Below are 72089 nucleotides of genomic sequence, written 5' to 3'. Positions count from 1 at the left end.
CCAATGGAACAGAATTGAGAATCCAGACATAAATTCATCCACATATGAGCAGTTGATGTTTGACAAAGGCCCCAAAACAGTTAAATGGGGAAAAGACAGTCTTTTTAACAAATGGTGCTGGCGTAACGGGATAACCATCTGCAAGAAAATGAAACAAGACCCATACCTCACTCCATGCACAAAAACTAACTTAAAATGGATCAAAGACCTAAATATAAAATCTAAAACGATAAAGATCATGGAAGAAAAAAATAGGGACAATGATAGGAGCCCTAATACATGGCATAAACAGTATAGAAAACATTGCACAGAACATAGAAGAAAAACTAGGTAACTGGGAGCTCCTAAAAATCAAACACTTATGGTAATCCAAAGACTTCACAGGAAGAGTAAAAAGATTACCTACAGACTGGGAAATAGTTCTTAGCTATTTTTATGACATTTCTGATCAGTGCCTGATCTCTAAAATCTACATGATACTGCAAAAACTCACTTGCAAAAAGACAAATAACCCAATGAAAAAATGGGCAAAAGATATGAATAGACACTTCACTAAAGAAGACAATCAGGTAGCTAACAGATATATGAGGAAATGTTCACGATCATAAGCCATTAGGGAAATGTGGTTCAAAACTACAATGAGATTCCATCTCACTCCAACGAGGCTGGCATTAATCCAAAAAACACAAAATAATCAATGTTGGAGAGGCTGTGGAGAGATTGGAACACTTATACACTGCTGGTGGGAATGTCAAATGTTACAACCACTTTGGAAATCGATTTGGCGCTTCCTTAAAAAGTTAGAAACAGAAGTACCATACGCTCCAGCAATCCCACTCCTTGGAATATATCCTAGAGAAATAAGAGCCTTTACACAAGAAGACATATGCACACCCATGTTTATTGCAGCACTGTTTACAATAGCAAAACCATGGAAGCAACCAAGGTGCCCATCAAAGGATGAATGGATAAATAAATTATGGTATATTCACACAATGGAATACTACACATCGATAAAGAACAGTGAGGAATCTGTGAAACATTTCATAACATGGAGGAACCTGGAAGGCATTATGCTGAGTGAAATTAGTTACAAAAGGACAAATATTGTATAAGACCACTATTGTAAGAATTTGTGAAATAGTTTAAACTGAGAAGAAAACATTCTTTTGTGGTTACAAGAGGGGGGAGGGAGGGAGGGAGGGTGGAAGAGGGGTATTCCCTAATTAGATAGTACATAGAAACTACTTTAGGTGAAGGGAAAGACAGCATGCAATACAGGGGAGGACAGCACAATTGGACTAAACCAAAAGCAAAGAAGTTTCCTGAATAAACTGAATGCTTCGAAGGCCAGCGTAGCAGGGGCAGGGGTCTGGGGACCATGGTTTCAGGGGACATCTAAGTCAATTGGCATAATAAAATCTATTAAGAAAGCAATCTGCACCCCACTTTGAAGAGTGGCGTCTGGGGTCTTAAACGCTAACAAGCAGCCACCTAAGATGCATCAATTGGTCTCAACCCACCTGGATCAAAGGAGAATGAAGAACACCAAGGACACAAGGTGATTACGAGCCCAAGAGACAGAAAGAGCCACATGAACCAGAGACTACATCATCCTGAGACCAGAAGAACGAGATGGTGCCCAGCTACAACCGATGACTGCCCTGACAGGGAACACAACAAAGAACTCCTGAGGAAGCAGAAGAGCAGTGGGATGCAGACCCCAAATTCTCAGAAGACCAGACTTAATGGTCTGACCGAGACTGGAAGGACCCCGGTGGTCATGACCCCCAGACCTTCTGTTGCCCCAGGACAGGAACCGTTCCCGAAGCCAACTCTTCAGGCTTGGATTGGACTGGACAATGGGTTGGAGAGGGATGCTGGTGAAGAGTGAGGTTCTTGGATCAGGTGGACACTTGAGACTATGTTGGCATCTCCTGTCTGGAGAGGAGATGATAGGGTGGAGGAGGTTAGAAGCTGGCGAAAAGGACACGAAAAGAGAGAGTGGAGGGAGAGAGCAGGTTGTCTCATTGGGGGGTGAGTAATTGGGAGTGTGTAGCAAGGTGTATACGGGTTTTTGTGTGAGAGACTAACTTGATTTGTAAACTTTCACTTAAAGCACAGTAAAAATTAAAAAAAAAAAAAGCCAAAGAAAAAAGTATAAAAATTTGTTTTATTACTCATTAGTTGCTATTTATTTTAAAATAAGGAAGCTGAAATTATAACCTCTCAGGTGGTTATATCTGATTCCAAACTCCACAAGCAAAGGAAGGAAGCTTTTTTTCTCACCACAGTTAAGCCTGGGCCTCACAAAGAGCCTGCTTATAAAAGCTCAAAAAATAGTTGCCAAATTAATGAATAGATTCATAAATAATAATATGAATGATTATATGCATGTATGAATGAATACAACAGAATTTTAGTGAGCAGCATAATGACTGAGGAAATACAAATTGTTACTTTATTATTTCATCCTTTTTTACATAACCCATTGCCATGGAGTCCATTCTGACAGGGACCCTCTGCCATCAAGTCCATTCTGACACAGAGTAGAGCTAAACTGCCCCATAAGTTTTGAGGAAGCTGACTGCTACATCTTTCTCCTGTGGAGCTGCTGTTGTGCTCAAACCACTAAACTTGTGGTTATCAGCATAGTGCTCGAATACTGTACCAGAAACTCTATGGGGCAGTTCTACTCTGTCCTATAGGGTCGCTATGAGTCAGAATCGACTCCATGGCACTGGGTTTTACTGGATTTAGGGCTTCTTCCTTGTGTACAGACAAAAGAAACCAAGCCACAGAGTTAGTCACTCATAAGTAATTATTTGGGTTTTTTGAAACTCGAAACATGAAACATTTCAAAAAAGTCAACTCATTCTGTTTATCATCTTGAAGGAAAAGAAAAAGGAAAGGGAGACAAGGAGGGAGGGAGAAAGGGAGGGAGGAGGGAAGGAAAGGCACCTTCAGACTGATTATATTTCTCCATCATAATTATACTAATTTACTCGCATTGGCTAATTCCTCCAAGCACTATGTTAAAACTCTCCATTTGAATTATTTTTCTTGGTATTCATCAGCATATTCTTCCTATTTTATAGCTGACAATGTAAAAATAGAAACAGATATGAAAAAGCAGAAGACGATATTACTTATAGCTTATGAATTGACTTTAAATGCATGGCTTTGAATAAAAAAACTATTGCATGACATGAATTTTGATGGAATTTCATAAATAATAATAAATAAGAGACTATTTTAACATAAACAGAATTTCTAGAACAACGATAGTATAAGTCCTAAGATAGATACACATGCTGAGGGTAGAACTAGGAAGTTGAAATCAAATCTTAATACAAATCTCTATCATTGACTAATTTTGGGTAAGTCCATACACTCTACATCTTTTAAACTTATTAGGAATCTTATGCAGAATCATATGGGTGTGTTCTTCTGGCCCAAAATCATTATAGAAATAAAAGAAACAAAAAAAATGAACAAACCCTTAAAGGGAAAATAAATCTGCACATGAGGCAAACAGAAAGGCATGTGCAAAAGAAGATAGGCTCTCAAACTTATCTCTATAATGCTAACAGAGTTAGGTTGAGTTTGTATGTATTGGCTGTTTCTGAGTACTAAATTGTGGATATTTCATTTACCACCTAGCTGAGGCACTGAAGCCAGTGCACAAATAATATGGGACCTTTGAATATATGGAATCTGAGATAATCTCTATAATTAACTATAAACTAAAAATGACACACAGGCACAAAAACTTGTTGCCATTGAGTCGATTCTGACTCATAGTGACCCTATAGGACAGAACAGAAACACCCTATAGAGTTTCCAAGGAGCGGCTGGTGGGTTTGAACTGCTCACCTTTTGGTTAGCAGCTGAGCTCTTAACCACTGAACCACCAGGGTTCCAAGAATGGCACCCAAAGACAAAGTCTAGAAAAATCTAGAAACTATTAAACATAAAAAAAAAAAAACATATAAATTACAGTTGGATTGTTATATTTATTTGGAGAGCTTTTGGATGAGATATTAATAGCCACCATTTCTTGTATACTCATTATGTGCTAGGAATTCCACAAAGCATTTTATAAGACATATACATATGGAAACACTGGTGGCATAGGGGTTAAATGCTATGGCTGCTAACCGAAACATCAGCAGGGCGAATCCAGTGGACACTCCTTGGAAACTCTATGCGGCAGCTCTACTCTGTCCTATAGTGTTTCTCTGAGTCAGGATCGACTCGACATCAGCGTGTTTAGTTTGGTTTTGTATACATGTACAGAAGTATGTATAAATGTAGACATGAATAAATATAATCAGAAGTATGCATACAAATATACAGACTTATACATAATATATATATGCCATACAAAAATTCATATACATAAGAATATAAGAATAAAGCTATACTTGAAGGGTTATTAATAGTGAAGTTTACTATTAACCTAATCAAAGGACAAAAAAGTGATAAACTGGAATTTTCTTTATATAAATTGTATTCTAAGTATTCAAATATTACATGTTTGCCTAACAACGAGCATGAAGATCAATACATCAACTAAAGAAATATATGTGCATATATGTGTAAAGAAGCAATTTAACTGAACACACTGTCCATTCACGGAAGAACCACATTATGGTTCCTATACCTGGAGAATAAACTCAGAGATCACAGGGGCTGAGTCTGCAGAAGGGGAAGATGCACTTTTGCAGACATGAGGTTGAGTGGCATATAAAGCATTAGCTCATCTCTGGACACTAAGCGGAAGTTCAAATATGGTGAGGCAAATTCAATCTTATCAATAGAATTAAAAGAAATAGGAAACTATTTTAAAATAGATTGTCTACAAAGAGCTTTTTTGAAATGACAGAAGTACTAAAACTTACATGAGTCACTGCTGGGTTGCCATATGGACTTTACTAAGACAGTTGGAATTTGCTGACTCTTTTATTTCAGAAGTTCTACTGGAATAACTGGAGCTATCATGACATTAGAAATGTGATCTTCTCATACAGCTTGCAATCTGTCTCACTTGTACTTTGCACACTTTCTTTCAGAGGAGGTGGAGATGAAAATGTATTTGTCATTGAAGGGTAATTTTGTCCCAGTGGGATGATTACTAACAAGTTCTTTTATATCACAGACTGAAAAAAAAAAAAAAGACTAGCAAGTATTATTTCTACCTAGGGACTCACACTTTTAAGGATCATGGTCCCAACCTTTCTTTAGCTTCTTGTTACTAGTGTGGCATTAATTTCTTATGAATATTTATTCACAGGCAAGACGTCTGAGCATTTTTTAGAGTTATCATTAGAGTCTTATAAAGTAACTTATTCTCTCTGTGGGCTCTGTGAAATAAATATTGTTTCAAGCCACATTCTAATTGCTGTAATAATCCAGTTCCAGTTGTCATCAAATCAACTCCTATGCATGGCAACCTCTGGGTGTCAGAGTAGAACTGAGCTTCATAAAGTTTATAATGGCTAATTTTTTTGTTGTTATTACTTAGATGAAGGTTTATAGAGCAAATTAGTTTCTCATTAAAAAATTAACACACATATTGTTTTGCGACATTAGTTGCCAACCCCAGGCATGTTTACACTCTTCCCTTCTCGACTTTGGGTTCCCCATTGCCAGCTTTCCTGTCCCTTCCTGCTTTCTCGCCTTTGCCCCTTGGCTAGTGTCCCCTTTTTGTCTTGTTTTGTTTTATGAGCCCATCTAATCTTTGGCTGAAGGGCGAACCTCTGAAGTGACTTCAGCATTGAGTTAAAAGGTTTTCCGGGGGCCATACTCTCAGGGTTTCTCCAGTCTCTGTCAGACCCCAGTAAGTCTGGTCATTTTGTGAGTTAGAATTTTATTCTACATTTTTCTCCAGCCCTGCCTGGGACCCTCTAATTGTGATCCCTGTGAGAGCAGTTGGCGATGGTAGCCAGGAACCGTCAAGTTGTACTGGACACAGGCTGGTAGAGGCTGTGCTAATTGTGGTCCATGAGTCCTTTGGGCTAATCTTTCCCTTGAGATTTTGGTTTTCTTCATTATCCCTTGCTCCAGATGAAGTGGGACTAGTGGAGTATCTTAGATGGCCACTCACAAGCTTTTAAGACCCCAGACACTACTCAGCAATGTAGGATGTAGAACATTTTCTTTATAAACTATGTTATGTCGATTGAGCTAGATGTCCCCTGAGATCAATAGCTAATTTTGGGGAAGTAGAACACCAGCCCTTTTTTCTGAGGCACAGCTGGGTAGACTTGAACCTCCAACCTTTCAGTCAACAGCTGAGTGCATTAATTATTTGCACCATCCAGGGACTGCTGCTCAAATAATAGATATAGCAAAATGTTGAAATGTAGCAAAACTATAACTCACATGGACAAAATGGAATATGTCTTTTTTTTTTCTGTATCCCTCAATTAAATTTTATTCAATAATTAAAAAAAATTGAGTATCTACTACATCCAAAACCACAGGATAGCAAGTCAAGAATGAGTAAGACAAAGTGCCTATTTACATGGTGCTTGCAACTTAGAATGGGCAACTAAAGAATAAAAGAAAAATAATACAAAGAGAAAGTATACATATTGCAAGAGAAGATCAAACAAAACTGCAGAGATATTCAGCATTGGGAGAGATTATATTTTTCCAGAAAGGAAGAAGTATGAAGAAAGAGAAGGATAGAGAAAGAAATAAATGCAAAGAAGAAGGAAAAAGACAAAAATATAGTATTGGTGAAGGGCCTTAAATGAGACATAAAGTTTTAAAAGGCAGAGATACAAAAAAAAATAAAATAGTGAGGGAAAAAAGGTTATGAAGTGTATGTAGACCAAAATAAACAAAGGCGTGAGTGAAGAAAAGTAGCAGTGACACAAGGACCACTGCTGGAGCTTGGCTAGATCATAGCATATGTCAGAGAGTTTTACTGGACTATATTTTGGAGGGTCTTAAACAAAGGCTTAATATTGAAGGATTCTACAGGGAAAATATTAAATGATGCAGGAAGCATTAAAAGAAGATGGAAGGAATACACACAGTCACTATACCAAAAAGCATTGGTTGATGTTCAACCATTTCAGGAGGTCACATATGATCAAGAACTGAAGGTACTGAAGGAAGAGGTCCAAGTTACACTGAAGGCATTGGTGAAATACAAGACTCCAGGAACTGACAAAATACCAATTAGGATATTTCAACAAACAGACACAGCACTGGAAGTGCTCACTCGTCTATGACAAAAAATTTGGAAGACAGCTACCTGATCAACCTACTGGAAGAGATCCATAATTATGCCTATTGCAAAGAGAGGTGATCCAACCAAATGAGGAAATTATCAAATAATATCATTAAGATAACATGCAAGTAAAATTTTGCTGAGGATCTTTCGAAAGCCTTTGCAGCAGTACATTGGCAGAGAGCTGCCAGAAATTCAAGCTGAATTCAGAAGAAGATGTGGAAGACTGAATATCATTGCTGATGTCAGATGGATCCTGGTCTAAAGCACAGAATTCCAGAAAGATGTGTACCTGTGTTTCATTGACTATGCAAAGGCGTTCGACTGTGCGGATCATAACAAATTATGGACAACATTGCAAAGAACGGGAATTCCAGAACACTTCATTTTCTCGTCAGACACCTGTACATAGATCAAGACATAGTCATTCAAAAAGAACAAGGGGATAGTGTGTGGATTAAAATCGGGAAATATGCACATCAGGGTTGTATCTTTTCACCGTACATAACCAACCTATATGCTGAACAAATAATCAGAGAAACTGGACTATATGAAGAAGAAAGTGGCATCAGGGTTGGAGAAAGACTCATTAACAACCTGCGTTATGCAGATGAAACAATTTTGCTTGCTGAAAGTGCAGAGAACTTGAAGCAGTTTCTGATGAAGATCAAAGACTACAGCCTTCAGTACGGATTCCACCTCAATATAAAGATAACAAAAAACCTCACAACAGAACCAGGAAGCAACATCATGATAAACAAATAAAACACTGACGTTGTCAAGGATTTCATTTTAGTTGGATCCACAATCAACACCTATGGAAGCAGCAGTGAAGAATTCAATTGAAGCATTGCATTGGGCAAATCTGCTGCAAAAGACACGTTTAAAGAGTTGAAAATCAAAGTTGTCACCTTGAAGACTAAGGTGAGCATGAGCAAGCCATGGTGTTCTCAATCGCCTCATCTGCATGTGAAAGCTGGGTAATGAAAAAGGAAGAACTAAGAATTGATGACTTTGAATCATGGTGTTGGCAAAGAATATTGTATATATCATGGACTGACAAAAGAACAAACAAATCTGTCTTGGAAGAAATACAGCCAGAATGCTCCTTAGAAGCAAAGATGGTGTCGCTATGTCTCACATACTTTGGACATGTTGTCAGGGGGGTCAGTTCCTGGGAAAGGACATCATGCATGGTAAAGTAGAGGCTTAGCAAAAAAGAGGAAGACCCTCAATGAGATGGATTGACACATTGGCTGCAAGAATGAGTTCAAACATAACAAAGATTGTGAAGATGGTGCAGGATCAGGCAATGTTTCATTCTGTTGTACATAGGGTTCCTAATTGTTGGAACAAACTCGACAGCACCTAACAACAATAATAAAAACATATCTGTGTCAATTTTTTTTTAATCCACTACCAAACTCTGCCTTTCACATGGTGTATTTCGACCCTTTATGTTTAATGAAATTATTGATAAATTTGTGCTTATATTGGCCATTTTATTTTTTGTTTTCTGATTGTCCCTCTGATGCATATCTGTTTTTTTTTTTTTCCCTTCCTGTTGTTTGTGGGTATAGGTTACTTAGATTTTTATTAAAATGTCCTTTGATTTAACTAGTATTTTGAATGTATTTCTTTGGACAGCATTTATAGTGGTTTATCTAGATATTATGTTATACCTACATAATATATTACAGTCTACTTGTGATGTCATTTTTTCAGTTCAATTGAAGCATACAAACCTTACCTTCCTCTATGCCCCTTTACCCTCCACTATCAATAATATAATTATCTCAAATATTTTCTCTACATACATTTCAAATCACATTAGATAGTGTTATAATTTTTCTTCAACCACTTAACAGGATCTTAACAACTCAACGGATGAAAGAGTATCTATCGTATGTGCCTATATTTTTGATTTTCGTGTTCTTCCTTCCTTCCTTCCTTCCAGATGTTCCAAGATTCTGTCTTTTATTGGTTCCTTTCTGTTTGTCCTTTATCCATTCCTTTAGGATCAGCAGTCTGGCGACAAATAATCTCAATTTTTCTTCATCCTAAAATGTCATTATTTTTCTTCATTCATGAAGGATGTTTTAGTTGGGTATAGGATTCTGAGTTGGTGGTTCTTTTCCTTCAGCATTTGAAATATGTTATGCCACTTCCTTCTGACCAAAACGGCTTCTGAGGTTAAAGCCACTGTCATTTGAATTGTTTTTTTTCTTGTAAGTAAAGTGTTGTTTCTCTTTTACTATTTTCAGTGTTTCTTTTTTTTTATTTTGTCTGTAGTTATCAGTAGTTTGGCCACCATTTGTCTTGTTATGAATTTCTTTGGGTTAACCCTGTTTGGGGGTTGCTTGGGTTCTTGAACCTGTAGATGTATGGCATTTGCTAAATTTGGGAAGTTTTCAGTAATTATTTCAAGTGGTTTCAACTCCTTTTTTTTTCTCCTTCTGGGACTCTGATGACACAAATGTTAGATCTTTTGTTATAGTCTCACAGTTCCCAGAGGTCTGTTCATTTACTGAATTTTTTTCTTTTTTTGCCTAATGTTTTTCTCATGATTATATTCAGGATATGGATTTTCTCATGATTACCCAGGATATGGATATGGAATGAAGAACACAAGAAAAAGATTTCATACTCATCACATCATATGAAGGGTACATATTATCAGCATAACCTATTACTATTGGCATTGACCTTGAGTACCTAGCTGAGACAATGTTTGTTGGTTTTCTCCACAGTAAAGCTAGACTTTTTTCCTCTTTTTCATATTTTACTCTTTGGAAGAAAGTTTCTATGGGGAGCTCACACTTAAGGAGTGAGAAGTTATGCTCTTCCTCCTTGAACGTACAGCATTCTTATTTATTTTTAGTCTATTTTCTCTTAGATTATGTAATTTGTATTTTTCTATGTTTAGTTCACTATTATTCTTTACTCCAACTCCTCCACTCTGCTGTTAAGCCCACCTATTGAATTTATTTATTTTGGTTATTGCTAAAATTTTCATTTTGTTTTTCTTTATATCTCCTATTTCTTTGCTGAAAATTTCTATTCTTTGCTGAGGATTTTTATGTTTTTCATTTGCTTTGAGTGTGTTCATAATTGTTCATTGAAACATTTTTATGATGACTGCTTTAAAATATTTGTCAGATACTTCTAACTTCTCTGTCACCTTGGTGTGGCATCTACTGTCCTTTTTCATTCATGGTGAGATTTCCTGGTTGTTTGTATGGCTAGTAATTTTTTTTTTCTTGAAACCTAGTTATTTTAAGTATTATTGGAATGGACTTCATTTAAACCTTCTATCTTAGCTGGTTTTCCTTATACCACTCTGACAGTGGAATGGAAGGGGGGGATGTTGCCTTGTTACTGCAAAGTGGAAGTAGAAGTGAGGTTTCCCACTCTACCTCCACTGATACCCAAGGAGGAGGGTTCCTTGGCACTGCTTGATGGTAGTGAGAGTTCTGACATTCCACTAGACCTCCACTGATACCTCTTAGACTGGGAGTAGGAGAAATACTTTGTTACTGCTATACGGCCTCAACAGACCCCATGAGAGTGAAATGGTGGTTCCTTGCTTGGCCTTCTTTGACCTCCACCACAGGTGGTTGGAGGGGAGAGTTGCGCCTGATATGAAGGGGAAGTAGAAGTGTAGGATCCCCACTTGACCTATGCTGACATGAATGGGGTTGGCACCAAAATTTGTTTTTTTGTGGTATTTGCTAGAGTAGAGTGGTTACCATCTACAAGTTTTCTGTATTGCTAGGCTACTTCTTTCCAGGTCCTTCTTTCTTTCCTTCCTTCTTTCCTACTTTCCTTCTTTCTTTTCCTTTTTTTCCCTTTCCTTTTCTCTCATTACTTTCCCTTTCCTTCCCTTCTACCCCTCTTCTTTCTGTCTTCCTTTTGCTCCCATTGATATCTCTGTATTTCTGGCTTCTTCACCTCCAAGAAAATTCAGGGAACTTACTACCAGGTCATTCCTTGAATCTCTAGCCTGTCTGTCTTCATCTCTCCAATTCTTAGAGTATTATTATGTTTATTTCAAAGAAAATTCGCATGTTTTCACTGGTAAATAGGAGAAGGAATACAGAAGAACAAAAAAAATCATTTTCCCAAGTGCATCATTCACCTGCTTTTTTTTAATGGTAATATTATTTTTATTCACTTTTAATATTTAAACCATTTTAAACATGTTCACTTCATATCCTTTTCCAATAGATTTATTACTTACATGGGAAAGGGGAGGTTAGCCTACTGTTTCTTCTGTCTTCTGACACTTGTTCATTGTAGATATGCTTCCTATGTGTTTTGTGAGTTTGATTATGAACTCAAATTTAGCAGGTCTTTGTGTGTCGGAATTCTGTGTGACCAGTGTTAAGGGTGTGGCCCAACAAAGAGGTTTTTGTCTTTATTTTTCCAAATGCCCCAAGAATTTCACTGACCCCTGGAATGAACTATATTTTATGCTGATTTTTTTCATATTAAAGCTTTTCTGACTATGCAGAGAGTATAAATTCAAACTCTGAATTCATATATGGACAATCCAATGATTATGATTTCCAAGAGTGAACAATTTTTCTATCCATAGGTCAGGCAAATTAGAACACATTTTTGGTATTTTCCCTGTGCTTCTCAGAACACTCTTCAAAACCACATCATAGAAGGAAAAGGCTCTAAGAGCCTCAGATCCAAGGGTTCTAACTGTACTTCACACTCTTGAAAGGACAAAATTTCTACCTAATGGCTTCCCGTCATTTTGACTACCTGATATCACTTCCCATCACCATTCTTCTCTCAAAGCTTGCACTCTTTCGGATACGATGACATCATATGTTTGTTTTAAAGAATGCTTCCAGAATTCATAGGTATTTTACTTCAAGTATTCTGAATACCTAAATTTCAACATTGTCAGTAATAGAAGTATAATCTTCTAACCTTGTGGTGTTTTGTGAATGTCAGTTGAGATAATATATAAAGATACCATTTATAAACTATAAAAAAAAACATATAAAAAAAATCCCAAACACATTGCCATTGATTCGATTCTCTATTTTGCCATCTGATGTAATTATCCTATGTATTATAAATCCTTACCTCTATGATGTTAAACAGGCAGGATTAGAGATAGTTATGTTAATGAGGCAAAACACATCTTCAGGATTAAGTTTATCTGCCATGAATGGAGCACCTTCTTTGGACCTGGAGTCCCTGCACTGGGAAACTCCTAGACCCAAAGGAAGATTGATGACAAGGACCTTCCCCCAGAGCTGGCAGAGAACGTGAAAGGCTTCCACTAGAGCTGATACCCTGAATTTGGACTTGTAGCCTCAAAGATTGTGAAAGAATACATTTCTGCTTGATAAAGCCCCCCATTTTTGGTATTTCCATTATAGCAGCACTAGATGACTAAGGTAGGTGGTATAGATTAGATAGCAGGACCAAGAGATTGGTAAAAGAATACATAGAGCAAAGACATACACTTAGCAGTGTTGCTGAAAAAAAACTTTTATTTATATAGAGTGAGACATTCATTATGGCATGTAGTCATTGAACTACTGACTTTGAGTGGCAATTCAGAACTTTAATTTAATATGTTGAGACAAAGAAACACTAGTTGTGGGTCCATATTTTGATATCTGAAAGATGGTGAAATATGCTGCATTTACGTGGTTAAGTACATGAATGTAATTTGGTTTCTGAGTTCACCAAAGATATTCACGATTTAGTCCTTAAGTTTGGATAGTTGGTAGAGTTCACATTGCAACAAATACCATTCCTATATGAAAAGAAATTACCTCCAAGTATTTAATTGCTTAGTTCAAATATAGCAAAGGATACAAGTGGATGCCTTTAGTATGGTTGTCATTACCACAAGGGAAAGCCAAGAAACCTTTAGGAACTTATTTGTTTTCTACTCAGTTTCTGCATTGCTGATATTATCTTCTTATTTCTGAATGTGTAGATAAAAGGGGTTTAAGAGAGGGGTGAAAACAACATAGAATATTGAGAGGATATTATTCACTAGGAAGCTGCCGAAAGGCCAGGCATAGATGAAAATGCCAGGCCCAAAGGAGAGGATCACCACAGTGACATGGGCAGTCAGGGTGGCCTGGGCCTTGGCCATGCTTGCTGAGGATCGACGTCTCATAGTGACCAGGATGACTGTGTAGGAGATAAGCAAGAGCACAAAAGAGCTCATATCCATTAGACCACTGTCTAAAAACATCAGTTTCTCAAAGATATAGGTATCAGCGCAAGCAAGTTTGATAACTAAAGGAAGGTCACAGAAAAAGCTGTCCACTTGATTTGGACCACAGAATGGAAGGTTTACTATGAAAACCAACTGGCTTACCGAGTGCAGGACCCCAGTGAGCCAGGAGCCCATGACAAGGCCTGTACACTTGCATACACTCATGATGGCTGCATAGTGCAGGGGTCTACATATGCCTACATATCTGTCATATGCCACGGCCACAGGGAGCATCATTTCACCACCAGCAAAGACATGCTGAAAGAATACCGGGGCCATGCAGGCCTCAAAGGAGATGGTCTTGTGCTCCTTGAGGAAGTTAACAATCATTTTGGGATTGGCAAATGTGGATAGACCCACATCAATGAAGCAGAGGTTGCTGAGCAAGAAGTACATGGGTGTGTGTAGAGCAGGTTCAGAGAGGACCATGAGCACAGTGAGTAGGTTTCCCAACACAATGGATGAATAGAAAAGCACGAAAAATGCAAAATAGAAAAGTTGTAGCTCTCGAGGACCTGAAAGACTGTGCAACACAAATTCAGCCACTCTTGAGTTATTTCCTTGGTCTATGATTTCAAGTTTCTGAGATCAGATCAGAAAATGTCCTGTAAAGACATGGAATTGGAAATAATATCACAGGATTGTGGGAGTAAGTGAGCAAAGCCAAGCCTGGCATCAAACCTCACTCTATATGCTTATATACTCCAGATTTTCGTGCTATTGTTATGTGCAGTTGAGTAGATTCAGGCTCAGTGGATTCTGTAGGACAGAGTAGAACTGCCTCATAGGCTTTCCTAGGTGTAATCCTTACGGGAATAGAGAGCCAGGTCTTTTCTCCTGTGGAGCTGCTTGTGGGTTCAGATTGACAACCTTTCAGTTAGCAGCTGAGAGCTTAACCATTGCACCATCGGAGCTCCTTTAGATCCTGTTAAGCATGCAGATACACATTGTCTATAGCCATTTCTTTTGTAGAGACTGCTTGTGCTTGGCTTTCAACTGTGCATCACAGCATAGCAGCTATATTCTGAAAATACAATTTTTACCCCTCACCTCCACCATTTAAAAATTCCTAGTAAATAGGGCAATGAAGCTCTAGAGTCAAACTGATAGGTTTCAAATTCTATCTCTTGTCATTTCTAGCAGTATGACCTTGGACATATTCATTAAGTTCCTGTGCTTCAATCTTTGCCTCTGTAAATTAGGGGAACAATGATATATGCTTCATGTAATTGCTGTAAGAGTTGTTATATTAGGTGAAATCTTTAAAATAGCTGTCAGACCCATAGACATTCGGTACTATGCCTTTTTTCCATCAATGATGAAAACATTTCTATATGCGAATTAACATGGTAGACAAATACCTAAGTGTTTTCTCATCCTGCTTAACACAGGAGACTATTTCATGCACTTTAGTGGCATCTATTTGCATTCAAGCATGTAAATAAATATTTGAGATAATATAATTAATGTCATTTTTTTAATCTTTTTTAAGCATTATTAATTTAAACTATTTGTAAAGTTGTGATGGCTCTTCTTCACCCAATGACTCTGACATTGAGTGAATTTAATATGTGATCGTCAGTATGAGTACACAAAAAATGTCATATTTGCTGATATGATCAACCTCTCTTGCCTATAATTTATGTAACATATTTTATGATTCTGAAGGAAAGGGACCATGTTTTGTCCTTTGTTTTTCTTTGTTTGTTTTTCAAAGCACATTGCACATAGATTGTGTTCAATAATATTTGTAGATCTAAATGTATTTTTGGCTTCATAACAGTCGAGAGAGAAGTGGTTTTATTTTACTGGCTAATTGTATCTGTGTTCTTTGAAGAAAGCACTAGAAAAAACTGTTTCTTAAGAGCCTCAGGTTTTTTTTTTTTTTTTTTTTTTTTAACCTGAGAAATAAAACAGTTCTATTTTGGTAAATTTTTAAGTTTTTACTTGGTATGAAAATTAATTTACTAGGATAATTATGAAGAAGCTAAACAGGATGCCAGAATAAAGTACACCTGGATGCAACATCATAGGAATCTTGCCTTTAGAAATGTGGTCTCCAGATTTTTTTCATTGCACCTCTCTAATAGCAAAAGGCTATGACCAGGTTTATTCTTTTACCCATAAATTGTAAACATATATATATTCACTAAAATATTACATGCAATATAATATATAATTGAAGTTTAAGCAAGAATGAACTACTAATATGTTTCTCACATTCGAGCACCTTACCTGCTGGGATACATATGTGCACCCTACTTTTGATTCCATTGATCAAGAAACGGAAGTGGCTGGTTCTCTGGACAGAAATTCCCAAAAAATCCTGACCTGGGGGAGAGTTAAGTCATTGCATGTAGCACTCTATTTCTGGAAGAGAAGACAGGAAGTCATTGTAGAGCAATAAATTGCCTTCCATACGTTCCCTAGTAGGTGCAGTTAAGTACTTGACTACTAGACTAGGGGTTGGCAGTTCAACCCCCCCCAGAGGATTCTCAGAAGACAGATCTTGCAATCTGCTTCCAAAGGGTCACAACATGGAAAACCATATGGATCAGTTATACTCTGCTCACACATGGTCATCATGAGTCAGAACTGACTCAACAGAAGCTAATAGCAACAACAAAGATGCTTTCACACCTTGGTCAAAATCGTCAAGATGGTAAAGGACCTAGATTTATTTCATTCTGTCCCTACTTTCCTTTGTTCACCAAAAGTCAGTTAATTGCTTCTTTTGTATCTGTTCCCTTTTAGGATTCCAAGCTTATCAGGCCCCTTCATCCAGATAGCTGATGAAACCTGCATCGGGCAAAATAAACATTCTTAACTGTTCAAAACTCTGTTTCTTTACTCAAAATGAAAGAAAAGTACTATAGGGGTATGAAACTCACTTGCTAAAATGACCTCCATAGAGGTCTCTTTTTAAAATTGCAACAGACAGGGTCGCTAAGACTTAGAATAGACTCAACAGCACTAGGTTTCTAGGTTTTATATATACATAGAAAACTTTTTACATCCCTATGACAATGTTAACGGTGGTTGTCTGTCTTAGTCATCTAGTGCTGCTATAACAGAAATACTACAAGTGCATGACTTTGATGAACAAAATTTTATTGTCTCACAGTCTAGGAGGCTAACTGTCCAAATTCAGGACATCAGCTCCAGGGAGAGGTTTTCTCTGTCTGCTCTGGAAGAAGGTCCCTCTGTCTGCTCCAGAAGAAGGTCCCTCTGTCTGCTCCAGAAGAAGGTCCTTGTCATCAATCTTCCCTTGTTCGGGAGCTTCTCAGCACAGGAACGCTGGGTCCAAAGGATGCTCTTTTTTCTTGGTGGTATGAGATCCCCATGTCTCTCTGCTTGCTTCTCCATTTTATATCTCAAAAGAGGTTAGCTTAGGCACAGTCTAATCTTGTGGATCTCATCAATATAACTTCTGCTAATCCATATCATTAACATCATAGTGATAAGATTTATAATACATAGGAAAATCACATCAGATGACAAAGTGTTGGACAATCACATAATACTGGGGATCATGGCATAGCCAAGTTGACAGATATTTTGGAGGAACACAATTCAATCTATGACACTATCTCTGGAAGAGAGTCATTTTATTCTGTGTATAATTTTGTATTTCCTGAGGTTTTTTTTTTTTTTTTTTTGTCATGAGCATTTCTTACCATATTAATGAAGGATGCCTGTTGGTGGAGCGATTAACGATTCAGCTGCTAACAGGAAGGTTGGCAGTTCAAACCCACCAACTGTTCTAAAGTACAAAAATGGTCTGCTTCCATAAAGATTACAGGCTAACAAACCCTATGGGGCAGTTGTACTCTATCTTATGGGTGGCTGGGAGTTGGAATTGACTCAAGGAGACACATAAACAACATCTTTTTCATCAGATTTAAAAAAAAATGTAAGGCTCTTTTGAATTGATAAGGTTCTATTTTTTTAACTTACAAAGTCAAATAAGTAATATGATAAAATTAAAAATTATCTTTAATTAGAACACACAGGTATAATACCTATACATACATTATGTATGTATTATCCCTGTGTGCTCTAATTAAAGGATATATGTATCAATATATGTATGTACTATACTATTATTTTATAACACACCACTCAATGATTATCATAAATGTATTTACATATCAACAGAGTAATTTTATACCAGCTTTTGAAAATATATTTTTGGTATTTTATGAAGTGAATGTTTTCAGTTTTCCATGTTATTATATAATAACCATATTTTTTAACTACAACTTTATGGGTATACTTATTTATTTAAGATATCTCATTATAAGTATACACTGCAGAAACTTTCTGTTTGTTATATCACAACTCTTCACACTAAATTGGTGTATGAGAATGCCCATTCTTCATCTGTCCCATTCCTGGCAAGACAACATATCACGGTTTTTGTCTTATTTGCTTCATGAAAGTACATCTGAATGATGTTTCCATGCATTTAGCCATTATTAATGGGGTTGGCCATTTATTCATTCAAGAATTTGTCGTTTGTATTTTTTTTCTCCTCAATAGCCTATCAATATCTTTTGACCATTTTTCTACTGGGCTAGCCATCTTCTTATTATTTACCTATAAAGATGCATTAGCTATTCAGGTATTATCCTTTTTTACAGATACTCTGCAAACATTTTAGTTTACTGTTTTCCTTTTTATTTGTGTCATATTTTCCATAAAATTATTTAAATGTTTTCTGCCTTTGTTGTCCAACTTAAAAAGCTTTTGTCCACCAATGTATATTCATTATTTTAAAAAAAATAGTCCAAAAGCTTATAAATTGATAAATTCACTTTTTAAATAAAACTTTGAAAACAACGATGACCCTGAGAAAAGTATATTGAGTGAGTTCTTATAAGTGCAAGTTTGAGAGGCCACATCTTCAAATGCCACCTTTACTGGAAAATGGGCATACCAGTGCTGGGTGGAGGTGACTATGAAGGATTCCATTTCTATGGTAATGAAAGCCTTATACTAAAGGAGATTAAATTCCCTCTTAGAAAATACAAGTACCAGTGAAGTGTTGAAGGAGGCTAAGAAATGAACTTTTCAGCATGTTGCTGAAATCACTCCACAAAATTTCCAACTATTTTACATAGCTATTACTTTTGCCTAGTACTAGGCTAAGAAGCCTCATAAGCAGGCTAATCTCTCTTGTGTGTTCTTGTAATTGGCCATATATTTTCTTCAACTTTAATCTCCTAAAATAAACCAAACCTTACTACATGGATTTACCAGAGAAAGATGTAATACCAGAGGCTCCAAAGATCAGAGGGTAGTCTAAGACATTCTTTATTACCCAAGGGAGGACCAAAAACAATCAACTCAAAATAAAAATGTATAAAAAATTGTTTTATTAATCATTTAGCTGCTATGTATTTTAAAATAAGGAAGCTGAAGTTATAACCTCTCAGGTAATTAAATATGATTCTAACCTCCACAAGCAAAGGAACAAACCTTTTTTTTTTTCTCACCACACTTAAGCATGGGTCTTACAAAGGGTCTGCTTATAAAAGCTCAAAAAATAGTTGCCAAATTAATGAATAGATTTATAAATAATAGGAGTGATTGTGTGCATGAATGAATTAATACAACACAGTTTTAGTAGGCAGAATAATGATTGATGAAATACAAGTTGTTACATCAACATTCCGCCCTTGTATATAAAAACCCATTGCCATCCAGTCCATTCTGACCCATAGCGACCCCCTAAGACAGAGTAGAAAGACTATAAAGAATGAGGAAGCAGGCTGGTACATCTTTCTCCTGCTGAGCTGCTGTTGTGTTCAAACCGTTGACCTTTGGCTTATCAGTCTAGTGCTTAAATACTGTGCCACCAGGGCCCCTTTCTTGTGTACAGACAAAAGAAGCCAAGCCACAGAGTGAATCATAAGTAATTACTTGGATTTTTTGAATCTCCAAACATGAAAAACTTCAAAAAAGTCAACTCACATTCTGTGTATCATCTTGAAACCATGGCTATGCTAAAGGACAATTGATTTTTGAAAAGAAAGGGGAAAAAAAAGGAAGGAAGGAAGGAAAAAGGCAGGGAAGGAGGGAGTAAGGAAGGAAGGAGAGAGGGGGAAGGAGGGAGAAAGAAAGGAAGGGTGTCTTCAAACTGGTTTTATTTCTCCATCATAATTATACTAATTTACTGAGCATTGGTAAAGTCGTGTATGCACTGTGATAAAACTCTCCATTTGAATCATTTTTCTTAACATTCATCAGCATATTCTTCCTATTTTATGGCTGACAATGTAAACATAGAAACAGATATTGAAAATCAGAAGGCAATATTACTTGGAGGTACTGACTTAGGAATCACAATTAAATGCATGGCTTTGAATACAAAAAAAAAAAAAAGAAACCTATTGCATGACATGAATTTGGGTGAAACTTCATAAATAATAAGAAACAAGACACTGTTTTAACACTAATGGAATTTCTGGATCACTAGGTACTGTTAAGTCCTGAGGTAGACACACATGCTGAGGGTACAGGACTAGGAACCAGAGGTCAAATCTTAATCCAAATCTCTATCATTGATTATTTAATTTTGAATAATTCCTTAGACTCTACATCTTTTAAAGATAATGGGACTCTTATGGAAAACCATATGGGTGTGTCCTACTGACTCCAAATCGGTATAGAAGGAAAAAAAAGGAATAAATCCTTATAGGGAAAAAACATATTCACAATAAGCAAGCAGAAAGGCACATGAAAAAGAAAAGATAGACTCTCAAACTTATCTTGATAAATTTAAGAGTTAGGTTGAGTTTGTACGCATTGGCCCTTTCTAAGTACTAAATTTTTGATACTTTATTTACCAACTAGTTGAGGCACTGAAGCCAGTGTGCAAATAACATGAGACCTTTGAAAGTATGGAGCCTGAAATAATCTCTGTAATTAGCTATAAACTAAGAATGGCACCAAACAAAAATCATTTGCCACTGAGTGGATTCCGACTCATAGCAACCCTACAGGGCGGAGTAGAATTGCCCCATAGGGTTTCCAGGGAGCAGCTGGTGGTTTCAAACTGCTGATCTTCTGTTTAGCAGCTGAGCTCTTAAGCACTGTGCAACCAGGTCTCTAGGAATGGCACCCAAAAGACAATGGCTGAAAAAACTTAGAAGCTATTAAATGTAAATTAAAATTGGATTGTTGTACTTACTTTTAGACTTTTTGGATGAGATATTAATAGTTGCCATTTCTTGTATACTCATATGCTAGGAATTCTACAAAGCATTATAAGACTATTGATATATCTACTTCAATACATATATACAGAAGTGTATATAAATATACACAGAAATATAAATATATGCAGAAGTATACACATATATACAGAATTATACTGATTGTTAATATATATAAACATATTTATGCCTTACAAAAATCCATACATATGCATACATAAATACATATATTCATATGCATATATAAAAATGCATAATCTAGAATGCTCTTAATAACACTTCAAGTATAGTTTTATTCTTATATAACAGAATCTCAGTGAAGTTAAACTATTAATTTAATCATATGACAAAAAAGTGACAAAGGTAGATGTTTCATTATATAAATTATAGCCTAAGAATTCTAAGATTGTCTAATTACTTGCATGGAGATAATGCGACAACTGAACAAATGTACGTGCATGTATACGTAAAGAAGCAATTTAAGCAGACACACTGGCCATTCACAGAAGAACCACACTGTGTGTCCTATAACTGGAGAATAAACTGAGAGATCACAGTGGCTGAGTCTGCAGAAGAGGAAGAGGCACTTTTGCAGACATGAGGTTGAGCAGCATGTAAAGAATTAGCTCATCTCAGGACAGTAAGGGGGAGTTCAAAGATGGCGAGACAAATTCAGTATCACTGGTGGGATTAAATAGAAAACTATATTAAAATAAATTGTCTACAAAGAGCTTTTTGAAGTGACAGAAGTATTAAAACTTACATGAGTCATTGCTGGGTTACCATATAGATTTTACTAAGAGAGTTGGAAATTGTCACCTCTTTTTATTTCAGGAGTTCCACTGGAATAGTCTCAGCTACCATGACATTAGAAATGCCATCTTCTCATAGTGTTTGCAATCTGCCTCACTTGTACTTTACACACTTTATTTAAGAGGAGTTGGGGACGACAATTCATCAGTGAGGGGTAATTATGTCCCAGTGGGACCATTGCTAACAAGTCCTGTTTTAGACAAGCAAATATTATTTCTACCTAGGGATTCACACTTCTAAGAATCATGCTCACAACGTATCTTTAGCGCCTTGTAACCAGTGTGGCATTAATTTCTCAAGAATTTTTATTCATAGGCAAGATTTCTGAGCATTTTTAGGAGTTATCATTAGATTCTCTTAAGTAAATTTTATTCTCTCTGTGGGCTCTGGAAAACAAATATTGTGTCAAGCCACATTCTGTTTGCTATAATAATCTAGTTGCCAAAAAAAACCCATTGCTATCGAGTCAATTTTGACTCATAGTGACCCCATAGGAAAGAGTAGAACTGTCCCATAGAGTTTCCAAGGAGCACCTGATGGATTTGAACTGCTGACCTTTTGGTTAGCAGCCATAGCTCTTAACCACTACGCCACCAGGTTTTCCAATCCAGTTGCAGTTGATAGAAATTCAGCTCCTACTAATGGTAACCCTATGTGTGTCAGAGCATAGCTGGGCTTCATGGAGTTTTCAAGGGCTTCTTTTTTTTTTTTTTTGGTACCTTAGGAGAAGGTTTACAAAGCAAATTAATTTCTCTTTAAACAATTAATACCCATATTATTTGGAACATTGATTGCGAATCCCAGACGTGTTTACATTTTTCTCAACCTTGGGTTCCCCATTACCACCTTTCCTGTCCCCATCCTGCCTTCTCGTCCTTGCCCCTGGGCTGGTGTTCCCATTTAATCTTGTTTTGTTTTATGGGCCTGTCTAATCTTTGGCTGAATGTTGAACCTCAGGAGTGACTTCAGTACTGAGTTAAAGGGGTGTCTGAGGGCCATATGCTCAGGGTTTCTCCAGTCTCTGTCAGACCAGTAAGCCTGGTCTTTTTGTGAGTTAGAATTTTGTTCTACATTTTTCTCCAGCTCTGTCTGGGATCCTCTATTGTGACCTCTTACAGAGCAATCGGTGGTAGTAGCCAGGCACCATCAAGTTGTACTGGACTCAGGCTGGTGGAGGCTGTGGTAGTTGTGTCCGTTAGTCCTTTGGGCTAATCTTCCCCTGGGTCTTTGCTTTTCTTCATTCTCCCTTGCTCCAGAAGAGCTGAACCAGTGGAGTATCTTAGATGGCCACTTTTAAGACCCCAGACACTACTTATCAAAATAGGATGTGGGACATTTTCTTTATAAACTATGTTATGTCGACTGAGCTAGATGTCCCCCAAGATCAATGGTTAGTTTTTTGAAGTAGATTGCCAGGACTTATTTCTGACACACTGCTGGGTGGACTTGAACCTCCAATCTTTCAGTCAGCTGCTGAGTGTATTAACCATTGGCATAACCCAGTGGCTGCTACTCTAATAATAGATATAGTGTTACTGAACACAATGGGTTCGCTGCTTTTACTCTCATTAAGAATAACTAAGAGTCAAGTGGATTTAAAGCAAGGCATAGTTTATTACTCACAGCAAGTAAGGAGACAGGGAGATCACTCTCAAAGTACCATCTCCTTGAACAAAGGACTGGAGAATGTTTTATGCTGCATAGGAAAGGGGAAGTCATGCATATTCATTAAATTTGTGGAAAATAGCATGCATATTTATAGTGGGGCAGGGCTAGGAATTGGCATGGAAGAAGCCAGTGGACCTCATGTTTCTGAATGGTCTGGGCTGCTGATGATGATATAAGTCCTATGACTTTCAGTTCCTTGTCATGAGTCTTTTGGTTCCTTGACATAAGTTTCAGAGCTCAGGTTCAACTTCAGGTCCCCGATTGTCTCACTCCATATGCGCAGGGGTCTGGCTTCAGCTGGTTGACCTGAAAAACACCTGTAAGTGGAACGATTAGGAAGAAGTGAAAGCCATTACACTTAAACTTTAACTGCCCTTTAAGGAGGGGTAAACAATTCTTTGTGGTCAAGCCAGCATGTTTAAACTTCAACTACCCTTTCAGTAGGGTAAGCAATGCTTTGTGGGCAACGCTATTCTTTTTCTAGAAAATTTTAACTGACACAGCTTTTTATTCATGGCCTTTTTCTGTTTTTTGCTGCTCTCAATTCCCCATTGAGAAATTCACACTTCTTATTTTTTAGGGGTTTAAGGACAGATGTCTCTTCTTCTGAAACTGTTTCCTGCTGATTGAGAGCACAGAGGCCTAAAGGTTAGAGGAGTGGAACTCAGTGTTGCCTTTGCTAAACTATCATGCTCTTTCTTATTCTCAAAAGGCCCTTCATGTGGTAACTGTGTTTCTTCTTGATCTCGGCCAAATACCTCTGTAGTACTTCTTTCATGATACTTACCTACCGTCCTTGTTTTGTCTCTTGAACAGCCACTTAAGTCCTTCAACTGGTTCACAGGGGTATGACTCGATTTATAGAAGATTCATCAAGGTTTTCAGATGGAGAAAAAGGTTTGACTCGACTCTGATGGACCCATGGAGTGACTTCTTTTAACCTGAGGTCAGAATGGGTTAATAATACCTGATACAGGCCTACTCATTTTTCAGCCAGTTGGTTCCTGGGCTCCCCTCTCACCAAGTTTTCAAAAGCACCAAGTCTCCTGGTTGGTACTTAAGCAAGTAACCCTTTGTATGTTCAGGGAATATCCGGTTGCCATATTTTGGAGTGCTCCCTGCAGTTTTCCCAGGTTAATGATATATTTTAATGCTTGTTGCATCTCCCAATCCAAAAAAGATCATCTACCTTGAGAAAGGGCCTCCCATAAGTCAGTTCAATGGACTTAATTTTATAATTACATGGGGACGGCCCATATTCTGATCAAGGGAATAGGTATCATATAGACCCATGTCTCTTAGCTTTCCTGACATAGTTTGGCAAGAGTTCTTTCTCTTCAGAGTCTAATTCATCCTGTGAACTTTTCCTGAGGATTGAGGTCTCCACACTGAGTGGAGCCTTTATGTGAGTTATTTTAGCAGTAAATGCAGGGCCATTTGTCACCCTGGAGAGACCAAGATAGGTCAGACCTGGGGATGATTCCTTTTAGAAGTCATTTACATACTTCAGTAGCTTTCTCAGTCCTAGCAGGAAGACCTCTACCCATCTTGTGAAGGTATCTACAAAGACCAATAGATATTTGAACCCTCAGCATGAGGACATCATTGTAAAATCCATTTGCCAATCTTCCCCGGGTATGTTCCCCAATGCTGAACAGGTTTTATTAAGGGAGGAGGTATTGGGTGAGTATTTAGATTATTTCTTAAGTATATCTCACATCCTTTAGAAACCTGTTGTACCACTTTCTTTGTCTTCCCTGTATTAGGCTTTTAAGCTGAAGATGCAATGTCTCCTGACTATAATGACTAGCCGCCTGGCTCACCTTAATTACTTTCCAGAGTTAACTTCTGGGGATTTAAACTCTTTTATTTTCATTTAGGTGCCAACCTTTGGCTTGACGCTCAAATCCCTGAATCTCTGCATCCTTAATATCTTCAGGACTCTCCTGGGGGTTAATGGCCGAAAGGTTGACGTAAGGATTTAGGACCGTCTGGGTTACCCAAGCTGCTTTCTTAGTGACAGCATCAGGTTTATTGTTACCCCAAGGAACTGGAGAGCTCTCTTTCTTATGTCCTCTACAGTGTATAACTGCCACTTCAGTGGGCAGTTGTACTGCCTCCAGAAGTTCTAAAATAAGGTTACCATACTTAAAGGTGAGTTTTTTTAATTTAAAATCCCTCTTTTCTTGTAAATAACCCCATGAAGGTGTATGATAGAAAAGAATATTTGGAAGCTGTACATACGTTAATTTTCTTCTCTTTGCCAAGTCCCGTGCTTGAGTGAGGGTAATTAGCTCGGCATTTTGTGTAGAAGTTTGAGGGGGTAAGGGCTATGCCTCTATACTGTCATGTAAACTTACTATGACATAGCTTGTTATGTGGATACCTTCTTCGACAAATCTACTCCCGTCAGTGAACCAATCTTTATCTGGGTTTTCTGAGGGACTGCCTTTCAGGTCAGAACTGCTAGAATAGACTTGGTCTATTGTTTCAGTAGAGTTATAGACTAGCTCATTGTCTTTCGAGGTTACAGCAGGCAGAACTGTAGCAGGAATTACAAGCTGACAAAAGTTTAGAGTCACTTCGAAAGAATCTAATAATGTGGTCTATACTGGGTTATTCTGTCTCCCATAAGCCAGTTCCCTGCTTTAACTTCCAAAAGAGTTTGGAACTAATGAGGGGGGTCAACACTTCTGTAGATTTTCCCAAAGTAAGTTTAGATGCCTCTTTAACTAGGACCACAATAGCAGCAACTGTCTGCATACAGGCCAGCCAGCCCTGCAACACTGGGTCTAATTGTGTAGAGAAAGAGGCAACTGGTCTAGTGAAAGGGCTGATTTATTGCGTGAGTATTCCCAGGGCTTTTCCTTGTCTTTCATGTACGTACAACCTAAAAGATTTTGTTAAATCTGGAAGACCCAATGAGGGGACTCTACCTAATTCCAATTGGAAAGTTTCAAATGGTATTTGGCACTCTTGGGCCCATTCTAAGGATCTGATCTCTTCTCCTTTTAGGGACTCATATAAGAGTTTTGCTATTAGCCCAAAGTTGAGTATTCAGATCCTACAAAATTCAACCACGTCCAGAAATTTACACAGTTGCTTTAATGTGGTAGGGGCTGGGAGAGAAGTTATGGCTAATTTCTTTCAGGCAGCAATTATCAAATGCTTGGAGAGAGCTGAAACCCTAAATATTGCACTTCTTATTGAGTGATCTGAGCCTTCTTAGGGGAAACCCTGTAACCTTGATTTGCCAAATGATTCAGTGTCTGAATCGTATTCTTGTCTGAACTGTCTTCATCTTTGCTGGCTATCAATAGGTCATCCACATATTAGAGCAGTATTCCTCCTTCTAGTTCTAAGCCTTTGAGATCTTTAGCTAAATTTGAACCAAACAGGTGGAGAGAATTTTTAAAACCCTGAGTGAGAACTGTCACTTAAACTGGATTCTTTCTCTGGTGTCCGGGTCTTCTCATTCAAAGGCAAATAATTCTTGGGAGTCAGTGTGCAGGAGTACACAAAAGAAAGCACCTTTTAAACCTAGCACAGTAAAGCAGGTGGCAGCTGTGGGTGCCTGAGTAAGCAGGGTATATGAGTTGGGTACTAGTGGGTGAATTGTTACTACAACCTCATTTACTGCCCTTAGATCTTGCACAAAAAGATTCTCTCCATTAGGCTTTCTAACACGTAAAATGGGAAAGTTACGGGGGACTGGTAATGTTGAATAAGTGCTTGTCTGATGAGCCTTTCTAATACTGGCTTAATCCTAGCTATTGCCTCTGGCTTAAGCAGTTATCGATTGCACCAAAAGAGAGCAACTCCAGGCTTTAGTTCAACCTGGACAGGGTTGGGATATATGGCTCTTCCTGGCTGGTTCATATTCCAAACTAAAGGGTTCACTTATGCTCAGATATGTTGAGGGATAGTAGGTGTCTTTCATGCAAAGCTTTCTGTCTCTAGGAGTGTCAGAAATCCTGCTCCTTCACTCTTATCTATTCTCATAGTGACTTGATCCCAGAGACAAAGCAGTAGCCCCTAATTTGGTTAACAGATCCCTATCAAGCAAAGGAAATGGAGACTTGGGTATATAGAGGAAATAGTGAGCCAGAGTACATATACCCACCTCACAAGATGAAGGGAAGGTAAACCTCTTAGTCTGAGACTGTCCTGAGACTCTGGTTATCACACAATCATGATTAGAGAGTTTGCCAATACGTTTGTTCAAGACAGAGTAGGCTGCTCCCGAATCAAGTAAAGATTTGGTTTTCTTACCTGCCACTTTGAAGGTAACCTGAGGTTCCATGGGGGCGATGGAGATGAAGTGCTATTGTTCATAGGAAGGCAGACCATCCTCTGGGCCTCGTCACTTGGAGAGTTGTGGCATTTGCAGTTTGGGGTCCTGACTGGGGCAGTGACCAGACCGTCCTGAGGACAGCCTGGACATTTCCATTTCCAGTGTCCCTCCTTTCTTAAAAATGCATACTTTTGGGGCCCCTGCTTTGCTGGAAGCCATGAAGTGTGACTCCTAGGCCTTTCTGGCTTTGGCTACTTACCTGAAATGTCCCTAGTTCCCAGAGTTTACCTTAAGGTGGTCCTGAACAACTGCAGCCAACAAACGGGCTTTTCTCTCTAGCTTCTTCTCTTTCTTTTCCTTCTCTGCCTTCTCTCTGTTGTTGAACACTTTAAAGGCTTCTTCTACCAGTTTGGACAATGGGGTCTGGGGTCCAGCCTCCAGTTTTTGGAGCTTTTTCCTAATACTTGGGCACTATGTGTTTTGTTTTTTTTTTTATGTGTTACAAATTGTAGGCCCAGCAGAGGGACAGATCCTGGTGCCTCTGGGTCTATGTTGGTAAACTTCTTAAAGTTCTCTGTCAGCCTACTCAAGAAAGCCACAGGGTTCTCATTCTTTCCTTGAGTTATCTCTTTGAATTTTGAATAGTTAACTGGCTTGTGAATGCATATCTGCATTCCTTCAACCACACATGTCAGAAAATGTTTTATTCTTGTCCAATCTAGTGGGTTCTGATAATTCCACTCTTCAGTCCTGGGAACTGCCTCATAGCCTGGTCTCAGAACATTGTGCCTGGGGCTAGTGGGGATAAAGCTGTCAGCATACTCTCTTGCCTTTGCAAGTATTATTTTTTCTCAGCAGTAGTGCAACAGGTGATTAGGATTACTACCACATCCTGCCAGCTAAGAACAAATTTAAGGCTGAGTTTAAAAACCTTCTCTCTGAATCCTTCTGGGTTTTCTTTATACAGACTTAAATCTGAAATTGAAAAGGGGACCTGTCCTCAAACCACCCTGTCCTGTCCATCTACCACTTCTCACAGGGGATGAAGCCCACCTGAGGTCTTATTAGATTCTGGGAGAGGAGGTTAAAGATTGCGAAGACAGAGGACCATTGGGGTAGAGGGAAGCTCACTAGGACCTGTCACTAAAGAGGCTGTGGGACCTAAATGGGGAGTAAGGGAAGGGGGAGAAGCTAGAGTGTTGAGGATGGGATTAGAAACAGTGGGGAAGAGGAGCTCGGAGGGAGGTATGCTGGAGGTCCAGGCAGAGGCATTGGCAGAGTCAGCACCAGACCTCGATTCAAGAGGGGACCCTCTAAAAGGTCTGCTTCCCTGGATTCCTTTGGAGCCTATTTAGATTGAATTTTGGCAGCTAGAGCCACATGGGTCAATTTGCATTTTGTTTGTATCCCTTTATCCTGGTAAAGGGCCAGAAAGGATTGAACATAGGGGATTTCACCCTATTTTTCCTCCCTTTTGCAAAGTAAGTCCAGCTGTAAAATAGTGTGAAAATTAAGAGGCCCATGCGAAAGACATTTTTCCTGGTCAGTGAGGGTATACTGTGGCCAGGCAGTTCTGCAGAAAAATATAAGTTTCTTTCTCTTTAATTGATCATAACAAAAGAATTGCCAGTGTTTAAGAAATGCTCCCTAGGGGCAAATCTCTTGGTATGCTCTCCTGATTTCCCATTCTGTCCAATGAACTGTTTCCAAGAGACTAGTTTTTTTATATTTATGAGTAGTTTTTTTTTTTTTTTTTTCCTGTTAGTCCAATAAGAATTTATTTGTATCTCACATTAGAACCAAGGGTTTTTCCAGCTCTGGAGAGAATCTCTTTTTGAAATCTTAACACTTTGTCCATAACATTCCCATTCTAGACTGGAAATCTCCTCTCCCCATGCATCTCTTTCTTCAGACCACTCAAGAGATTCCCAGGAGTCTCTGTAGGAATATTCTATTTCAAACTGAATTTCTTTCCACCAATCAATTTCCATGCATCACACATAAATCACACACACATAAGACAGGCAGAGAGCTGTTGAACCAGGCAAACCAGAGAGGGAAAGGAGAACAAGTGAGGTTCAATACTCCCCTCTCATGAGGAGTGTCCCAGTCCCCATTTTAACCCTCCAGATACCTCCTATCCCTATGTACCAGGTGGGGGACTTCAGTCTCCCAATCGGACACCAATGGAGATGTCTACATTCAGGGTGGAGAGGTTTCCATCTCCCAATCTAAACAGATAGAAATGTCAACGCCAACCTCCCAGAACAAGAACCAGACTACATCTAACAGAGACACACAAATACAAGTTATGCCTGCTTGTTAGCCAAATTGAAAGTAAACTCTTGATGCCAGAGCTCACCGAGCCCGAGGGGCACTGAACGAAAGGAGCCCACGTGGCCGCTTCACCTCTCTAGAGGTTAGATCTGCTCAGATAGTTGACTCGGGAGACCCCAATTATGGCCCCATCTGGGTCGCCAGGAAATTTGTTACCGAACGCAATGGGTTTGCTGCTTGTGCTCTTACAAAGAATAACTAAGAGCAAAGGCATAGTTTGTTACTTGCAGTAAGGAGACCGGGAGATCCCTCTCAAAACTCTGTCTCTGGAAGAAAGGACTGGAGAAAGTTTTATGTTACACAAGAAACGGGAAGTCATACATATTCATTAAATTTCTGGGCAATATCAGGCATATTTATTGTGAGGGCAGGCTAGGAATTGGCACAGAAGTAGCCGATTGACCTCATGTATCTGAAATGGTCTCGGCTGCCGCTCAAGATACAAGTCCGGTGACTTCTAGTTCTTTGGCATGAGTCCTTTGGCTCCTTCACATGAGTTTCAAAGCCCAAGTTCAACTTCAGGTCACTGATTGTCTCACAGCACATGCATGGGGCTCTGGCTTCAGCTGCTTGATCTGAAAAACAAATTTAAGTAGGACGATTAGGAAGAAGGGGAAACCATTGCACTTAAGCTTTAACTGCCCTGTAAGGGGGCTAAACGATGCTTCGTGGTGAAGGCATTGTGTTTAAACGTCCTACTAACTGGGTAAGCAATGCTTTTTGGTCAATGCTATTCTTTTTCTATAAAATTTTAACTGACCACAGCTTATTGTTTAAGGACTTTTTCTGTTTTTAGCTGATCTCAAAAGCATAATGTTGAAATGTAGCAAGACTAAAACTCACTTGGGCGAAAGAGAATCTCTTATTTTTCTGTATCCCTCAATTAAATTCAATTCAATAATTAAAAAACTGAGTGTCTACTGGATGCAAAACCATAGAAGAGCAATTCAAGAATAAGTAAGCCAAAGTGCCTATTTGCAAGTTGTTTGCAATTTAGAATGGGCAATTAAAGAAAACACATGAAAAATAATACAAATACAATAGCATACATATTACAAAAGAAGAGTAAACAAAATTATGTACATATTCAACACTGGAAGAGATTCTATTCTGCTGGAAAGAAAGAAGTACAAAGAAGAAGAAGGATTGAGAAGGAGATAAGCACAAAAGAGAAGGGAAAAGACAAAAATGTAGTATTTGTGAAGGGCCTTGAATGAGACATAAAGTTTTGAAAGGCAGGGACAGTGAGCAAAAGAAGATTATACGGTGTATGTAGACCAAAAGAAACAAATGTGTCAGTAAAGAATACTAGAAGTGACCCAAGAATCACTGCTGGGGCTTGGCTAGATCATATGTGTCAGAGTTTTAAAAATGCACACAACGAGAGAGAGTTTCACTGGAAAATAATTTGGAACATCTTAAACAGAGGCTTTAGGATCTTGTACTTAATCTCTTGGAAGACAGAATGCTATTCATGGTTTCAGTGCGGGGGGCTATGCCTCAGAAATATGTAGAAAATGGATCTGGCAGTATTTGTGGAATTGACTAGAGGGGGAAAGGCTAGAGGTGTGTGGGTACAATTGGAAGCTATTGGAGAAGTTTCCTGCACATGTCCGCTGAAGTCGTGAGATGGGTATAGATGGAGATGGGACTAAGGTAAAAGCATTTCAAGGATAGGATGATTCTTGTTAGCTGCTGTCTAGTGGGCTCCTGATCCATGGCAAGCCCATACACGTTGGGATCAGACCATTGTGATCCATAGTGTTTTCATTGGCTGTTGTTTGGAAGTAGATCGCCAAGTCTTTCTTCCTAGTCCATCTTAGTCTGGAAGCTCTGCTGAAATCTATTCAACATCGTTAGAACATGCAGACTTCCACTGACATATGGGTGGTGGCTGTGCGTGAGGTGTGTTGAGCAAAATCAAATTTGGGTCTTCTCATGGAAAATGAGAATTCTACCACTGAACCACCACTGCCCTACAGGGATAGGACATTCAGACTTAATTAGCCAACTGGAAAGAAAGATCAAGAGAGGGTGGAAAATCAAATTATAAAAAACCTGGAAAGAACTACATGGATACTCTAGTGCAGGGAATTTCACAATGTGGTCCATGGAACTTGGAGGTGCTGTTCTGATGCACCACATGCTCCTAAAGGGGAATGGAGGCTCCAGATCTCCCCACACTCCCAATATGCTACAGTCAGGCTGGTACAATACAAATAGCAATCCACAAGTTAGTAGATCAATACTGTGGTGCATACAGTAGGGCGGTGCTCAGCAATAAGAAGAAATGAACTATTGAGAACCACAACAACTTTCATGAATCTCAAATAATTATACTGAAGAAAGAAGCCAGACCCTCCCTCCAACAGAAGAGTACAAAAGATGGTTTTGGGGAGGGTTGGGAGAAAACTTTTGGGGTGATGCATATGTTCATTATCTTGATTGTGGTGATGGTTTTTGACATACATTTGACAAAACAAATTGTGCAATTTGAATATGTTTCCTTTATTGTATATCTATTATATCTTAATTAAGTTTCCTTTTTTAATACAGTCAGCATAAGACTCAGTAATCACACTACCAAATATTTACTCCAGAGAAAGGAAAATATCTTCATCCAAAAACATGTACAACAATGTCTGTAGGAACTTCATTCATCATCCTCCCAAATTGGAAACCTCCCAAATATTCATTATCTGGTAACCAGATAAATAAAATATGATACATCTATACAATGGAAAGCTAGTCAGTGATAAAAGAAACAAGGCAATGCTCAAGAATAATTGATTCACGTAACAAAATGGGTGAATTTTAAATGCATTTTGCTGCTTAAAAGAAGCGCTTCGTATGATACTCTGGAAAAGGCAAAACTACAAGAAGGAAAACAGATCAGTGGTTACCAGGAGTTGTGGAGAGAGGAAAGAGGTTGTCCATACATGGGGTACAATGGGGAAACTTTTGGGGTGAAGGAAATGTTCCTTATGAAACTGTGGTGGTGGACATGACTCTGTATTTGTCAAAATCCTTAGAAACGCACACAACACACGGTGAATTTTGTTCTTTGCAAACTTGAAAAAATCACAAATAATTAAGGAAAAAGGCTTACTTATCTTAACATAGCAAAAGTACAAACAGGTTGATGAAAGCAATACTAAGTGTCTCAAAGGGTATGGAATGTGAGGACAATTCACAAAAGATAACTTCATGAGAAATCAAGGAAATGCAAAAGAAAAAAAAGCAGTCATTAAACTTTCTCACTAAGTTAACACATTAAAATTTTGCACCCCATGATGCAAAAATCTGTGCTTAGTATGCAGTAAGAAAAATACTCTGGAAAGCAATTTTGAAAAATATAACAAGAAACTTTAGAATGCTCACATTTTGTCTTCCTAATTTAACTCCCTTTCAGTGGAAAAGGAATATAAACTTGCAGAAAAATATTTAAATAGTAAAAAAATATGTAATGATGAAACATACCTATAATGGAATATGATGTGTTTGTTAAACTAATGATTATTAAGAATTTTTTTTGTTTAATATTTGGAAATATTAAATACATGAGTATATTTACAGTATGGAGAGTGACGATACTTCTGGCTGGTGCCTGTGAATCACCTTAGGCTCTGGTCACCTCACCACCAGCACATACACACACATTAAGGAATAAGGAGATCCTTCTATCAGAGCTTGGCCAGGTGGAAGCTCTTCAACTACAACCTGACAAGCAGAGAGTTCCTGGGGCACACAGCCCAGGGCTGGGGTCCATGAAATGCCATTTTCTCAGAATCATCTGCTCCCATATTGGATAATGCCTCTGTAAATGCTTGGCTTGGGAGAACAGACTCTATCCCATAATGAGTGTCTGACTCCAGTGGAGAGGGCTATGAATGAAGGTCAGTGGTGTGAGTGGCAGCTAAGGCAGAAGAAGGCATGCTGTGCAGACCCAGCAGGAGATGGCATTTCCTAGACTGACAGTGTAAGGGACTGAAAGAGGTTTGATCTTGCTCTTCTACCTAGTCTTCTGTGGGATTTTAGCTGTACTCCTATCATTCACAACATGGGCTATGCTGCAGACTCTGAACCATGTGTTTCCAAAATGGAGTGGACAGATTCCTAATCCAGGATTTATGGTTTTTCTAATACCAGTGACTGCATTGATATGTCTGATTCAAGTTCCCATTATAGATGTATTGCAAACCTTAATAATTTTCTAAAGATATACTAGAGGAAGAAGTGCACAATCAGTCCTGTTGGAGTAGTTTTTGAATGGAAAGGCCCAATCTATAATGCATGGCAGTTTCCTGATACGCTACTTGAAACATGCAGTGATGTGATCCTTTTTTTTTTTTTGCCTATCCCAACGGAAACGCTTGCATTTTTGTGAAAATGAAGGGAATAATTGGATTCACGTCTTGAGGTGAAAAAAAAAAAAAGATCATGCGGGCTTTGAAGGAAGAATATAAGACAGTATGAAAACTAATACTCACCATGGAGATAAAGCCTTATTTTCCACTTTGTGGTGGTAAATTGCATACAGGGTATCTACAGACAGTTGATGTTCAGGTAGTCTTTGATTTTATTGCCAATTCAAGGAAAGAAGCAAGCAGAATGCAAGATTTATAGATCGCTGAAATGAAAAGACCAGGATGATGGTGACAAGTTCTTGGGATGAGTTAAATTCCAAATCACAGTGAATGCATAGCATGAGTAGGATATTTCCACAGAGCCAATGTCCATTTTTGTATTAGCTTTACCTGTCATTCCAGAATGAGATACCTTGAGAAAGTTGGGGCATGCATGACACTGGAGTAACATCAAAATATGTTTGTTTTCAAATCAATGTTCTCCAAAGTAACTGCCTGTTGCCTCTGCTGCCCTTTGAGCCAGTGTACAGACACCACGTCAAGGACAGATGAATATCTGATTCACTACATCCACAATGTGGGCCTTTTCCTATTTTTATGCAGTTTGAATTGCTAAGTGTTTAAAGCTTAATGTGTTGTGCTATGTAAATATTTTATTGCTTCAAAACTCATTAACTCTTATATTTTGATGTCAACATGGTTTTAGGGATAAAATGACAAAAAAATGAAATGACATGTGAACAACATCAAGTACTTTAATAAAGCTGCAAAAAAAAAATGAATTATAGTGTGTGGACACCCATGAAGCTCTGTATGTGAGGAGGAAGAAATAAAATAATCATGGATATGAAAAGTGCTACAGTGAATTTTTATAAATTATTTTGTACATGCTGAGTTAGTCTACGGACATTTTTATTGAGAGCACAAACATTTTGATGTAAAATACGTGGAAAAAGAGTACAGATGGGATTATTTTTGTGCTGGAACTAGACTTTACAAATTACTAGGAGTATTTTAAACCATAGTGCAACACAGCATTTTTGTTTAGCTGCTAGGATTATGACCTAAATTTTCAGGTAATTAAATTCATAAAATTTACATTTTACAATACTTTGTAAAGCAGCCTATCACTATTTTTATATAGTGATTCAATTATCTGCAGATTTTGTGAAAGTTGAAACAAGTTTTGGCTTCTTTCAAATCAAGTGCTCCTACAAGAGTGCTGCATCAGACTTATATTTGAGCTCAGACATCATAGCTTTTACAGGTCTTGACTTAGATCTCGTCCTTTTCTTGGGACTGTATTTTACCCTTTTCCCATTTCACCATTTCTCTATTTCATTCAGAACTGGGGATACAACTGGACCATGGCAGATGAATGTGTTCCATGGAGATTCCTTGTCATTAGCTGTTTGCTGGGGTAAATGGCTGAAGTCCAGAGAGCCAAAATACTGTCAACCTTTCACAACTCCCAGAGCTATTCCCCTGTGTCACACTCACTGCCAATTATGAGCCTTTTATTTCTAACAGATTTGGGGAAATTGGTTACTTCATGAAGAATTGAATTGAATCTTTAGTGATATTACCCATGATAGGAGGAAAAAAACGGAAAAGCTTAGCAGAGAATATCTGATCCCCTGCAATGGTAGTGTAACAAGAATTTCTCTTTTAATCTTAAATGTTAAATACCATTAATACATCATCAAAAGTGAATATATTTGCATACAATACGCCTTAATTATTGTGTGAAGTGACAATATCATAACTTGGATTTGATAGGCTAATTCTTTTAATTTTGAAACATAGAGAATATAGTTTATTTATTTCCTTCTGACAAATATTTTGTTTACCAAAGTTTTTAAAAAGCGTTGGAGCTATGAATGCAATACTTAAAGGACAAGAAATTTGCACTCTACTTGTGTATGATTAAATAAGCCCTGACCCACTTTTAAGTGTAGAGTTATTCAAAAAATTAAAAAAATAAAATACAATGACGTAGTGCAAAGGCACTGCAACACAATTGATTTTCAGATGACAGGTAAGAGTTTCATAAAAGATTTTACTATGCAGTTTCTCCTAAGCTCCTCAAGAACACTTCATATTCCTATATAATTTCTCACCAATTCTTTCAAGCATACTAAGACATATGGATATCCTCCTCTGACTTCCTTTCTTTTACTTCCCATAGATCTTATTTTCTCCCACTTGTGGATTTTTCTAAGGCACAATGTAATGATTAAATAGAATAAGTAACTGTATAGAGCTTATTCTTAAGATATATCTCAGCCAGGTATATCCTACCTGATATGATGCATATCAGAAAAGGAAGCTGAATTCTCCACTTTATCTATTTTAGGGTTAATCTTTCCAAAATAGTGATATTTATAGGTGCCTTCTTCTGTCATCAAATTACAAGAGAACCATGGTTCTATCTAAGTGATCTCTTGAAGCTCTTGAGATTTAACAATAGATAGCCAAGGTTCATCTTCCAATACTAATTATGAATACCTTCCACCAGATATTTCCACTGGAACAAAGCAAATAACATATCACATAGTTGACAGTTACAATGAGGACTGAAGAACCACAGGGGAAAAAAAAACAAAAAACCGAGGGTCCTTTCACCCTTGGGCAATATGTGGAGTCAACTATCTTCTGTGAACTCTGTACAATTGAACCTGCTACTTCAGGGAAAATGTGTGGAAAAGTACATGCTTTTGCCCAAATGAGAAATGCTTTGATTTGGGAATGGAAGTGAATACTGTTTTCTTGCCACATGAGTATATGGTGACATGGGGAAAAGGTAATTACTTAGAGGACATAACTTCTTATTTCCAACTAAGAAAAGATGATTGGACAGATCACTTTTATTTTTCTGAGCCTCAGTTTATTCTTGTATAAAATGATTTTTAATATGTCAAACACACAAAAATAAAAAGAACTTTGAAATGAATATACTTAAAGTCCATGTTAAACTTTGACAAATCCCAATATTCTGCCACATTTTCCTCTATTTGCATCTTATGTATCACCATAAATCATTTTCCCAGAACTAAACCATAATCTGAATTTGATATTTAGCATTCTTAAGATTTCTAAACTCTTACAACATAAAAATATATCTACAAAAACATATTATATTCTTGAGTTGCATATTTATGTACTTTCATACAAGTGGTATCATCCTCTATGCATTCTTTCACAATTTTCTATTTCCACACAATAATTTGTTTTGAATAGTTCTCTATAAGGATACAGAGAATTTTAGCTCATTCATTTTAATACTGTGAATTTTTTCTCAAATACTTTGTTCATTTGTCCACTTTTGTATGAATGATCATTTAGGTTGCGTTTGATATTTGCTATCATGAACAGCAGTATAATGACTGTCATGGATTGAATTGTGTCCCCTAAAAATATGTGTGATCTCTGTTAGGCCCTGATTCCCAGTATTGTGTGGTTGTCCTCTGTTTTGTGATTTTCCTATGTGTTGTAAATCATACTCTTTGTCTGTGGTTAAAGAGGATTAGGGTGGGATATAACACTCTTGCTCAAGTCACATCCCTGATCCAACATAAAGAAAGTTTCCTTGGAGTGTGGCCTTCACCACATTTTATCTTGCAAGGGATAAAAGGAAAGGGAAGCAGGCTGAGTGTTGGAGGCCTCGTACCACAAGAAAGTAACACTAGGAGCAGAGTACATCCTTTGGACCCCGAATTCCTGTGCAGAGAAGCTTCTTGATCAGGGGAAGATTGATGAGAAGGACCTTCCTCTGGAGCTGAAAGAGAGAGAAAACCTTCCCCTGTAACTGAACCCCTGAATTTGGGTTTCTAGCCTACTAGACTGTGAGAAAATAGATTTCTCCTTGTTAAAGCTATCCACTTATGATATTTCTGCTGTTGCAGCACTAGATGACTAAGACAGAATTTGGTACCAAGAGAGTGGTATACTGTTCTAATAGATACCTAAATGTGGAAGCAGTTTTGAAACTGAATGGATAAAACACTCAGAGGAAAATGAGGAGAACTGTTGACTTCGGAGAAGGCACAGAAGGTGAGAAACAGCATCAGAGCACTGGCAGCAGCAGTGAACTGACTGCAGCAGAACCAGGAGACCAGCACCAGACAGCACTGGAGCCAACCCATGGAGCAAGAGAGCTGACTGCCTGTGAGCAGGAGGCTTCCTGGCAGAGTGGGGTGCCTCCAGGCACTTATCAGTGGAGCTACTGAGCTTTGGAACACTTGCCCCAGTAGGGCAGTTATGGCTGTGACGCCCAAGGGCTGAGAAGCCAAGGAACAGAGGGAGCAGAGCTGCCTCAATCTCAAAAGGTATGGCTACAACCTCTGTGGTTTCAAAGATTGAAGCCATGGCCTCTGGTGTTTGTTTCTAAGGGTGCAGTCACCACTCAGATGGACTAGAAGAATGGTGTGCCTAAAGCTGAGGGAGCAAGTTGCCATATCAGTGGGCCTGGAAGGTGGAGCTGAAGTCCAGGGCCAAGGGCTTTCCACTCAGAATTCTGAGAATGTGGCCAATGCCTAGAGCCTGGAAGGCAGGGCTATTGAGCAAATGATCTCAGAGAACAAAGGATTATTTTCAAAGTCTTGTGCGCTAATGTAATGTGTTCTGCTGACTTGCTTGGTGACTGTTATCCTTTCTTTCCCTGCAATTTCTTCTGTTTGTAATGGAAATGTCTACCTTTGCCTGTTCTACCATTGTACTTTGGAGGCAGATACCTTGTATTCTAGATTTCACAGATGAAGAGGGTTTTTTGGATTTTGGACGTGGAGTTGATTTAAAATTTTGCTATGATATGATGGGGTGAATATGTTTTACGTGTGGCAAGAACACGAATTTTAGGATGCCAAAAGGTGGACTGCCAGGGATTGAATTTTGTCCCCCCAAAATATGCGACAACACGGTTAGGCATTGATTCCCAGTAGTATGTGGTTGTCCTACATTTTGTGATTTTCCTATGTGTTATAAATCATAATTTCTGCCAGTGGTTAAAGAGGATTAGTGTGGGATGTAACACCCTTGCTTAGGTCACACCCTTGAACCAATGTAAAGGGAGTTTCCCTGGGGTGTGGCCTACACCACCTCTTATCTTACAAGAGATAAAAGAGAAGCAAGCAGCGAGTTGGGGACCCCATGCCACCAAGAAAGCAGCACTGGGAGCAGAGTGCATCCTTTGGACCTGGGATCCCTGAGCAGAGCTCCTAGCCCAGAGTCCTCCAGAGCCAACAGGTAAAGTCTTCCCCTTGAGCTAACACCATGAATTTGGACTTCTAGCCTACTAGACTGTGAGAATATTAATTTCTCTTTATTAAAGCCATTCACTTATGGTACTTCTGTTTATAGCAGCACCAGACAGCTAAGACAATGACCATATGTGTGAATGTGTCCTAATAGTTCTATGTTACAGGCTTTCCAAAGTGTATTCTTGGTGAAGAATTACTAAGTCATAAAACATATTAATCTTCAACATTACCAAATGTTTCCAGAATTATTCTGCAAAATAGTTTTACAAGTTTACATTTTATTTCAGTTATCAGTTTATTGCCTCTCAGATCCAATTGCACTTTTCAATATGTACTCTGTAATGAATAACGGGATTCTTTCAAGTATTTCTCCTTTAAAATGAGCACAATCTTAAGCTTTCTCAGAAGGACATTAGAGGCACATTGGAGGAAGAAGAGAAATTCCTGCAGTATTTCCAAATGCCCGGAAGTCAGCAGTGTGGGCTTGAAGACATCTCTGGAGTCTGCTCTAGTCATGAGTCCAGAACACAGTCTCTGTGAATTGCAGCCAACACCTGGTAATAACCTTTCTGCAGTCGTCTGAATACAGAAATCAAAGTTCCCATTCTGAGGAGTTCCTGTCCCTACCACACCCAGACTCCCTCTGCTCCCCCACACCACTGGCTGTTGTTCACCTCACTGATACCATACTCCTGCCCCACATGTACTGCAGATGGTAGCTTATTGTTTGCCCAGCAGTTATAGACCAGTTCCAACCTAGCCAAATCAGTGAACTTCTTTATTATCTGGTCAAATGAGCCACACCTCCAAAGAGGCTTGAACTTTTTCCAAGTTTGTGTTTCCCTTGGGTTCTCCTCCTCCACACTAAGATAACATTAACCCATTGGCATCAAGTCAATTCTAACTCACAGGAAACCTATTAGGACAGTAGAACTGCTCCAGGTTTCCAAGGCTATAATCTTTACAGGAGAAAACTGCCACATCTTTAACCTACAGAGCACCTGGGTTTGAAGCACCAAGCTTTTGATTAATAGCCAAGAACTCAACCACTAAGCAACCAGAGTTCATTTAGGGTAACATCAGAGTTTTCTTATATCTTATAACTACTCTATCATAGTTAATAATTATATACATTCAATTTCCCCTTCTTAATCAGTGTGGTTTCTAGCCCATTATTAGAACCAGAGTGCTGCAGAATTCTACCAACATGTATGAAAGCTCTGATGTTATACATTGTCACACACACACACAAAGAACTAGTTGCATTCAAACCGTTTCTGACTCATTGTGACCATACGTGTGTCAGGGTAGAACTGTGCTCCACAGGATTTTCAGTGACTGATTTTTCAGAAGCAGATTTTCAGGACTTTCTCTTGAAGTGCCACTGGTTGGACTGTAACCTCCAACCCTTCAGTTAGAAGACTTTGGTGGATTGAAACTTTTCTCACTATTCAATAATCCTCCCTGTGGTTGGTAATTTTTTTTTATTCTGATGTCTACTTTTTCTGATATCTGAAAGTCATTTTTGCTTTCTTTCAATTAATATTTGTGTGATATATCTTTTTCTATCCTTTTTCTTTCAAGCTTTCTATAGTGTTATATACTCATGTTTGATATGAGGATTTTCTTTGACAAAAATGAGAAAGTTGGAAACAAAAATGAAGGATTGGCAGTTAGAAAATAGGGCCTCGATGATGGAAATGATGCAGGAGATCTCAGGATAGAACTTTGCAAGACCAACAATTTCTTCATTGCACATACCTTTTTTCAACAAAGAAAAGATGACTTTTATACCCGTAGATCTTACCCAATGGAATACACAAGAATCAAAGTGACTATATCTGTGGAAAGAGATGATGGAAAAGTTCAATATTATCCTTCAGAATAAGACCAGGGACTGACTGTGGAACAGGCCACTAATCACTCATATTCAAGTTCAAGCTGAAGGTGAAGAAAATTAGAACAAGTCCAAAGAATGATTTTGAGTATATCCACCTGAATTTACAGACAATCTCAAGAATAGATTTGATGTGTTGAACACTAACGACCAAAGACCAGACAAGTTGTGGAATGACATCAAGGACATCATACATGAAAAATGCAAGAGTTATTAAAAAGACAGGAAAGAAAGAAAATACCAAAGTGGGTGCCAGAAGAAACACTGAAACTTGCTCTTGAAGGTTGAGTAGCTAAAGAAAATGGAAGAAATCGTGAAATAAAAGAAATAAACAAAGATTTCAAAGGGCATCTCTAGAAGACAAAGTATTAAAATGATGTGTGCAAAGAGGAGATAGAAAACCAAAAGGGAAGAACATGCTCAGCATTTCTGAAAGAACCGAGGGAAAAAAAATTCAAGCTTTGAGTTGCAATACTGAATTATTCTATGAGGAAAATATTAAATGATGCAGGAAGCATCAGAAGAAGATTGGAGGAATATGCAGAGTCGGTATACCAGAAAGAATTGGTTGATGTTCAACCGTATGATCAGGAACCCAGGGTACTGAAGGAAGAAGTCCAAGCTGCACTGAAGGCATTGGAGAAAACAAGGTTCCAGAAATTGTGAGAAAACCTGTTGAGATGTTTCAACAATCAGATGCAGTGCTGGCAGTGCCCATTCATCTATGCCAGAAAATCTGGAAGAGAACTACTTGGCAAACCAACTGGAAGAGATCCATATTTATGCCTATTCTCAAGAAAAGTGATCCAACAAAATGAGGTATTTGTCAAACAATGTCATTCAGAAGAGGAGGTGAAACCAGGGATATCATTACATTACTGATGTCAGATAGACCCTGTCTAAAAGCAGAGAATACCAGAAACATTTTTACCTGTGTTTCATTAACTATACAAAGGCATTCAATGGTGTGGATCATAACAAATTATGGATAACATTGCAAAGAACGGGAATTCCAGAACACTTTATTGTGTTCATGAGGCACCTGTACATACACTGAAAGGCAGTTGTTCGAACAGAACAATGGAATACTGCTTGGCTTAAAGTCAGGAAATGTGTATGTCAGGGTTGTATCCTTTCACCATATTTATTTAATCTCTATGCTGAGCAATAATCCAACAAGCTGGACTATGTGAAGAACAGGGCATCAGGATTGAAGGAAGACTCCCTAACAACCTGCATTATGCAGATGACACAATCGTGCTTGCTGAAAGTGAAGAGGACTTGAAGTACTTACTGATGAAGATCAAAGAACACAGCCTTCAGCATGGATTACACCTCAACATAAAGAAAACAAAAATCCTCACAACTGGACTAATAAGCAATGTCATTATAAAGGAAAAAAAGGTTGAATTTGTCAAGGATTTCATTTTACTTGGATTCACAATCAACATTCATGGAAGCAGCAGTCGAGAAATCAACCACACATTGTGCTGGGCAAATCTGCTGCAAAAGAACTATTTAAAGTGTTAAAAAGCAAAGATGCCACCTTGAAGTTTAAGTTGCACCTGACCCGAGTCATGGCATTTTCTATTGTCTCATATGCATGTGAAAGCTGGATGATGAATAAGGGAGACCAAAAAAAAAAAAAAAGATGTCTTTGAATTGTGGTGTTGGTGAAGAATACCTTGGACTGCCAAAAGAAAAAAACAAATCTGTCTTGGAAAAGTTCAACTAGAATTCTCCTTAGAAGCAAGGATGGCAAGACTACGTCTCATATACTTTGGACTTGTTGTCACGTGGGATCAGTCCCTGGAGAAGGACATCATGCTTAGTAGAGTAGAGAAAGAGAGTCAGCAAAAAAGAGGGAGAGCCTCAACAAGTTGGATTGACACAGTGCCTGCAAACAATGGGCTCAACCATAACAAGGATTGTGACGATGATGTAGGACTGGGCAGAGTTTCATTCTGTTGTCCGTACAACAACAACAACAACATAGTTGGCTCAATTTTTTTTTTTTTTAATCCACTACCAATCTTTGTCTTTTACATGGTGTATTTCCACTATTTATATTTAATGAAATTATTGATATGTTGGGGCTTACATTGGCTGCTTTATTTTTGTTTTCTGTTTGTTCCTCTGGTGTATATCGGTTTCCTTTTTCTTGCCTTCCTGTAGGTTACTTGGATATTTATTAAAATGTCCTTTTGATTTTATTATAGGGTTTTAAATGTATTTCTTTGCACAGTATTTGTAGCTGTTGCTTTAGATATTACATATCTACATAATTTATTACAGTCCACTTGTGTTGTCATTTTTCCAGTTCGATTGAAGCATACAGATCTTAACCTCCTTTATGTTCCTTTACCTTCCACCATCAATAATAGAATTGTCTTAAATATTTCCTCTACATACATTTCAAATCATATTAAATAGTGTTATAATTTTTCTTCAACGATTTAACATGATTTGGACAATTTAAGAGATGAAAGAATGTGCCTATATTTTGCTTTCCATGTTCTTCCTTCCAGATGTTCTAAGACCCATCATTTTATTGCTTTCTTTCCATTTATCCATTCATTTAAGGTTGGTAGGCTGGTGAGAAAATATCTTAGTTTTTTTCATCTGATAATGACATTATTTCTTCTTCATTTATGAAGGATATTTTAGTTGGGTATAGGATTCTGAGGTGACAGTCTTTTTCTTTCAGCACTTGAAATATGTTACGGCACTTCCTTCTGACCAACATGGCTTCTGAAAGTTAAATCCACTGTCATTTGAATTTTTCTTTTCCCCTGTAGGTAAAGTGTTGTTTCTCTTTTACTATTTTCAATGTTTTTTCTTTCACTTTAGTTACTGGAAGTTCAGTTGTCATGTGTCTTGTTATGAATTTCTTTGGGTTTATCCTGTTTGGGTTTGCTTAGCTTCTGGAATCTGTAGATGTATGGCTTTTGCAAAATTGGGGAACTTCTCAGCCATTATTTCAAGTAGCTTCAACTCCACCTTCATTCTTTTCTGTTTCCAGGATTCTGAGGACACAGTGGTAGAATTTTTTTTATACTCCCACAGTTACCTGAAGTTTGTTCATTTTTAAAAAATTTCTTTTACATTTTATTTTAGATTACTTTTTGATTTACAGAAAAAAAATGAATATAGTAAGGAGTTGCCATATACCCACTCAACTTTCTCTATTATTAAAATTTTACATTAGCATGGTACATTTGTCACAACTAATAAACTAACATTGATGTATTATTTTTGCCTAAAATATATATTTGATTTAAATTTCTTTAGTTTTTAGGTAATATACTTCCCTATTCCAGGATCCTGTCTTGGGTACCACATTGGATTTGGCACTCTTGTCTCCTTAGGCTTCTCTCGACTCTGACAGTTTCTCAGACTTCTTTTTTTGTGTGTGTGTGATTTTAACAGTTTTGAGTTGTACTGGTTAGGTATTTTGTGAAATTTCCCTCTACTGAGATTTGCCCAGTGTTTTTATCATGATTAGGCCAGGCTTATGGATTTCTGGAGGAAGAACACAGGAAAAAGATGTCATTCTCATCACATCATATGAAGGGTACATTTTATCAGCATAATTTATCACTGTTGATGTTAATCTTGATTATCTGACTGAGATAGTGTTCCTCAGTTTTCCCATTGTAAAGGTAGTCTTTTTCCTCCTTTCTGTAGTTTACTTTTTAGAAGAAAGTTACTATGGGAAGCTCACACTTAAGGAATGAGGCATTATCCTCAAACTCCTTGAGGGTTAAGTGTCCTGTTCATTTATTTTTAGACTATTTCATCTCAGATTACATAATTTCTATTATTCTGTGTTCAGTTTACTGTCCTTTTTTAGGCCAATTCCTCCACTCTGTAGTTAAGCCCATCCATTGAATTTATTTAGTTATTGTTAAAATTTTCATTTTTTCTTTACATCTTCTGTTTCTTTCCTAAGACTTTCTCTCTTTGCCAAGGATGTTTTTGTTTTCATTTTTTCTTTTCAAGTGTGTTCATAATTGCTCATTGGAGCATTTGTATGACAAAGGCTTTTAAATACTTTTTCAGATACTTGTAACATCTTCCTCACCTTGGTGTGGCATCTATTGTCCTTTTTCATTCATGGTGAGATTCCCTGGTTATTTGTATGACTAGTGATTTTTTTTTTCTTGAAATCTAGACATTGTGGGTATTATAAGAATAAACCAAAAAACCAGACCTGTTGCTGTTAAGTCAATTCCAACTCCCAGTGACCCTATAGGGCAGAGTAGAACTGCCCCATAGGTTTTCCAGGGAGCACCTGGTACTTTCAAACTGCCAACCTTCTGGTTAGCAGCCACAGCTCTGAACCTCTATGCCACCAGGGTTCCCATTAGAAGAATGGACTTCATTTAAACCTTCTCTTTTACCTGGCTTTTTTTTTACACCACTCTGGCAGGGGATTGGTAAGGATCCTGTCTTGTTACTGCAAGGTGGAGATAGAAGTCTGGTTTCCCACTCTACCTCCACTGATACTCAAGGCAGGGGGCTCCTTGGTACTGCTTGGTGGCAGTGAGAGTTCTGACTCTCCATTAGTCCTCCACTGATCTATCTTAGACTGGGCATAGTAGAAATGCCTTGTTACTGGTATATGGCCACCACTGACCCCATGGGAATGGAGTGCTGGCTCCTTGCTTGGCGTTCTTTGACCCCACCACAGGAGTCAGTTGGGGAGGGGAAGTTGGGCTTGGTATGAAGGGGAAGAAGAAGTCTAGGATCCCCACCTGGCCTTTGTTGGCATGAGTGGTTTTGGCTATAAAGTTTTTTTTTTTTTTTTTTTTGTGGTGTTTGGTTGGAGTAGAATGCTTACTGTCTAACAAATTTCTGTATTGCTAGGTGCCTCTTTCCTGGTCTCTTTCCTGGTCCTATGGATAGAGAGAGTAGATTTTCCATCCTTCCTTCTTTCTTTCCTTCATTTCCTTTCCTTTCATTCCTTTCACTTCCCTCCCCTCTTCTTTCTGTCTTTATCTCACTCCCATTGACAGTTCTGCATTTCTGTCCTCTTCAACTCTAGGTCCTTAAGGCCCTAGCCTGTGTGTCTTCTCTTCAACTATTAAGAGTGTTATTACATTTGTTTTGTAGAAAATGTTCATGCTTTCAGTAATGATTAGGAGAAGGAATACAGATAAAGAAAAAAAAAAAATCTTCCCCAAAACATAAATCACCTGCTTTTTTTTGTAGTAATATTATCTCTTTTACATTCACTTTGAATATTTAACCATTTAAAATACATTCAGTTTGTATCCTTTCTCAATAGATTTATTTCTTACTTAAGTGCAAAAGGGGCAGTTACTCTGCTGTTTATTCTGTCCCCTAATACTTGTTCATTGTAAATAGGGTCCCCATGTGTTTTGTTAGTTTGATTGTGAACTTTGTGTGTCAAAATCCTGTGTAGCCAGTGTTAAGAGTATGGCCCAACAGAGAGGCCTTTGTCTTTATTTTTCCAAGTGCCCCAAGAATTTCATTGACCTCTGGAGTGAACTATATTTTTTATGTTGTTTTTTTCAGATTAGAGCTCTTCTGACTATGCAGAGAATACAAAGTCAAACTCTGAATTCATATACGGACAATCTCATGATTATGATCCAGGAGTAAACAATTTTTCTATCCATAGGCCAGGCCAATCAGAGCACAGGTTTGATATTTTCCTTGTGCTGCTCAGAACATTCTTCTAAACCACACCTCACTGAAGGAATAGGCTCTGAGGATCTCAGGCCCAAGGGACCTAATTCTATTTCACTCTCTTCCAACGACAAAATTTCTCCCTAATGGCCTTGCATCATGCGATTACCTGAAATCATTTCCCATCACCCTTCTTCTCCCAAAGCTTCTAGTCTTTCAGATGCTGTCTTAGTCATCGAGTGCTGCTATAACAGAAATAACACACATGAATGGCTTTAACAAAGAGAAATTTATCCTCTTACAGTCTAGTAGGTTACAAGTCCAAACTCAGAGTGTCAGCTCCAGGGGAAGGCTTTCTCTCTCTGTCAGTTCTGGAGATAAGTTTCTTGTCACCCATGTTCCCTTGGTCTGGGAGCATCTCAACGCAGGAACCTCAGGTCCAAAGGACATGCTCTGCTCCCGGTGATGCTTTCTTGGTGGTATGAGGACCCCAACTCTCTGCTTGCTTCCTTTTCCTTTTATCTCTTGTAAGATAAAAGGTGGTATGTGCCATACCTCAGGGAAACTGAGGTCAAGGATTTGACCTGAGCAAGAGTGTTACATCTCACCTTAATCCTTTTTAACCACAGACAGAGATTATGATTTATAACACATAGGAAAATCACAAAATGGAGGACAACCACATATGGCCTAACCAAGCTGACACATATCTTGGGGGGACAAAATTCAATCCATTACAGATGCCATGACACTGTTTGTTTTAAAGAATGCTTCCAGAATTCACAGGTATTTTTACTTAAAGTATGTCCAAATACCTAAATGTCAGCATCAGTAATAGAAGCATAATCTTCTAACCCTGAAGTATCTGTATCAACTGAGATAATATATAAAGAACAATTTGTAAATTATATAATGATCGTTAAATATAAATATGACTATGTTATCGTCATTTTCATATTCATGTTATGATACAGTCGTACATTAGTTTTTTTTTTTAATTCTATGTTTCAGAAAAGATTCAACAGTCTTGCAGAATGGTGAAGCGATAAAGGAGCAAAGTGGGTTAGACATTGTGTACTTGTTATTAAATCCTATTCCAATCTACCATTTCTCCCCACAGTATTTCAAAAGCATAACTTCACTTTGGGGTATGGCTTTCAACATCAGATTAAGATTAAGATGACTGCCTCAAATTAAAATGTGATATCAGTTAAAATGATTACTGGGTAAAAAAAGTTGTGAATTAAATACCTTTCTGAAACTTTAAAAATATTGTTTAAATATGTTATATTACTCTAATATTTGTACATTTTCATATTTTTCATGTTGAGTGGAAGAAGCATGAATTTGATAGAGGTATGAATTTAACAGGAAAAGAAAAATGTTTTATTATTGTGAATAATTTTACTCTAAATCAAATAATAATTATTTCATAGGCAAAAGATGAGGAGTCCCATTTTCCTTTTTTTCTAAAGTGGTTTGTTTTCAGTTATAAAAACAAGTGCTATAGAAACAAAGAAAATGTGTCCTATAATCTTTCAGATATTACAGTAATTCACAAAGAACAGTGAAAAATGTAGACTTCTTCTTATAAAAAGTCAAAACAATGACCTTATAAATTTTGAGAGCTTTGAAAAATGTGTATTCTCACTTATGTTTTATTGGGTGCTGTCATAGATTGAATTGTGTCCCCCCAAAATGTGTGTCAGCTTGGCTAGGCCATAATTTCCAGTATTGTGTGGTTGTCCTCCATTTTGTGATTTAATATAATTATCCTATGTGTCCTATTTCCGAACCTCAATGATGTTAATGAGGCAGGGTTAGAGGCAGCTATGTTAATGAGGCAGAACATATCCACAAGATTACATTGTATCTTGAGTCAGTCTGTTCTGAGATATAAAAGAGACAAGCCAGCAGAGAGGAGAGCGACCTTATGTGTTCTTTGGACCTGGAGTCCCTGCACTGAGAAACTCCTAGACCCAGGGGAAGACTGAGGACAAAGAACTTCCCTCAGAGTTGATAGAGAGACAGAAAGCTTCCTCTAGATCTGGCACCCTGAATTCAGAATTCTAGCCAGCCAGACTATGAGTTACTAAATTTCTGTTTGGTAAAGCCATTGGCTTGTGGTATTTCTGTTATTGCTCCACTAGAAAAATGAAACAGGTGGTGTAGATTATATGGCAGGACATGGAGACTGGTTAATGAATACATAGAATAAAGGGATATATTTAGCATTGTTGTTGAAAAAATATTTTTTACATAGAGATATCCATTTTAGCTTGTAGTTATTGAACCACTAATGTTGAGTGGCAGTTCTGAACTTTAATTTCATATGCTGAGACAAAGAAACATTAAATGTGAGCCCAAATTTTGATATTTGTAACATGGTGAAATATGGAGCATACATGGCTAAGTACATGAATCTACTTGGTTTCTGAGTTCAGTTAATGAGCTCACCAAAGCTATTCACTATTTAGTCATTAACTTTGGATAGTTTGTAGTGAGAGTTCACATCATAACAAATAACATGTCTATATATAAGAAATTATCTCCATTTATTTAATTTCTTAGTTCCAATATAAATAGTTTCACTAGCAAAGATATAAGTGGGTGCCTTTAGTATGGTTGTCATTAGCACAAGAAAGAGCCAAGAAACTGTTAGGAATTTACTTGTCGCCTCCACAGTTTCTGCATTGCTGATACTACCTCTTTATTTCTTAATGTGTAGACCAAGGGGTTTAAGAGAGGGGTGAAAACAGTATAGAATATTGAGAGGATATTATTCACCAGGAATTTGTTGAAAGAGCAGGCATAGATGAAGATGCAGGGCCCATAGAACAGGGTCACCACAGTGACATGGGCAGTCAGGGTGGTCCGAGCCTTAGCCATGCCCACTGAGGATCGGTGTCTCACAGTGATCAGGATGACCATGTAGGAGATGAGCAAGAGCACAAAAGAGCTCAAAGCTATTAGACCACTATCTAAAAGCGTGAGTTTCTCAAGGATATCTGTATCAGTGCAGGCAAGTTTGATAACTAAGAGAAGGTCACAGAAAAAACTATCCACTTGATTTGGACCACAGAATGGAAGGTTTACTGTGAAGACTAACTGGCTTACTGAGTGCAGGACTCCAATGAGCCAGGAGCCCACAACAAGGACTGTACACTTGTGTACACTCATGATGGCTGCATAGTGCAGGGGTCGACATATGGCTACATATCTGTCATATGCCATGGCCACAAGGAGCATCATTTCACCACCAGCACAGACATGCTGAAAGAATATCTGGGCCATGCAGGCCTCAAAAGAGATGGTCTTGTGCTCCTTGAAGAAGTCAACAATCATTTTGGGAGTGGCAAAGGTGGATAGACACACATCAATGAAGGAGAGGTTACTGAGCAGGAAGTACATGGGTGTGTGTAGCGCAGGTTCAGAGAGGACTGTGAGCACAATGAGGAGGTTTCCCAGCACAATGGTTGAATAGAAGAGTGTGAAAAATGCAAAGTAAAAAAGTTGTAGCTCTTGAGGACCTGAAAGACTGTGCAACACAAATTCAGTCACTCTTGAGTTATTTCCTTGGTCCATGATTTCAAGTTTCTGAGATCAGATCTGAAAATTTCCTGTAAAGTGAAATGAAAAAATATCATAGTCTTGTGGGAGTAAGCGAGCAAATCCAAGCCTGGCATCAAATCTCTCTCTATATACTTATATACTTTAGATTCTCATACTGTTTTTGTGTTCTTTTGAGTAGATTCTGACTCAATGGACCTTGTTAGACAAATTAGAACTGCCCCATAGGATTTCCTAGGCTATAATCTTTACAGGAGTAGAAAGTCAGGTCTTTTCTCTCATGGAGCTGCTGGTTGGTTTAAAAAGCCAAACTTTCAGTTAGCAGCTCAGTGCTTAACCATTACACCATCAGAGCTCCTTTAGATTTTCATAAGCACGCAAATACACATTATCTGCTATCATTTCTTTTGTAGTGACTGTGTGTGCTTGGCTTTCATTTCTGAATCCCAGCATGACAGTTATATTCTAAAAATACAATTCTTACTCCTTACCTTCACACTTTAAAATTCCTAGTAAATAGGACAACGAAGCTCTAGAGTCAAACTGGTAGGCTTCAAACTATATCTCTTTGAATTTCTGGCAGTATGACCTTCGACATGTTTGTAAGGTCTCTGTTCCTCAGTTTTTGCATCTGTAAATTGGGGGAAGAATGATATATGCCTCATAGAATTGCTGTAAGAATTAAGAGCTATAAAAGGTGAAATATTTAGAATAGTGCCAGACATATAAACATTTAGTACTTTACCTTTTTTGCATCAATGATGAAAATATCTGTCTGTGCAAATCAACATGGTAGACAAAATATCAAAACGTTTTCTCATCATATGTAATAGAACAAAATATTTCATGCACTTTAGTGGCATCTATTTATATTCAAGCATGTTAATACTTGAGTTCATATCATAATTAATATCATATTTTTATCTTTTATTAGACATTATTGATTTAGACTATTTGTAAAGTCATGATGGCTCTTCTTCACCCAGTGACTCTGATTTTGAGTGAATTTAATACGTGATCTTTAGTATGAAGTCCAAAAAATATCATCTTTACTGATATGATTGACCTATCTTGCCTATAATTTATATAAATGTGCTTTATGATTCTAAAGGAAAGGGGTCATATTTTGTCCTTTGTTTTTCTTTGTTTTTCAGAGCACAGTGCACATAGATTGTGTTCAATAATATTTGTAGATCTAGATGTGTTTTTAGTTTCATATCAATTGAGAGAGCAGTGGTCTTATAGGCTAATTATCTCTGTGTACATTGGAGAAAACTCCAAAAAAACTGTTTCTTAGGAGTCTCAGATTTTTTTTTTTCAATAAATAAAAACAGTTTTCTTTTGGTAAGTTTGAAAGGTTTAACTTAGTATGAAAATTGATTTACTAGAATAATTATGAATAAACTAGACAGGATGCAAGGATAAAGTACCTGGATGCAACAACATAGGGACTTTATCTTCAGAAATGTTGTCTCCAAATTTTTTTCATTCACCTCTCTAATAGCAAAAGGCTATGACCAAGTATATTCATTTACCTGTAAATTATATACATATACATGTTCACTAAAATATCACATACGTGATAAAATATAATTGAAGTTTAAGAAAGAGTGTTTTATAAATAGCAAGAGAACAACTAATATTTTTCTGACACTCAAGCAGCTTGCCTGCTGGGATACGTATGTGCACCCTACTTTGGATTTCACTGATCAAGAGATGGAAATGACTCATTTTCTGGAGAGAAATTTCAAAAAAGCCTGACTTGGGAGACAGTTAAGTCATTGCATGCAGCGTTCTGTTTCTAGAAGAGAAGGCAGGAAGTCATTGTAGAGCAGTAAGGTGCATTCCCTAGGTTCCCAGAGTGGTATAAACAGTTAAATGCTTGCCTACTAGTCTAAAGGTTGGCATTTTGAACTCACCCAGAGCCTCCTCAGAAGACAGACCTGGCAATCTGCTTCCAAAGGGTTACAACCTTGAAAACCATATGGATCAGTTCTACTCCGCACACATGAGGTCACCATGAATTGGAACTGACTCACCAGTAGCTAACAGCAACAACAAAGATGCTTTCCGACCTTGGTCAAAATAATTAAGATGGTAAAGTCTATCTTTGGTTCCTTCTGTCTCTACATTCCTTTGTTCTCCCAAAGTCAGTCAATTTCTTCTGTTGTCTCTGCTCCATTTTAGGATTGCAAGGTCATCAGGACACTTTCTCCAGACAGTAGTGAAACCTGCAGTCAGACCAAATAAACATTCTTAACTGTTCAAAACACTGTTTCTTTACCTGCAATAAAAAAGAATTACTATAGGGGTATGAAACTTACTAAAATCACCTCCAAAGAGATCTCTTTGTACTGTCCCAACAGTGTATATATACATAGAAAACCTTTTACAGCCCTATGCCAATGTTAATAGTGGTTGTCTAGTGCTGATGTAACAGAAACACCATAAGTGGATGGCTTCAGCAAACAGAAGTTTATTCTCTCACAGTCTAGGAGGCTAGGAGTCTAAATTCAGGGCATCCAGCTCTCGGAGAAGGCTTTCTCTGTCGCCCCCAAAAGAAGGTCCTTGTCGTCAATCCAGGAGTTTCTCAGCACAGGGACCCCAGGTCCAAATGATGTGATATTCTCCTGGCTCTTTTTTCTTGGTGATATGAGGTCCCCATGTCTCTCTGCTCACTTCTTTTTATATCTCAAAAGAGATTAGCTTAAAACACAATCTAATCTTGTAGATCTCATCAATATAACTGCCACTAATCCATCTCACTAACATCATAGTAATAGGATTTACAATACATAGGAAAAATGCATCAAATTACAAAACGGTGGACAATCACACGATACTGAGAATCATGGCACAGCCAAGTTGAAAGATCTTTTTGAGGGACACAATTCAATCTATGACATTATCTCTAGGTGAGAATCATTTTATTGTGTATACATTTCTGTATTTACTGAGGTGTTTGTTTTCCTGAAATCAGCAGGTATTATCTTTTTAATCAAGGAGCCCTGTTGATGCAGTGGTTAAGTACTCAGCTGCTAACAGAAGGGTTGGCAGTTCAAATCCACCAACTGTTCTGAAGTTGAATCAATCAGGTTTGTCATGGATTGAATTATGTCCCTCAAAAAATGTGTGTATCAATTTGGCTGGGTCGTGATTCCCAGAATTATGTGGTTGTCCTTCATTTTGTGATTGTAATTTTATGTTAAAGAGGATTAGGATGGGATTGTAACACCCTTACCCAGGTCACATTCCTGATCCAATGTAAAGGGAGTTCCTCTGGGGAGTGACCTGCACCACCTTTTTATCCTCAAGAGATAAAAAGGAAAGGGAAGTGAGCATAGAAGGGGGACCTCATACCACAAAGAAAGCAGTGCTGGGAGCAGAGTGCATCCTTTGGACCCCAGGTGCCTCCATGGAGAAGCTCCTAGTTTGGAGGAAGATTGAAGAGAAGGCTGGCAGAGAGAGAAAGCCTTCTCCTGGAGCTGAGATCCTGAATTTGGGCCTTTAGCCTACTTTACTGTGAGGAAATAAACTTCTCTTTTTAAAGCCATCCACTTGCGGTATTTCTGTTATAGCAGCACTAGATAACCAAGAAAAGGTTCTATTTTTTTTTTTTTAATTTAGAAATATCACATAAGTCATATAAAATTAAAAATTGTCTTTAATTAGAACACACAGGGATAATAACTATCTGATATATATATATATAGCCCCTGTGTGTTCTCATTAAAGGATATACATATATCACTATATGTACAGTGCATATTATTTTATAACATATCACTCAATAGTTATCATAAATATATTTCCATGTCAATAGAGTACTTTCATGTCAGCTTTTTAAAAATATATTTTTGATATTTTATCAAATGGATGTTTTCAATTTTCCCTATTATTATTACAAAATAACCATATTTTTAGCTAAAAATTTATGAGCATACATAAGTATTTATTTAAGATATCTCATTGTAAGTATACACTGTAGAAGCTTCCTGTCCATTATGCTGCAACTCTTCATACTAAATTGATTAATGAGAATGCCCATTTGTCACCTCTCCCTTTCTTGGCAAAAGAGCATGTCATGCTTTTTATCTTTACTTATTTGCTACATGAAAGTGCATCTGAATGATGTTTCAATGCATTTACTGATTATTAACGGGGTTGGCCATTTGTTCATTCATGAATTGGCCATTAGTATTTTTTCCTCCTCAGTGTCCTATACATGTCCTTTGACCGTTCTTCTATTGTACCTTCCATCTTCTTAATATTTACTTATAAAGACACTACTTTACCCATGAAGGTATTATCCTTTTTTACAGATATTCCACAAAATAGTTTACTCTTTTCCTTTTAATTTTATTTGTGTCAAATTTCCCACAAAATTATTTAAAATATCTTTTTAAATTTAGATCTAATATTTTCCCAAATGCTTTCTGCCTTTGTTGCCCAGCTTAAAAAACCTTTGGCCACCAATGTGTTTTCTTTATTTAAAAAAAAATAGTGAAAAAAACTTATAAATTGATAAATTCACTTTTAAAACAATGGTGGCTAGGGGGAAAGTATATTGCATGAGTCCTTACTGGTGCAAGTCTGAGAGGTCAAATCTTCAAATGCCACATTTACAGGACAATTGGAGTGCCAGTGTAGGGTGGGGTGATTATGAAGGATGCCATTTGTACGGTAACCAACGCCCTATGCTAAGGAGAAAAAAATTCTCTCATAGAAATTACAGGTACCAGCAAAGAGTTGAAGGAGGGTGGGGGATGAGGTTTTCAGCTGCCTCTGAAATCACTCCACAAAATTTCCAACTATTTCATCTAGCTGGTGCCTTTGCCTAGTACCAGGTTATGGAGCTTCATAAATATGCAAATATCCCTTGTATGTCCTTGTAATTGGCCATATATTATCTTTAAATTCATTCTCCTAAAATAAGCCAAGCCTTACTTCAAGTTGTTAGCAGAAAAAGATGTAATATCAGAGGTCCCACCAATTGGAGGGAAGTCTAAGACATTCTTGTGTATTACCCAAGGGAGGACCAAGAACCAACCAACTCAAAGTAAAAATGGATAAAAATTTGTTTTATTACTCATTTAATTGCTAATTATTTTAAAATAAGGAAGCTGAAATTATAACCTCTCGGGTGATTAAATTTGATTCTAAACTCCACAAGCAAAGGAATGAAATTTTTGTTGTTGTTGCTATGCTTTTCTTTTTTTTTTTTCTCACCACAGTTAAGCCTGGGCTTTACAAAGGGCCTGCTTATAAAAGTTCAAAAAAATAGTTGCCAAATTAATTGATTCATAAATAATACTGATATGAATGATTATGTGCGTGCATGAATGAATATAACACATTTTTAGTAGGCAGAATAATGATTAATTAAATGCAAATTATTACATTAACATTCCTCCCTTGTGTATAAAAACCCATTGCCATCCAGTCCATTCTGACTCACAGTGACCATCTAGGACAGAGTAAAACTGCCTCATAAAGTCTGAGGAAGCAGACTACTACATCTTTCTCTTGCTGAGCTGCTCTTGTGCTCAAACCATTGACCTTTGGCTTATCAGTCTAGTGCTTAAATACTGTGCCCCCAGGGCTCCTTTCTTGTTTACAGAAAAAAAGAAGCCAAACCACAGAGTGAGTCATAAGTAATTATTTAGATTTTTTGAGCCGCAAAACATGAAAAATTTCGAAAAAGTCAACTCACATTCGGTCTATCGTCTTGAAACCATGACGATGCTAAAGGGCAACTGATTTTTAAAGAGAAAGGAAAGAAAGATAGAAAGAAGGAAGGAAAAAAGGCAGGCAGGGAGGAAGAGAGGAGGGAGGGGGGAGGGAAGGAGGCGGGAAGAAAAGGCCTCTTCAGACTGATTTTATTTCTCCATTATAATTATACTAATTTACTGAGCCTTGATAAATCTTCTAAGCACTATGATAAAACTCTCCATTTGAATCATGTTTCTTAACATTCATCAGCCTATTCCATTTTATCACTGTGAATGTAAAAATAGGAACAGATAGTGAAAACCAGAAGGCAATAATATTACTTAGAGCTATTGACTTATGAATCAATTTTAAATGCATAGCTTTGAACACAAACAAAAAAAACTATTGCATGACATGAATTTGGGTGAAATTTCATAAATAATAAGAAACAAGAGATTATTTTAATATAAACAGGATTTTGGGGTCACTTGGGGAGACACATGTTGAGAGTAGAACTAGAAACAAGAAATCAAATCTTAATCCAAGTCTCTCTCACTGATTATTTGACGTTGAGTAAGTCCATACACTCTACGTCTTTTAAACTTAATAGGAATCTTATGGAAAATCATATGGGTATGTCCTTCTGGCCCAAAATCATTATACAAGAAAAAGGAACATAAAATAAACAAACCCTTAAAGAGAGGAAAAAAAAATCACAAGGGGTGAGTAGAAAGGCACCTGCAAAAGAAAAGATAGACTCTCAAACTTATCTCGATAAAGCTAACAGAGTTTGGTTGAGTTTATATGCATTGGCTCTGTCTGAGTACTGAATTATGGATACTTCACTTACCACCTAGCTGAGGAACTGAAGCCACTGCACAAATAACATGGGACCTTTGAATGTATGGAGCTTGAAATAATCTCTGTAATTAACTATAAACTTAGAATGACAGCGAATAAAAACCAGTTGCCGTTGAGTTGATTCCAACTCATAGCAACCCTACAGGGCAGAGTAGAACTGCCTCATAAAGTTTCCAAGGAGCAGCTGGTGGATTCAAACTGCTGACCTTGATTAGCAGCTGAGCTCTTAAACACTGTGCAACCAGGGCTCCAAGAATGGCACACAAAAGACAGTATCTGTAAAAATTTTAAATATAACTTATAATTGGATTGTTATATTTATTTTTAGAGTTTTTGGGTAAGATATTAATAGCCATCATTTCCTGTATACTCATTATGTGCTAGGAATTCTACATTTATAAGACTATTGATATGTATATTTCAATATATATCATATATACAGAAGTATATATAAATATACACAGAAATAAATATAAAAATATATACAGAAGTACAGATACATATATAAGAATTATACTTATAGATAAAATATGTACATATATACCACATAAAACTTCATATGTATGCATAGATATATGCTTATATATACACATGCATGTATGTATAAATATATAATCTGGAAAGCTCATAATAATCCTTCAAGCATGGTTTTATTCTTATATAAAAGAATCTCAGTGAAGATAAACTATTAACATAATCATATGACAAAGTAACAAGCCTAGATTTTTCACTGTATAAATTATAGTCTAAGCATTCTAAAATTGTATTTGCCTGGTTAAGAGCATGGAGACCAATGCAACAATTAAAAAAATGGATGTCTATATATGTGCAAAGAAGCAACTTAAGTGAACACACTGGCCAGTCACAGAAGAACCATATTATGTACCCTACAACTGGAGAATAAACTCAGAGATCATAGTGGCTGAGTCTGCAGAAGAGGGAGATCCACTTTTGCAGACATGAGGTTGAGTGGCATATAAAGAGCTCATCTTTATATAAGAGGGAGTTAAAACAAGGTGAGACAAATTCAATCTCGCTGATGGAATTAAAAGAAATGGAAAACTATATTAAAATGGGTTGTCTACAAAGAGCTTTTTGAAGTGACAAAAGTATTAAAACTTACATGAATCTGCTGGGTTGCCATATAGACTTTACTAAGAGAGTTGGAGTTTGTCGACTCTTTATTTCAGAAGTTCCACTGGACTAGCCTGAGCTATCATGACATTAGAAATGTGATCTTCCCGTACAGCTTGCAATCTGCTTCATTGTACTTTACACGTTTTATTTAAGAGGAGGTGGAGGTGAAAATGTATTTGTCATTGAAGGGTAATTTTGTCCCATTGGGACCATTGCTAATGAGTTCTTTTATATCATACACTAGCAAGTAATATTTCTACCTAGGGATTCACACTTCTAAGAATCATGCCCCAAACTATCTTGAGCCTCTTGTAACTAGTGTGGTATTAATTTTTGATGAATATTTATTCATAGGCAAGGTGTCTGAGCATTTTGTAGAGTTATTATTAGATTTCCTTAAAGGAACTTTTTTGCCTTTGTGGTTTCCATGAAACAAATACTCTTTCTAGCCACATTCTAAGTGCTGTAATAATTCAATTGCATTTGCCATTCAATCAGTTCCTACTCAGGGCAACCCCGTGTGTGTCAGAGTAGAACTGTGCTTCATGGAATTTTTAATGGCTAATTTTCTTTTACAGTGATTTTTGTTTTTTATACTTTAGATGAAGGTTTACAAAGAAAATTAGTTTTTCTCATTAAAAAGTTAATACACGTATCATTTTGTGACCTTGGTCCCAGCCCCACAAAGTGTCAACACTCTCCTCTTCTCTACTTTGGGTTCTCCATTACCATCTTTCCTGTCCTCTCCTGCTTTCTCATCCTTGCCCCTGCGACGGTGTGCCCTTTTAGTCTTGTTTAGTTTTACAGGTCTGTCTAATTGTTGGCTGAAAGGTGAACCTCAGAAGTGACCTCACTACTGAGTTAAAAGGGTGTCTGGGAGTCCGTACTCTCGGGGTTTTTCCAGCCTCTGTCAGATAAGTAAGTCTGGTCTTTTTCTGTGAGTCAGAATTTTATCCTGCATTTTTCTCCAGCTCTGTCTGGGACTCTCTATTGTGATCCATTTCAGAGCAGCCAGTCAAAGCCACTGTCATTTGAATTGCTTTTTCCCTGTAGGTAAAATGTTCTTTCTCTTTCACTATTTTCAGTGTTTTTTCTTTGTGTTTAGTTATCAGAAGATTGGCTGTCATGTGTGTTGGTGTGAATTTCTTTGGGTTTATACTGTTGGAGTCTGCTCGGCTTCTTGAATCTGTACAGGCATGGCTTTTGCTAAATTTAGGAAATTTTCAGCCATTATTTCAAGTGGTTTCAACTCCATCTTCATTCTGTTTTCTTTCTGGGACCCTGATGACACAAATATAGATCTTTTGTAACAGTCCCACAGTTCTCTGAGGTCTGTTCATTTTTTGAAATAACTTTTTTTTTATTATTATTATTTTTGCCTGATGTTTTTCCCATGATTATATCCAGGATATGGATTTTTGGATGAGGAACACAAGAAAAAATGTCCTTCTTGTCACATCATCTGAAGTGTACATGTTATCAGCATAATTTATCACTGTTGGTATTGACTTTGATTATCTGTCTGAGACAGTGTACGTCAGTTAAATTTTTTTTCTCTTTTCCATATTTTACTCTTTGGAAGAAAGTCACTGTGGGGAGCTCACACTTAAGAAGTGAGTAGTTCTGCTCTACCTCCTTAAGGATAGAGTGTTCTTTTCATTTATTTTTAGTTTATTCTCTCTGACATTAAGTAATTTTGTGCTATTCTATGTTCAGTTCACTAGCCCTCTTTACTCCAATTCCTCCATTCTCCTGTTAAGCCCGTCCATTGAATTTTTTTTTTTTTTTTGGTTTTTGCTAAAATTTCCATTTAGTTATTCTTCATATCTCCTATTTCTTTGCTGAAACTTTCTATTGTTTTCCCAAGGATTTTTTTCATTGGTTTCAAATGTGTTCATAATTGCTCATTGAAGACTTTTTATAATGATTGCTTTAAAATACTTGTCAGATGCTTTTAACATCACTGTCACCTTGGTGTGGCATCTATTGTCCTTTTTCACTCATAGTACAATTTCCTAGTTATTTGTATGACTATTCATTTTTTCTTGAAATCAAGACATTTTGAGTATTATAGGAATGGGCTTCATTTAAACATTCTGTTTTAGCTGGCTTTTTCTTATACCACCGTGTCAGCACAACGGGAGAGGAGATGTTGCCTTATTACTGCAAAGTGGAAGTAAAAGCAAGATTTCTCACTCTACTTCCATTGATACCCAAGAAGGAGGGCTCCTTGGTACTGTTTGATGGCAGTGAGAGTTCTGACTCTCCACTAGATCTCCATTGATACCTCTTAGACTGGGAGTGGTAGGAACACATTGTTATTGCTATATGGCCTCAGATGACCCCATGGGAGTGAAATTCTGGTTCCTTGCTTGGCCTTCTTTGACCACCACCACAGGCAGTTGGAGGGGAGAGTTGGGCTTGTTATGAAGGGGAAGTAGAAGCCTAGCATCCCCACTTGACCTTTGCTGGCATGAGTGAGGTTGGAGCCAATTTTGCGTGTGTGTGTGGGGGGGTATTTGGCTATAGTAGGGTGGTTACCTTCTGAAAGTTTTCTGTATTTCTAGCCTGCTTCTTTCCTGGTCTTATGAATAGAGTCTTTTTTCCTTCTTTCTTTCCTTCCTTCCTTCTTTCTTTTCCTTTCTTTCCATTTCTTATCCTCTCATTACTTTCCCTTCCCATCCCTTCTACCCCTGCTCTTTCTGTCTTTCTCTTGCTCCCATTGTCATTTCTGAATTTCTGGCTGCTTAAACTCCAAGAAAACTCAGGGAACTTACCAACAAATCATTCCTTGAGTCCCTAGCCTGTCTGTCTTCTCTCCAACTCTTAGAGTGTTATCATGTTTGTTTCAAAGAAAATTCCCTTGTTTTTAGTGGTAATTAGGAGAAGGAATACAGAAGAACAAAAAACTCATCTTCCCAAGAGCATAAATCACCTGTTTGTTTTTTTTATGATAATATTATCTTATTTTTATTCACTTTGAACATTTAACCATTTTAAACAGATTCACTTCAAATCTTTTTCCTATAGATTTATTACTTATTTAAGTTGGGAATGGGAGGTTAGTCTACTGTTCGTTCTGTCTTCTAACTCTTGCTCATTGTAGATATACTTTCCATGTGTTTTGTGAGTTTGATTGTGAATTCAAATTTAGCAGGTCTTTGTGTGTCAGAATTCTGTGTGGCCAGTGTTAAGGGTGCAGCCCACCAGAGAGATTTTTCTCTTTACTTTTCCAACTGCCCCAAGAATTTCATTGACCACTGGAAAGAACTATATTTTATCTTTTTTTTTTTTTTCACATTGAAGCTCTTCTGACTACTCAGAGAGTATAAATTCAAACTCTGAATTCATATATGGACAATCCCATGATTATAATTTCCAAGAGTAAACAATTTTTCTATCCATAGACCAGGCCAATTAGAACACATTTTTGGTATTTTCCTTGTCCTGCTCAGAACACTCTTCAAAACTACATCTTCACTGAAGAAAAGGGCTTAAAGCTCTCAGGTCCAAGGGATCTAATTCTATTTCAGATTCTTGAGGGACAAAATTTCTCCTTAATGACTTTGTATTGTTTTGGTTACCTGAAATCATTTCCCATCACCATTCTTCTGTCAAAGCTTCCATTCTTGCAGATGCCATGACATCATATGATTGTTTTAAAGAATGCTTCCAGGATTCATAGGCATTTTACTTAAAGTATCTCTGAATACCTAAATTTCAACATTGTCAGTATAAAAGTATAATCTTCTTCTAACCCTGTTGTATTCTGTGAATGTCAAGTGAGATAATAACCCACCCCAGTGCCGTCGTGTAGATTCCGACTCATAGCATATAGTTACAATTTATATAAGTTTGACTTTAATGTCATCATTATCATATTCATCATACGACACAGTCCTTTATTAAGTTTTTTTGTTTCTTTGTTAAATCTCTGTTTCAGAAAGGAATCAACAGGGCCTTGTTGAATGGTGAAATTATTAAGGAGCAAAGTTTAATGCCTAATAGATATTAATTCTTTTTCCAGTTTGCCATTTATGCCACACTATTTCAGAAGCATAACTCTACTTTGGAATGTGTCATTCTCTTTCAGACACTAAACATCAGGAGATCTCTTGATTGCCTCAAATTAAAATATGATGTCAGTTAAAATGAAGACAGGTAAAAGAAAATTGTAAATTAAATACTATTCTGAAACTTTAAAAATATTGTTTAAATATGTTATCTTACTTTAATATTTGGCACATTTTCATATTTATCCTGTTGAGTAGAAAAAACATGAATTTGAAGGAGGTATTAATTTTAGAGGGAAAGAAAAATATTTCATTCTCAGGAATACTTTTAATCTAAATCAAATAATAATTATTTTATAAGCAAAAGATAGGAAGTTCCTTTTTTAAACTGGTCTGTTTTCAGTTATAAAAATGAATGCTATAAAAACAAAGAAAAGGTGTCCTATAAAATTTCAAACATAACTACTTCACAAAGAAGAGTGAAAAATGTAGACTTCTTATAAAAAGTCCTTGTATTTTTGAGAGCTTAGAAAAATATGTATTCTCACTTATGTTTTATTGGTAGTGTTATGGATTGAATCGTGTCCTCCAGAAATGTGTGTCAACTTAGTTAGGCCAGGATTCCCAATATTGTGGAGTCTTCCTCCATTTTGCCATCTGATGTAATTATCTTATGTATTGTAAATCCTTACCTCTGTGATGTTAATGACGCAGCATTAGAGACAGTTATGTTAATGAGGCAGAACACATCTACAGGATTAGGTTGTATCTGCCAAGAATGGAGCACATTCTTTGGACCTGGAGTTCCTGCACCAAGAAACTCCTAGACCCAAAGGAAAATTGATGACAAGGACCTCCCCCAGAGCCAGTGGAGAGAGAGAAAGCCTTCCACTAGAGTTGATACCCTGAATTTGGATTTCTAGCCTCCCAGACTGTGAGAGAATAAACTTCTTTTTGTTAAAGCCATCCATTTGTGGTATTTCCATTATAGCAGCACTAGATAACTTAGATAAGTGGAGTAGATTAGATAGCCAGATCAGAAGATCAGTAAAAGAATACATAGAGCAAAGGCATATTTTCAGCAGAGTTGTTGAAAAAACCCTCTATTTATATAAAGAGAAATATCTATTTTGGCATATAGTCATTGAACTACTAACTTTGAGTGTCGACTCTGAACTTTAATATGTTGAGACAAAAAACACTACTTGTGGGTCCAGATTTTGGTATTTGGACCATGGCCAAATACACTGCATTTACCTGGTTAAATACATAAATCTACTTGGTTTCTGAGTTAATGAGCTCATCAAAGCTATTCACTACTTAATCCTTAAGTTTGGGTAGTTGGTAGTGAGATTTCACATTGCCACAAATACCATTCCTATATACAAGAAATTAACTCCAAGTATTTAGTTTCTTAGTTCAAATATAGCAAAGGAAATAAGTGGATGTCTTTAGTATGGTGGTCATTATCATAAAGGAAAGACAAGCAACCATTAGAAACTTACTTGTCGTCTCTTCAGTTTCTGCATGGCTGATATTACCTCCTTATTTCTTAATGTGTAGATCAAGGGATTTAAGAGAGGGGTGAAAACAATATAGAATATTGAGAGGATATTATTTACTAGGAAGTTGCTGAAAGGCCAGGCATAGATGAAGAGGCAGGGCCCAAAGAAGAGGCTCACCACAGTGACATGGACAGTCAGGGTGGCCCGGGCCTTGGCCATGCCTGCTGAGGATCTACGTCTCACGGTGACCAGGATGACTGTGTAGGAGCTGAGTAAGAGCACAAAAGAGCTCATAGCCACTAGACCACTGTCTAAAAACATCAGTTTCTCAAAGATATAGGTATCAGTACAGGCAAGTTTGATGACTAAAGGAAGGTCACATAAAAAGCTGTCCACTTTATTCAGACCACAGAAAGGAAGGTTTACTGTGAAGGCCAACTGGCTTACTGAGTGCAGGACCCCAATGAGCCAGGAGCCCACAACAAGGACTGTAAACTTGCATACACTCATGATGGCTGCATAGTGCAGGGGTCGACATATGGCTACATATCTGTCATATGCCATGGCCACAAGAAGCATCATTTCACCACCAGCAAAGACATGCTGAAAGAATATCTGGGCCATGCAGGCCTCAAAGGAGATGGTCTTATGCTCCTTGAGGAAGTCAGCAATCATTTTGGGAGTGGCAAAGGTGGATAGACACACATCAATGAAGGAGAGGTTGCTGAGCAAGAAGTACATGGGTGTATGTAGTGCAGGTTCAGAGAGGACTGTGAGCACAATGAGGAGGTTTCCCAGCACAATGGATGAATGAAAAATGCATAATAGAAAAGTTGTAGCTCTCGAGGACCTGAAAGACTGTGCAACACAAATTCAGCCACTCTTGAGTTATTTCCTTGGTCCATGATTTCAAGTTTCTGAGATCAGATCAGAAAATGTCCTGTAAAGTGCCATGGATGTGGAAATAATATCATAGGATTGTGGGAGTAAGCAAGCAAAGCCAAGCCCAGCATCAAACCTCACTCTATATACTTATATACTTCAGATTTTCGTGCTGTTGCTGTGTGCTGTTTAGTAGATTCTGGCTCAGTGAATTCTGTAGGAATGAGTAGAACTGCCTCATAGGAGTTCCTAGGTATAATCTTTACGGGAATAGAGAGCCAGGTCTTTTCTCCTGTGGAGCTGCTTGTGGGTTTGAATTGATAACCTTTCAGTTTGCAGGTGAGAGCTTAACCATTGCACCATCAGAGCTCCTTTAGAACCTATTAAGCACGCAAATACACATTGTCTGTAGCCATTTCTTTTGTAGTGACTGCGTGTTCTTGGCTTTCATCTCTGCATCACAGCATGACTGCTATATTCTAAAAATACTATTTTTACCCCTCACCTCCACCATTTAAAAACTCCTAGTAAATAGGACCATGAAGTTCTAGAGTCAAACTGATAGGTTTCAAATTCTATCTCTTTTAATTTCTAGCAGTATGACCTTGGGCATGCTCATTAAGTTCCTGAGCTTCAGCCTTTGTCTCTGTAAATTAGGGGAAGAGTGATATAGGCCTCATATAATTGCTGTAAGAATTGTTATATTAGGTGAAATCTTTAAAATAGTTGTCAGGCCCATAGACACTTGGCACTATGCCTTTTTTCCATCAATGATGAAAATATTTCTATGTGCAAATTAACATGGTAGACAAAATACCAAAGTATTTTCTCATCCTTCTTAACACAGGAGGATATTTCATACACTTTAGTGGCATCTACTTGCATTCCAGCATGTATATAATATAATTAATGTATAATATAATTGTATATATAATATAATATAAATAATATAATTAATGTCATTCTTTATCTTTTTCTTAAGCATTATTAATTTAAACTATTTGTAAAGTTGTGATGGCTCTTCTTCACCCAATGACTCTGACACTGAGTGAATTTAATACGTGATCTTCAGTATGAGTACACAAAAAATGTCGTATTTGCTTGTATGATCAACGTCTCTTGCCTATAATTTATGTAAACATATTTTATGATTCTAAAGCAAAGGGATCAACTTTTGTCCTTTGTTTTTCTTTGTTTTTCAGAGCACTTTGCACATAGATTGTGTTCAATACTATTTGTAGGTCTAAATGTATTTTTAGCTTCATATCAGTCGAGAGAGAAGTGGTTTTATTTTACTGGCTAATTATTTCTGTGTACTTTGAAGAAAGCACTAGAAAAAACTGATTGTTAAGAACCTCAGTTTTTTTGTTTTTTTTAATCTGAGAAATAAAACAGTTCTCTTTTGGTAAGTTTTTACTTGGTATGAAAATTAATTTAGTAGGATAATTATGAAGAAGCTAAACAGGATGCCAGAATAAGGTACACCTGCATGCAACAACATAGGAATCTTGCCTTTAGAAATGTGGTCTCCAAGTTATTTTCATTGCACCTCTCTAATAGCAAAAGTCTATGACTGGGTTTATTCTTTCACCTGTAAATTATATACATATACATATTCACTAAAATATTACAGGCAATATAAAATATAATTGTAGTTTAAGTGAGAATGAACTACTAATATGATGCTCACATTCAAGCACCTTACCTGCTGGGATACATATGTGCACCCGACTTTTGATTCCATTGATGAAGAAACGGAAGTGACTCATTCTCTGGACAGAAATTCCCAGAAAATCCTGACCTGGGGGAGAGTTAAGTCATTGCATGCAGCACTCTGTTTCTGAAAGAGAAGACAGGAAGTCATTGTAGAGCAATAAGTTGCCTCCCATATGTTCCCTAGCAGGTGCAGTTAAGTGCTTGACCACTAGCCTATGGATTGGTAGTTCAAACCTGCCCAGAGGATCCTCAGAAGACAGATCTTGCAATCTGCTTCCAAAGGGTCACAACATGGAAAATCATATGGATCAGTTATACTCTGCACAGACGGGGTCATCATGAGTCAGAATTGACTCAACAGCAGCTAATAGCAACAACAAAGATGCTTTCACACCTTGGTCAAAATTGTCAAGATGGTAAAGGACCTAGATTTATTTCCTTTTGTCCCAACTTTCCTTTGTTCACCAAAAGTCAGTTAATTGCTCCTCTTGTATCTGTTCCCTTTTAGGATTCTAAGGTCATCAGGCCCCTTTCTGCAGATAGCCGATGAAACCTGCATCAGACAAAATAAACATTCTTAACTGTTCAAAACTCAGTTTCTTCACTCAAATGAAAGAAAAGTACTATAGGGATATGAAACTCACTTGCTAAAATCACCTCCCTAGAGATCTCTTTTTATATTTGCAACAGTATATATATACATAGAAAACTTTTTACAACCCTATGACAATGTTAACGGTGCTTGTCTGTCTTAGTCATCTAGTGCTGCTATAACAGAAATGCTACACGTGTATGACTTCAATGAACAAAATTTTATCGTTTCACAGTCTAGTAGGCTAACGGTCCAAACTGAGGGCATCAGCTCCAGGGAGAGGCTTTCTCTGTCGGCTCCAGAAGAAGGTCCTTGTCATCAATCTTCCCTTATCCAGGAGCTTCTCAGCACAGGGACCCTAGGTCCAAAAGATGCGCTATTTTCCTGCTCTTTTTTTCTTGGTGGTATGAGATCCCCATGTCTCTCTGCTTGCTTCTCCATTTTATATTTCAAAAGAGATTAGCTTAGGCACAATCTAATCTTGTGGATCTCATCAATATAACTTCCATATCATTAACATCATAGTGATAGGATATACAATACACAGGAAAATCACATCAGATGACAAAGTGTTGGACAATCACACGATACTGGGAATCACAGCATAGCCAAGTTGACAGATATGTTGGAGGAGCACAATTCAATCTACAACACTATGTCTAGAAGAGAGTCATTTTATTCTGTATATGATTCTGTATTTCCTGAGGTATTTGTTTTTCTGTCATGAGCATTTATTATCTTTTTAATGAAGGAGCCCTGTTGGTGGAGTGGTTAACCATTCAGCTGCTAACAGAAAAGACTGGCAGTTCAACTCACCAACTGCTCTAAAGTACAAAAATGGTCTGCTTCCATAAAGATTAAGAAACTAGCAAACCCTCTGGGGCAGTTGTACTCTGTCTTATGGGTGGCTATGAGTTGGAATCGACTCAAGGGCACACATAAACATTTTTTTCATCAGATTTAAAAAAAAAAAGTTAGGCTCTTTTGAATTGATAAAGTTCTATTTTTTTAATTTACAAAAATCAGTAAGTAATATGATAAAATTAAAAATTATCTTTAATTAGAACACACAGGTATAATATCTATACATACATTATGTATGCATTATCCCTGTGTGCTCTAATTAAAGGATATATATGTATCACTATATGAACTGTACATATTGTTTTAGAACACACAAGTCAATTATTGTCATAAATGTATTTACGTATCAAGAGAGTAATTTTATAGCAGCTTTTGAAAATACATTTTTGATATTTTATGAAGTGAATGTTTTCAGTTATCCATGTTATTATCTAATAACCATATTTTTAGCTAGACTTTAAGGGTGTACTTAATTATTTATTTAAGGTATCTCATTATAAGTATACACCGCAGAAACTTTCTGTTCGTTATGTCACAACTCTTCCCACTAGATTGGTGTATGAGAATGCCTATTCTTCACCTGTCCCATTCCTAGCAAGACAATATATCACAGTTTTTGTCTTATTTGCTTCATGAAAGTACATCTGAATGATGTTTCAATTCATCTGGTCATTATTAATGGAGTTGGCCATTTATTCACTCATGAATTGGCCGTTTGTATTTTTTTTTCTCCTCAAAGCTTATCCATGTCTTTTGATCATTTTTCTACTGGACCATCCATCTTCTTATTATTTACCTATAAAGATGCATTAGCTATTCAGGTATTATCCTTTTTTACAGACACTCTGCAAACATTTTAGTTTACTTTTTTCATTTTTATTTGTGTCAGATTTTCCATAAAATTATTAAAATGGTTTCTGCCTCTCTTGTCCAACTTAAAAAGATTTTGTCCACCAATGTATTTTCATTATTAAAAAAAAAGTCAGAAAGCTTATAAATTGATAAATTCTCTTTTTAAATAAAACTTTGAAAACAACAATGACCCTGAGGAAAGTATATTGAGTGAGTTCTTACTAGTGCAAGTTTGAGAAGCCACATCTTCAAATGCTACGTTTAGTGGGCAAATGGGAGTACCAGTGCTGGGTGGGGGTGATTATGAAGGATGCCATTTCTATGGTAATCAAAGCCTTACACTAAATGAGATTAAATTCTCTCTTAGAAATTACAAGTACCAGTGAAGTTTTGAAGGAGGTTAAGAAATGCACTTTTCAGTGTGCCTCTGAAATTACTCCACAAAATTTCCAACTATTTTACATAGCTATTACTTTTGCCTAGTTCCAGGCTAAGAAGCCTTATAAGCAGGCTAATCTCTCTTGTGTGTCCTCGTAATTGGCCATATATTTTCTTTAACTTTAATCTCCTAAAATAAACCAAACCTTACTACACGGAGTTACCAGAGAAAGATGTAATACCAGAGGCTCCAAAGATCAGAGGCTAGTCTAATTCATTCTTTATTACCCAAGGGAGGACCAAAAACAATTAACTCAAAATAAAAATGTATAATTGTTTTATTAATCATTTAGTTGCTTTGTATTTTAAAATAAGGAAGCTGAAATTATAACCTCTCAGGTGATTAAATATGATTCAAAACTCCACAAAGGAACAAACTTTTTTTTTTGCCTCACAAAAATCCATATATATATGCATACATAAATACATATAATCATATGCATGTATAAAAATGTATAAACTAGAATACTTATAATAACCCTTCAAGTATAGTTTTATTATATAACAGAATCTCAGTGAAGTTAAACTATTAACTTAATCATATGACAAAAAAAGTGACAAAGCTAGATGTTTCATTATATAAATTTTAGCCTAAGCATTCTAAGATTGTTTGTTTAATTACTTGCATGGAGACAACGCAACAACTGAAGAAATGTAGTGCATATATACGTAAAGAAGCAATTTAAGCAGACACACTGGCCATTCACAGAAGAACCACATTATGTGTCCTATACCTGGAGAATGAACTGAGAGATCACAGTGGCTGAGTCTGCAGAAGAGGAAGATGAGCTTTTGCAGACATGAGGTTGAGTGGCATATGAAGAGTTAGCTCATCTCAGGACAGTGAAGGGGAGTTCAAACATGGTGAGACAAATTTAATCTCACAAGGGAATTAAATAGAAAACTATATTAAAATAAATTGTCTACAAAGAGCTTTTTGAAGTGACAGTAAGTGTTAAAACTTACATGAGTCATCGCTGGGTTGCCATATAGACTTTACAAAGAGAGTTGGAAATTGTCACCCCTTTTTATTTCAGAAGTTCCACTGGAATAGGCTCAGCTATCATGACATTAGAAATATGGTCTTCTCATAGTGCTTGCAATCTGCCTCACTTGTACTTTACACACTTTATTTAAGAGGAGTTGGCGACAACAATTTGTCAGTGAAGGGTAATTATGTCCCAGTGGGACCATTGCTAACAAGTCCTGTTATATCATAGACAAGCAAATATTATTTCTACCTAGGGATTCACACTTCTAAGAATCATGCTCCCAACGTATCTTTAGTGCCTGGTAACCAGCGTGGCATTAATTTCTTATGAATTTTTATTCACAGGCAAGATTTCTGAGCATTTTTTAGAGTTATCATTAGATTCTCTTAAGTAACTTTTATTCTCTCTGTGGGCTCTGTAAAACAAATATTGTGTCAAGCCACACTCTATTTGCTGTAATAATCAAGTTGCCAAAAAAAAAAAAAACCCATTGCTATCGAGTCAATTTTGACTCATAGTGACCCCATAGGAAAGAGTAGAACTGCCCCATAGAGTTTCCAAGGAGCACCTGATGGATTTGAACTGCTGACCTTTTGGTTAGCAGCCATAGCTCTTAACCACTACGCCACCAGGTTTTCCAATCCAGTTGCAGTTGATATATAAATTCAACTGCTACTAATGGCAACCCTATGTGTGTCAGAGCATAACTGGGCTTCAGGGAGTTTTTAAGGGCTTTTTTTTTGGGGGGGGGTACCTTAGGAGAAGGTTTACAAAGCAAATTAATTTCTCATTAAACAATTAATACCCATATTGTTTGGGACATTGGTTGCAATCCCAGACTTGTTTACACTCTTCTCAACCTTGGGCTCCCCATTACCAGCTTTCCCGTCCCCATCCTGGCTTCTCTTCCTTGCCCCTGGTCTGATGTGCCCATTTAATCTTGTTTTGTTTTATGGGCCTGTCTAATCTTTGGCTGAATGGTGAACCTCAGGAGTGACTATAGTACTGAGTTAAAGGGGTGTCTGAGGGCCGTATGCTCAGGGTTTCTCCAGTCTCTGTCAGACCAGTAAGTCTGGTCTTTTTTTGTGAGTTAGAATTTTGTTCTATATTTTTCTCCAGCTCTGTCTGGGATCCTCTATTGTGATCCCTTAAAAAGCGATCGGTGGTAGTAGCTAGGCACCATCAAGTTGTACTGGACTCAGGCTGGTGGAGGCTGTGGTAGTTGTGTCCGTTAGTCCTTTGAGCTAATCTTCCCCTGTATCTTTGGTTTTCTTCATTTCCCTTGCTCCAGAAGATGTGAAGCAGTGGAGTACCTTAGATGGCCACTTTTAAGACCCCAGACACTACTCATCAAAATAGGATGTGGAACATTTTCTTTATAAACTATGTTATGTTGACTGAGGTAGATGTCCCCCAAGATCAATGGCTAGTTTTTTGGAAGTAGATTGCCAGGACTTTTTCCTGACGCACTGCTGGGTGGATTTGAACCTCCAATCTTCCAGTCAGCTGCTGAGTGTATTAACCATAGGCATAACCCAGTGGCTGCTACTCTAATAATAGATATAGTGTTACTGAACACAATGGGTTTGCTGCTTTTACTCTCATTAAGAATAACTAAGAGTCAAGTGGATTTAAACAAGGCATAGTTTATTACTCACAGCAAGTAAGCAGACAGGGAGATCACTCTCAAAGTACCATCTCTTTCAACAAAGGACTGGAGAAAGTTTTATGCTGCATAGGAAAGGGGAAGTCATACATATTCATTATATTTGTGGAAAATAGCATGCATATTTGTAGTGGGGCAGGGCTAGGAATCAGCATGGAAGAAGCCAGTGGACCTCATGTTTCTGAATGGTCTCGGCTGCTGATGATGATATAAGTCCTATGACTTTCAGTTCCTTGTCATGAGTCTTTTGGTTCCTTGACATAAGTTTCAGAGCT

General features: G+C 37.4%; 1 protein-coding gene and 1 pseudogene across 1 annotated transcript; both read right to left on the bottom strand.

Annotated features, from left to right (window-relative positions):
- Positions 1-49616: 49616 nt before the first annotated feature.
- Positions 49617-50807, bottom strand: LOC100664719 (olfactory receptor 4K15-like). Its single transcript, XM_003423460.3, has one exon. The coding sequence runs from the start codon at positions 50597-50599 to the stop codon at positions 49673-49675; it is 927 nt and encodes a 308-aa protein (XP_003423508.1). The 5' UTR covers positions 50600-50807; the 3' UTR covers positions 49617-49672.
- Positions 50808-63800: 12993 nt separating this feature from the next.
- Positions 63801-64717, bottom strand: LOC100664439 (olfactory receptor 4K15-like; annotated as a pseudogene).
- Between the last annotated feature and the right edge of the window lie 7372 nt (positions 64718-72089).

This window comes from Loxodonta africana, chromosome 10, assembly GCF_030014295.1.
Source record: "Loxodonta africana isolate mLoxAfr1 chromosome 10, mLoxAfr1.hap2, whole genome shotgun sequence".
In the NCBI taxonomy this organism is placed as follows: domain Eukaryota; kingdom Metazoa; phylum Chordata; class Mammalia; order Proboscidea; family Elephantidae; genus Loxodonta; species Loxodonta africana.
Note: the sequence above shows the minus strand (reverse complement) of the source record. Positions and strands in the feature narration are given on the sequence as shown.

Coding starts and splice junctions, on each gene's coding strand:
- LOC100664719 (XM_003423460.3), bottom strand. CDS start 50,599: ATGGACCAAGGAAATAACTCAAGAGTGACTGAATTTGTGTTGCACAGT.